A 72,089-nucleotide genomic window follows, 5' to 3' on the forward strand; every position below is an offset into this window, starting at 1 on the left:
CTGTCACATAAAGAGCAGGCTTTCCTAATGTTTTGTACACTCTGTGTACAGCTCGTGTCTAAACCGTACGTGGGACTGTGGCTGGGAATTTGGGGGTGTTGTGGTCTCAAAATAATTTTACTCAGAACACTGAGTGATTAAAGGGGCTGTCTTGAATGTTTTGCAACTCAAAATAAAGTATCTGTTTTAAAGAACTGTGATCCAACGATATCATAATTGCAGTCTATATCAATCAGCGACTTATCATAAATTATGGTAGGTCTATTTACATAAAGTGTGCTGAGGATTTTTGTATGTGTTCAGGCCAAGCAGCTGTTCACTGGCATTCTTTTTTGCAGTGCCCCCTTATCTGAATCAACGTCTTAAAAAACAAAAAAACATTAGCCTATTTTGTAGGCTAATGAAAACTTTCCGAAACAGAAATGCCAAATATTTAGTTAATTTCATCCAAATTCATCCAAAAGCAGTTGGATTCTTACCATGAAAGAAAAGAGGCAAGGCCCCCCTGGAGAGGTGAAAACCAATGACTGTATGAAAACGGAATTATCTGCCATTTTGGACCAGGGCCAGGTTTGATTGATTGATTACCAATCTTTTTCTGTTACTGTACCACCACCAGAATTTCACTCACAATACCCAGACATTGTAAAACAAAAATGGAGTACCAAATCTGCCATAATAAGAAATAAATAAATGCACACAAAAATACATGAATAAATAAATCCGTACATAAATCAATCAGCAGGAAAACACCAAAATACTAACCCAAATGCATTCATTTATCTATTATCTATTTATTGATTTATTTCTGTATTTCTTTGTCCAATATAATAATGAGTGTGTATCAATCAAACATCTGTGGATGGTATCTAACACTGGGCAAAAACTGGTTGAATCAATTTTGTTTCCACGTTAAATCAATGTGGAAAACTGATTGGATTTGCAAAAAGTCATCAACGTAAGGGAATTATGTTTTTTTTTTTACTCTTAACCTAATTCCAATGACATGGTGACATTTTTTGAAGGATTTTATTTTGAATTCACTTTAGTTGACAACTCAACCAAATGTAAATCAAAACTAGATGTTGAAATGACACAGTGGGATTGATTGATACATTTCACGGTGTTGCTTGATTGCTTTTTCCTGGCTCTGATGGTCCGAAAGTAAAGAATCAAACTACACACACTTGAGATATTTAAAACTGGTAAAAAGCTACAGTAGCCCAATTCTTCTGGCAAGTAGATCAGGCGAGCAGTAGCTAGAGACTTGGTAGTGCTGGCTAATGCTGCTGAAAACGACACCTCTACAGATTACCTGCTTTTCCGTGTGGAGGTGTAACGGAGTTAAGAACATAACGTCACTCCACAGCTAGCTTGAAATGTCGCTAAAGGGGCTATCCAATTAGTATCTTTTGCATAGCGCAATCGGTTAGCACATTGTCAAGCAGGCCCTGGTTCAAGTCCAGTCAGTGGCAAGTTCAGGGAGCTAGCACACTGACCCGGTTTATAGAGGCATGCATCAAAAACTTGAGTCAGCTAGCTGGTACAACAGAAACAGAAGTGAACCCGTTAGTTCTTAACAATTTGGATGAAGTTGCCTGATGACTTCGCCAGAGTTGAAGTGATAACAGAGAGTCCTGGTGCAGTACACTATAGACGATTGCCGTCTGGGCCACTATAATCACGCCGTTGTTCAACTGGTCGTTCAGTACATTACCGTTTCTGTTTAATTAAATGTTAAACACCGTTCTGACGTACTGAACCAACCCCAGGCAAATGCAACAGAGCACTGTGCCGTGACATTAATTAACTTATGGTGTGTTAGATACCACCAATATATTTTTGCCTTCCAATTTGGAGGAAGAAATACATAAATAAATGAAGAAATAATATAAATGAATGAAAGTGGGATTCATTATTTAAATAATTATGTATCTATGTGTGCATTCATTCATCCATTTATATGTGCATTTATTATTTATGCATTTATAATGATGGCATGTTTGGTCCTCCATAAAAAACACATTTAGCATGATAATGTATAATGTTATTTACAAAACTGTTGTAATGTAGACAATTATACATTGGTTGTTCATATTTTGCTAGCACATGGGAGACCCCAGCAAATGCTCTGTGGTAATTGGCTACTGTCACCTCTTTCGTGACGACTATGTTTTTATCCAATCTGATTGGTTTGTGGGACTTGCTTACACGGCGGGAACTTCTAGCTAGCTAGTCAGGTATGTTTACAGTTAGCTAACAAGCGGTGTATATCAAATTTGTAGCTACAAAGGTAAATTAACACCATTCAAACATGAATTTCATTGATATTGTAAATAGCTAGATCGTTTATGCTTGCTGAAAGTTGTGGTAGATGGAGGCTATACAAGCTAGCAAGGACAGCTAGCTAGTTACCTGGTACTTCAAATCACACATAAAAGTGAAAGCGGTTAACGTTAGTTAGCTTAAGCTTACTTTAAGAAGCAAGCAGTCTGTTTCCAGTAGCAAACGTTACATTTTAGCGCTTGATGTTAGTTTTGCTGTGTGCGTTATGACACATTGCTTGCTAGCTCGATAAGCTACCGTAACTAGATGCAGAGACGTATATTTCGCAAAAAGCAAATAACTAGATCTAGCTAGTTAACTAGTCAGAGCCATATTGTGAGGGGGATGTGACCAATTGATGTGAATGATATTGTCAGTTGCAGCAACATGTAACGTTACTGGCTTCAAGCTTGTTTTGATTTTTTTTTTCAGATAGTATATCAGTTGGACAAGGCAGTCACCATGGCTGCTCCCCCAGTGGAGTACACCATAGGAGGGGTGAAGATACAGTTCCCTTGCAAAGCCTACCCCTCGCAGCTGGCCATGATGAACTCTGTAAGTGTGTAAGCATCACACACTTTTAACCATGGGTGATTTTCAAAAGTATTTTCTTGATTCCTCCTCCTCTCTCCTTGCCTTCTCCTTAAAAGTTCAGAGGCAAGCAAGGAGACTGGAGGATAAGATCTGAGGAGCAGACAACTTTTGAGATTCACCCCATATCCCATAGATACTGTATGCAGTTAGCCTACTCTGTGTTATCAGTCTGTTATTGAGTGTGTGACTGACTAACCCCTGTTGTTGTGTGTGATTGTCTCCCCAGATAGTGCGAGGGCTGAATCATGGACAGCACTGTCTATTGGAGAGCCCTACAGGGAGTGGCAAGAGCCTAGCCCTGCTCTGCTCTGCCCTGGCCTGGCAGCAGGCACAATATGGTAAGGGTGCTGTTTAGACAACTTCTTATGAGTTTTGATTCTTGGCTTATTTGCATTCACAAGCAATACTTTATTTTAAATTTCTGGTCCACATAAAGCATTACTGCATGTAGTGTATATTCAAGTGTAGCATATTCTGCAGCTGCATACTAGAATTCATCGTCTCTGAGGTTAACTGTGATGATGATTCCAGTATGTATGTCCTGTGTGTGTCCAGGTAAGCTTGAACAGGACGGTAGCAGTCCTACAGAGGGTAAGAAGCCAGCTGTCACCACCCCCTGTCAGTGTGCCTGTCATAGCAAACCCGCCAGTGTCCCAGACAACAGGCCCAAAGCACTAGCCACTGTGGTGGTGGACCTCACAGGCTCACCGGAGGTAGTGATGGCACAGAGATCATCTTCTCCCACAGACCCAGGTAATCTTAGTTGAGAAATAGTAATAGTGAGATTCCTAACCACTTAGCCATCCACTATGTTGGTCAGTGTTAGAGGTCGACCGATTAATCGGAATGGCCGATTTCAAGTTTTCATAACAATCGGTAATTGGCATTTTTGGACACCGATTATGGCCGATTACATTGCACTCCATGAGGAGATGCGTGGCAGGCTGACTACCTGTTATGCAAGTGCAGCAAGGAGCCAAGGTAAGGTGCTAGCTAGCATTCAACTTATCTTATGAAAAACAATCAATCTTAACGTAATCACCAGTTAACTACACATGGTTGATGATATTACTAGTTTATGTAGCTTGTCCTGCGTTGCATATAATCAATGCGGTGCCTGTTAATTTATCATTGAATCATAGCCTACTTCACCAAAAAAGCACTGTTGTTGCACCAATGTGTACTTGACCATAAATATCAATGACTTTCTTAAAATATATACACAAGTATATATTTTTAAACCTGCATATTTAGTTAATATTGCCTGCTAACATGAATTTCATTTTAACTAGGGAAATTGTCACTTCTCGTTCTGTGCAAGCAGAGTCAAGGTATATGCAGCAGTTTGGGCCACCTGGCTCGTTGCGAACTGTGTGAAGACCATTTCTTCCTAACAAAGACCGTAATTAATTTGCCAGAATTGTACATAATTATGACATAACATTGAAGGTTGTGCAATGTAACAGCAATATTTAGACTTAGGGATGCCACCCGTTAGATAAATTACCGAACGGTTCCGTATTTCACTGAAAGAATAAACGTTTTGTTTTCGAAATGATAGTTTCCGGATTTGACCATATTAATGACCTAAGGCTCGTATTTCTGTGTGTTATTATATTATAATTAAGTCTATGATTTGATAGAGCAGCCTGACTGAGTGGTGGTAGGCAGCAGCAGGCTCGTAAGCATTCATTCAAACAGCACTTTCCTGCATTTGCCAGCAGCTCTTCGCTGTGCTTCAAGCATTGCGCTGTTTATGACTTCAAGCCTATCAGCTCCCAAGATTAGACTGGCAATACTAAAGTACCAATAAGAACATCCAATAGTCAAAAGGTATATGAAATACAAATGGTATAGAGAGAAATAGTCCTATAATTCCTATAATAACTACAACCTAAAACTTCTTAACTGGGAATATTGAAGACTCATGTTAAAAGGAACCACCAGCTTTCATATGTTCTGAGCAAGGAACTTAAACGTTAGCTTTTTTAATGGCACATATTGCACTTTTACTTTCTTCTCCAATACTTTGTTTTTGCATTATTTAAGCCAAATTGAACAGGTTCATTATTTATTTGAGACTAAATAGATTTTATTGATGTATTATATTAAGTTATTCAGTATTGGGATGCCCAGGGGGTGAATATTTCCATTCTAACCCAGCACTAATAAAACGTGTGATTCAACAAATGAAGGGCTTGGTGATTATTTTATTAGTTGAATATAGTGTATTCATGCTGAGTTCGAACAGAAATGTGCACCCCGTTGGGATCCCCTCAGGAATGGATTGAGAAAAGAAATCTGTACTGCAGTGTAAGTCATACTCCCAATCCCCTAGCTCAGCTCAGTTTGTACATTTTTAAATTCAATACAAATGTTGATACCTTTGTCTCAGTCTGTTCAGTGCCCCCTCCACCAGAGGAGTACAAGCCCAAGTCTCTAGCCTCTCATCTGTCTGACAAGCTCCAGACCTCCCTCACCTCCGAGGATGATGACTTCCAGCCTGATAGGAAACGCATCCGCACCCCTGCCATGGAGCAGAAGGTAGGACACCTTTATAGAATTTAATGTATTTTTATGGGTAGCCATATTAACAATAAGTTTAACCTTTCTGATTTGTCCCTGTTTCAAGTTCCAGGGTATACAAAATCTGCATGTCTGCTGATTTTCAGTTCTTTGCTGCCTTGAATGGCTAAAGAAGTATTTGACATCTCAGGAACTACTTAAACAAGATATAAATATCTTATCTATGCAGGCCTGTGCTGATAATGACACAATAATAACATAAACCCTTACTCTCTGTTTCCCTCAGGGTCGTAAGAGGAGGTGCTTGGAGCCGGGAGTGGTGTTTATAGATGATGAGCCAGAAGGAGAGCGGCCAGTGCCTGGAGCACAGACCTGGACTGTGGAGCTGAGTACCCAGGCACAGACTATAGACCTGCCACTTGATAGAAACTGCTGTGTGAGTACATCTACTGTACCTTAACTAAGGATATGTTGCCAGTTGCCTGTGAGTGCTGATCTAAATTGATGGACCTTCCCCCTGAGGCGCACTATGTGAGTACTTATATTCTAAACTAAGGATATGTTGCTTTTTAATGCTGACCTAGGATCAGCTCAACTGATGGTAGGGCTGTGAAATATTTTGTGTATACCGGTACAGATCCACATACCAATATGGATTTTTACCGTCTACAAATATATTTTGATACAGTGCTAAATTTAATGAACGTTTTACAAATTGGACTACTTTCCCAGGCAGTTGTGACCTAGTTCTGACCTTTCTTGATTTCCTATTTTTTTGTCATTTTGTATTGTTTAATATTTTACTGCGTTGTTAGGAGTAAGTAAGATAAGTATTTCGCTGCACCTGCTATGACATCTGGTAAACTGTGTATGTGACCAATAAACTTTGATTTGATTTAGTTTGGTTGAGTATAAAACCATCAGAATGTAGAAAGTCCATTCAAATCACTTAGAATTAATTTGTTTCCATCATAGGCTCATGCACTACTCATAAAACATATTTAGAACTGTTTTATTATTCAAAAACATAAAATACAGTCACATACCGCCATACTGTTAAACAAATAGGAAAATATTGTGATATGATAATTATTTGGCCATATCGCCCAGCCCTAACTGATGGACCTGCCCCCTGAGGCACACTATTGTGTGAGTACATCTATTTTTAACTAAGGATATGTTGCTTTTTAATGCTGATCTAGGATCAGCTCAACTGACTACCACTTTAATGCCAACCATTAGAATCCGTGAAGATAAATATTTTACTGTTGCTACCAATTTTGTACCGCTAAGTACTACATTGTGTCCACTGGGTGGCAGCATATCCTATTTAATTTGTGGCTGTGCTCCATTTGGCATTGTTCTCACATTTCTTGTGTGCCAAGTGAATGTGTCATGTAATATAGCTTGTGTTTAGGCTGCAGGAGGAGAAGGGGGTAAAAAAGAAATGAAGAGAGGTGGAAGGTGGAGAAAGGCTGGGTAGCCATTCAGGGGGCCCCACAACCTCACACCTGTGCCAGTTGCAGACCAGGGTGCATCCCAAATGGGGCCCTATTGCATACACAGTCCACTACTTTTGACTAGAGCCCAATGGGCCCTGTTAAAAAGTAATGCACTATATAGGGAATAGCGTGCCATTTGGAATTCACTTCAGAGCAGAGGGGTGATGGCTAGTTTGTGTCATGTCTCCTAAGGTATTTGATCAGGATGGCACTGCAGTCATCTTTTTGAGACTTAGTCAGCCCACCCCTGTGTGTGTTTATGTGCACCCCAACTCCCACTGGAATGCATTCCGAACCTTGAAGGCTGAGGACTGAGGAGCAAATTGGCGTCCAGCGAGCGGCGCCAGAGAGCCAGCCTGTCCCCGCCAACCCTCCACCACCATCACCTGGCCCCCCGGAGTGTGAGATTCCTGTCTCTCAAGTGTCAGCTGTGCAATGCTAAAACTCAAAGGCACACAGGGCTGGAATCGGCTAGGTCTACGTGGCCAGAAGTATACTGAGTGACTGAGAACCACACCAACACCTACATCCAGGGCATGGTTTTGACTGTCTGACTGTTTTGACTCCCTGACAATAAGGATGACTCTAGTACTGTTTGAAACATACCAAGTGATATCTTTGAGGGGTTTTCTTATGAACACTGTAGGGAGATGCCACAAGCAAGGTAATAGGGTGACATTTGGGAGGCAGCTTCTGTGAGTTAAGGGGATAAAGAACCCTGAGCTGACATGATGAATAAACAGAGGGGCCTCTAGGGTCCCCTAGTAGGATCAGGTTACAGCAGGGCCAGATCATTGGAACAGACTAGTCGGCTTTGCGGCTCCGTTACTCGCCTGGGCAACAGAGCCTGATCACCTTACCTCCTGCTGCTGCCACGTTAAATAGGCCCCTCTGCATGTCCCTCCTCCTACGGCGAGATCATGGCAAATAATGACTTATTCATCGACAGGTGGGAGGATGGGGTCACTGCTGAAAAGAGACCCTTGTCAAGAGGCAGCAGCAGGAAACTGCTGACAAGGGTATCCCTTTACATGCCTGTCCCGATCCAAGGCGCAGACTGACACGGTTTGGGGCTTCGCTGGGCTCATAGGAGCGAGCAGACACCCCCCTGGAATGGAATGTAGATAACTAACTAACGGGGCCTGATGGTGTTGGCTACCCTCTGCAACAGACACACATCGGCTCATTCATTCAACACTGGACAATTCCACCCATCACCGCTGCCTGTTGCCCCATGTGTGATGCTGAGAGTGAGAGTGAATACCTGTTTAATCAAGGGAAAAGTGGCTGAGCTCAGTTAGGGTCCCCTAACACACATTGTAATATTGAATGGTTTGAGAAGGAGCATTAAGGAGGGTTACCTGAACCGCCTGGCCCCTCTAGTCTCAACTGAAGCACCATAGGCTCAGCTAGCTTGATCTGCTGGCAGAGAGGTGTAACACACACCCTGAGCTTTCCTTTATACGGTGAGGGATATAAACCGGTTGGTGCCAGATTGTAAAAGATGGAAGAGAGTGAGGGATTTCTTATTATTTTAAAAGCAAGACTTATGCAGTTACTAAGCTTAAGGTTTATGTTAGTGTCATTGAAAGGGTTGGAGTGTCCCACTTAAAAGAGCTTACCACCTGACTGGTATTGGTTTCAGCAGCGCTGTCGGCTACGTTCACCTGTGTGTCAAGAGAAAGTGACACCACACATCCACTGTGGTTACTGACAGCCAATTAAAAAGCAGCTACACTTTCACATCCCCAACAATGGCCACCTATCAGCCTTCAGTAGTCAGAGAATGTCATCTAACCATGGCTGACAGGCAGTATTATGTGGATACACATTCTTGCTATACTTTCCTATATGTTAACTACTAGAACATATAGAGTTCACCAGTTGTCTGGTATTGGTCATTCACTTTTTTTATAGTGAGCAAAGTAAAATTGAAGAGAACTCTCTTTATCTTGTTCTTTTATCTTCTTTCTCCCCCCATCTCTTCCTTCATGTGTCCACCAGTCCCCCATGGTGTCCTGCTCTCTCTGCCCCTGTGCCTCATCCAAAGGCGGCCAGAATGGAGCCGTGGGGGAGTCTTCAAAGGAGAAGGACAAAGAGGGCAAGAAGAAACAAGTCCCCAAGATCTTCTTTGGCACGCGCACCCACAAACAGATCACTCAGGTCGCCCACGAGATGAAGCGTACGCTCTACTCTTCCGCCCCCATGACCATTCTGTCCAGTAGGGACCACACCTGTGTTCACCCAGAGGTGGTGCCTCATTCCAACCGCAACGAACGCTGCAAGGAACTCCTGGAAGCCAAGAATGTGAGTAGAGTAGAGACACACAGCACATGCAGACCTACACATACATAGACCTAATACACACATAGGGTTGCAACGGGAGGGTATATTTCTAGTAAACTTCTAGAAAATTGGTATCTTTCAAGGATTTTATGTAATCTATCACAAGACACCTGGTGGTCCTTTTTGGTGCTTCAGATCTGTAGAGGAGTCTAATTATATGTGTCCTTATCACATATTAAACATTAGAAATAATTACATCTGATTTTCAAATACAAAATAGAATGACAAATCTGTAAAACATTTTCCTAAATCTAAACCATCAACGTAGTGAGTATCATTGGTGTTTAATATGAGGGTTTCAGCATGATATCCTTTATATATATTTTTACACACTTATGTTTTTGACTATGTCAGTATGTATTTGACTATGTCAGTATGTATTTGACTATGTCAGTATGTATTTGACTATGTCAGTATGTATTTGACTATGTCAGTATGTATTTGACTATGTCAGTATGTATTTGACTATGTCAGTATGTATTTGACTATGTCAGTATGTATTTGACTATGTCAGTATGTATTTGACTATGTCAGTATGTATTTGACTATGTCAGTATGTATTTGACTATGTCAGAATGTATTTGACTACGTCAGAATGTATTTGACTACGTCAGTATGTATTTGACTACGTCAGTATGTATTTGACTACGTCAGTACGTATTTGACTACGTCAGTGTATGTATTTGACTATGTCAGTATGTATTTGACTATGTCAGTATGTATTTGACTATGTCAGTATGTATTTGACTATGTCAGTATGTATTTGACTATGTCAGTATGTATTTGACTATGTCAGTATGTATTTGACTATGTCAGTATGTATTTGACTATGTCAGTATGTATTTGACTATGTCAGTATGTATTTGACTATGTCAGTATGTATTTGACTATGTCAGTATGTATTTGACTATGTCAGTATGTATTTGACTATGTCAGTATGTATTTGACTATGTCAGTATGTATTTGACTATGTCAGTATGTATTTGACTATGTCAGTATGTATTTGACTATGTCAGTATGTATTTGACTATGTCAGTATGTATTTGACTATGTCAGTATGTATTTGACTATGTCAGTATGTATTTGACTATGTCAGTATGTATTTGACTATGTCAGTATGTATTTGACTATGTCAGTATGTATTTGACTATGTCAGTATGTATTTGACTATGTCAGTATGTATTTGTTAATATTTCGGCATCAAACTGGTGGCAGTGGGAAAATAGACAATAGTTGGAAAAGTTGCAGAGTTAATTGAAAATAATGCCATTGTTGATGCTTTTTAAATTAATAAGGCTATTTTCTCTTGAACCAAATGGTCTGGTCTATCTGCTAGAAACTCATGGCCAATATAGACACAAATATAAAAAATGAATACATTTTTTAAGTGATTCAAGTGATTTAAGATTTCCTCTCAATTACTGAAGATACCGGTAATTTTGGTAAACTACAGTTAGCTTTGCAACCCTATACACACTTGTTTTTCGATAAAACCTGGAATTTTAACTGACGACTGTCCAATTGCTGGCCCGCTTCCCCAACCTCTGACTCACCTACCGCCATTCTTTGTAGTAACATGGTGTCCTCCTTAGTGTCACCAATAGGGTCTTGTTGTGTAGAGCCGAGGTCAAGGCCTCTTGCCCTGCTCCACCCTAGGGCTTAGACCCGCTCAGCTCCTAGATAGGCTACATTAGTGTTGCCCTGTTACCTCTCAATGGAGGTGGTTGGGCCTGAATTGGATTCTTTTGGATGGAGATTTACCCCAAAAAAACAACTCCTCCTCAGAAATGGAAACACACACACCTCCAATCCTGAGTTTGAGTGGTGTTTCTAATCCCAGTGACAGACACTTAAAGTGTGAATTTGAGCCGCCTCTGAGCTCTAGAAAGAAAGGCTTCGTAACCCAACCCCACAGTTAAAGGACAGGCAGACAACCCCCATCACCGTCGCCCCGGGTGGCAATTACATAATATCTCCAATCGGTCAGACAGACTCTCTAGCAGGACGATGAGGCTTCAGACAGGTTTTGTGTCTGATGGGAGACTCTTCATAGTCAGTGTTACGGTCCTAACTCCTGTTCTCCTCAAGGTGAGGTGTCTAGTATAATGAGCACCTATTACTCACACATACACTCACAAATGTGAGACTGATCGAATAATAAGCCCCTATTGCGCTGTCACCGGAGGTGTCTACCTGTCCTGTCTTCCTCTGTCTAAAGTCGACACGGTGACAGTGTCACATCCTGATCTGTTACAGAGAGTGGGTGTCCCCGCGACAACCCCAGAGGATAGAATGACCACAGCTCCATTGCACTCATCCTACTTCTACCAGCCCTGTTTATCATCCCTCCAGTCACCTAGGCCCTGTCTAAAGCCAGTCTCTTGTTACTGCACTATACAACCCACCTTCTGGCTTTGACTGAGCTCAATTGGGTTAAGACTCCTCTGTTGTGCTTTCTCTTTTTGTGGAGTCATGAAGTCAAATCGCACCCCTAAGCTGCCATTGCCCCAAGATAACAATTACTTGAGTGGACGCTAATCCTTTCACCTTCGCCACACACACGCACAAACACACACACACACACACTGAACCGTTTGAAACAAAACTGTTTTAAGCTCCGAAGTTTATCCTTGATGTCTGGCAGAAAGTGAGGGCTCACCCACCCCTTTGATAGCTGCTTTTCCATGCCTTTGGCGGTAACGGAGTATAGTCATCACGTGTGTGTCACCGGGGAGCTGCCTGGTTGTGGCATGGTGGTATTTGAGGCGCCTCTGATGACCAGGTAATGGGCCTTCTGACATATACACACTCAATATTGGCTGATACCAACATCAACTCTTCTGGCATTACCAATATCTCAGGGAATTTGTTACAATATTGTTTGGGGCGAGGGTAAATTCCAGCCAACAGACTCATGTACTATGTGTGTAAACCACGATGAAGGTCTTTTGACCAAAGTGTCAGTTCTGAGAGGTCCTCAAGGTCACCAGTGTGCTGAACTAAATCACTTTTCATGTGTGTATTGTCAAGGATGAAAACAACTCCTCCTCTCTCTTTTTCCTACCACACGCAGGGCGTGTCGTGCCGCTTCAAAAACGGCGTGCACAAGATGCAGGACCAGAACACTTTGCAGTGGGTCCATGGTCTCCACCAGGCCTGGGACATAGAGGACCTGGTTCGACTGGGGGGCCGGCTGAGGGCATGCTCCTACTACGCTGCCAGGGACCTCATGCAGGAAGCCTGTATCGTCTTCTGTCCCTACAACTACCTACTGGACCCCCTCATCAGGGAGAGCGTGAGTCTGGGGCTGGGGTGAGGAGGATGCAAGGTGGGGTGTGGGATGGAGGGAATTGTTGTTGGAGTAAGAGGAGTGAGGGATGAGGATGTAGGCCAGAAGAAAGGTGGTTTCACACAATTGAAGTATAGATGTGTTCTCCTTTACTTTTAGCTGAACATATTCCTTGACCACCACCTGGTCAAACACACTGCATGTCTACTGGGGGAGAAAAGGAGTGAGGGGAGGCTGTCTCTGTATGTCATATTTTCCCCTCCTCCCCTTCCCCTCCTCCCCTGCAGATGCAGATCAACCTGAAGGGTCAGATTCTGGTTCTGGATGAGGCCCACAACATAGAGGACTGTGCCAGGGAGAGTGCCAGCTACACCCTGAACAAACCCCAGCTGCTCTCTGCCAGGGAGGAGCTGGACGGCATGGTGACCCATAACATCAGACGCTCCAACCACGAACCCCTACGTGCCTTCTGCTGCTCCCTGCTCAAGTAAATAGACCCTAACCTCCTGGAGTTAGGTAGACCCTAACCCCTCTCGGTAGACCTTAACCCCTCTAGGTAGACCCTAACCCCTCTGGGTAGACCCTAACCTCCTGGAGTTAGATAGACCCTATCCCCTCTGGGTAGACCCTATCCCCTCTGGGTAGACCCTAACCCCTCTGGGTAGACCCTAACCCCTCTGGGTAGACCCTAACCCCTCTGGGTAGACCCTAACCCCTCTCGTTAGACCTAACTCCTCTCGTTAGACCCTAACCCCTCTCGTTAGACCCTAACCCCTCTGGGTAGACCCCAACCCCTCTGGGTAGACCCCAACCCCTCTGGGTAGAGCCTAACCCCTCTGGGTAGAGCCTAACCCCTCTGGGTAGAGCCTAATTCCTCTAGGTAGACCCTAACCCCTCATGGTAGACCCTAACCCCTATGGGTCTTCTGCTGCAGCCTGCTCAAGTAAGACCTCCCCCCTACTGAAACTACAGCAGTGTTTCTCTACCTGTCTATTTCTGGTGCATGTTTTTCTTTCTAGGCCAACACAATCACAACTGGTCTACTAATCAACACGTCTTGGTTAAACATTTATTTAAATGTAATCAATACTTCTAAAGAATATATTCACTAGACTTTCCTCAATATCAAACACTAGTTCTAAGATGGCTGCCTCTCATGGCTGTCTCTTCCTCCTGTGGTGTAGCTGGATGCAGGAGAGCTGCAGTGTTCTGGCTGAAAGGGAGTATGAGATGTCTTGTAAGGTGTGGAACGGCAAGGAGGTTCTGGGACTCTTCCACACCATGGGCATCACTGCTGACACTTTTGCCATGCTGCAGGTCAGATAATGTTGTTGACCACCTAGGTCTCCTCTCACCTGTCTCTCTGTCTCAGTCCCTGTCTTTTGATCTCTCTCACCTTCACCCCCTTTTTCTTTTTTGTTGCAATGTTTGTGTGTTTATAAAGGAGGTCTACAGCATCTCTCTTTTCTCCCCCATCTCTCTCCCTCCCTCATCTCTCCCCCGGTATAGAAACACCTGGCAGCGGTGTTGGAGAAGGAGGAGCGGGTTGGGCTGGTGAACGGGAGAGAGGACACCGTGGAGGTCCCCACCATCAGCTCAGCCAGCTCCTCTGTCCTCAAGAGTCTCTTCATGGTGCTGGACTTCCTCTACAGAGACAAGAGCAGGTCAGAGGCAGTCTGTGAACAAGTCTTTAACAATCAGTCAATATTTGTATTGTCCTAATTGGAACATGTGTATTGTAGTCAGGGTGGAAAAACAAGAGCAACACAACAACATACTACAAAATACATTATACAAACACTTTTCGATCACTGACGAAGACTTCTGTGCTGGTCATGTTCCCATGGTCAGGTTTGCAGAGGACTACCGCGTGGCGCTGCAGCAGTCCTACACCTGGACCACTGCTCCAGATGTGCCAGATGCTCAGGGCTTCTTCGCCAGGCCCAACCGCCGACGCCACAGTGCCAAGACCAAGACCCTCGTACACACACTCAGCTTCTGGTGCCTCAACCCTGCTGTGGTGAGTAGCAGGGAGGATGTACTGTATACTGTTTATTTGGGGGGGAAAGTACCTGTTACTGATAAGTAGCGTATTATTATATTACTTTGTCCTAAGGGGTGTGGTCTTTGTGTGTGTATGTGTGCGCGCGCGTGGCAGGCGTTCTCAGACCTTTCGGACAGTGTTCACAGCATCGTGTTGACCTCAGGCACATTGTCTCCTATGGGATCCTTCTCCTCAGAACTGGGGGTCAAGTTCTCTATCCAGCTAGAGGCCAGCCACGTCATCAGCAAGTCACAGGTCAGTAGAAATCTCTGCCTTCATTTCAGGTGTTATGGGTGGTGATTTTATCATAGTATCCAGAAACAGTCTGATTGATGGTTAACTATGCTCAGAAAGGAACTGGACTATGTAGCCAAGCAAAAAAAACCCAAATGAATAAGATTTGACTGGGTCTTGTCCTTCATGAATTTTATCCTGACAGAAGGGCAGCTTTACCCCCTCAATGTATAAACAGTCACAACCTGCATACTTGTCAGTTGGTATACCCCTGCTCAGTGTGTTCGGTCAGTGTCTGACATGTCCCTGTCCTTCCGCCAGGTGTGGGTGGGTACGCTGGGCTCTGGCCCCCAGGGGAGGAAGCTGTGTGCCACCTTCCAGCATGCTGAGACCTATGCCTTCCAGGATGAGGTGGGAGCCCTGCTGCTCAGGGTCTGCCAGGCTGTTGGAAGGGGAGTGCTCTGCTTTTTGCCCTCCTACAAGGTAAGACCAGTCTCTTTGCTAAAGTTAGTTCGGGGAGGTTTGAAATATTTCCAATTGATTTTTGTTTTCCGTATGCAAAACGTTTTGCTTAAGAACCACTGAGCTGATGTGATCCTTCACTCACCACTCTTTCTCTTGTTTAAAAACGTCTTCAGCTCCTACCGTTTACCACCAGGAGGGGCTAGAGACCACATATTGAGTTTGAATGTTTTAATGTACTCTCATGCTATCCTTGCTGTGTATAAGCAAATTTGGCACAACTGGTATGAGAAGGAAGTTGAGTTAATAAGTAGAGAGTAGAGACATTTTGTTTGATTTCAACAGAAAGATACATAAGATGTCGCCGACAGACATGGCAGCTCTGCTTCTGATATCACATTTACATAAGTATTCAGACCCTTTACTCAGTACTTTGTTGAAGCAACTTTGGCAGCGATTACAGCCTTGAGTCTTCTTGGGAATGACGCTACAAACTTGGCACACCTGTATTTGGAGAGTTTCTCACATTCTGCAGATCCTCTCAAGCTCTGTCAGGTTGGATGGGGAGCGTCGCTGCACAGCTATTTTCAGGTCTCTCCAGAGATGTTCGATCAGGTTCAATTCGGGTTCTGGCTGGGCCACTCAAAGACATTGAGACTTGTCCTGAAGCCTCTTCTGCGTTGCCTTGGCTGTGTGCTTAGGGTTGTTGTCCTGTTGGAATGTGAACCTTCGCGCCAGTCTGAGGTTCTGAGAGCTCTGGAACAGGTTTTCATCTCTTCAGCAGGTTTCCTTCTCTAGACTCCCAAGGGCTCCCGAGTGGGGCAGCGGTCTAAGGCACTGCATCTCAGTGCAAGAGGCGTCACTACAGTCCCTGGTTCGTAACCAGGCTGTATCACATCCGGCCGTAATTGGGAGTCCCATAGGCCTGCGCACAATTTGCCCAACGTTGTCCGGGTTTGGCCGAGGTAGGCTGTCATTGTAAATAAGAATTTGTTCTTAACTGACTTGCCTAGTTAAATAAATGTTAAATAAAAATAGACAGGTGTGTGCCTTTCCAAGTCTTGTCCAATAAATTGAATTTACCAAAGGTGGACTCTAATGAAGTTGTAGAAACATCTCAAGGATGATCAATGGAAACAGGATGCGCCTGAGCTTAATTTCGAGTCTCCTAGCAAAGGGTCTGAATACTTATTTCTGTTTTTGAATTTTTATACTTTTGCAAAAATGTCTAAACCAGTTTTCGCTTTGTCGTTATGTGGTGTTGTGTGTAGATTGAGGATTTTTTTTCTATTAAATCCATTTTAGAATAAGGCTGTAACGTAACAAAATGTGGAAAAAGTCCAGGGTTCTGAATACTTTCTGAAGGGACTGTACACTTTAATAATGTTTACATACTGTTTTACTCATGTTTTATGTATATACTGTATTCTGCTGTGTTCTAGTTAATGCCACTCCGACATTGCTCGTCCTAATATTTATACATTTCTTAATTCCATTGAGATTTGTGTGTGTTGTTGTGAATTGTTAAATACGACTGCACTGTTGGAGCTAGGAACACAAGCATTTTGCGACACCCACAGTAACATCTGCTAGATATGTGTATGTGACCAATGAAATTAGATTTTGATTTGAGTGACAAAGGAAGAGGTCCTAAGAGTCCATATATGGTGAGCAGCTGTAATGTAGAGTTAATGGGTATCTCTTAAATAGCGGTAAGCTAACAAATACCTTACATGAAACCCTGTATCCCCTTTCTGTTAACCAGACACTTCTAAGGGCCCATTGATAAATACTTGGTCCTCCTTTGATTGTTATGCTTTCCTCCATCAATAATAGATTTCCATTCAGTCTCTGTCACCAGTCCACTTATGGACTAGCTGGCTCACTCATGTCACTGTTGGCGTGTTGGAGCTCACACGTGCACACATACGAGTGTGTTACATGTGAAGGTTTGTTAGCGTTTTTGCACAGCGCTGCATACCTTTGTGTGGCCACTTGTGTGCCTGTTTAGTGTCTTACATTGCACTCATTCTTTATGCTTATATACAATAGGTCTATGGTTTGTATTTGACTCTTTGGTGTTGTCAAAGCGCCAGCTTTTCCTCTAGCTGACTATCCAGTTGAGACTTTATCATTGATATCAGAATATGAAAGGAAAGCTGACAGTCTCTTCTTAGGATCCAGTTTTGTCTCTTTCCCCTCTCATTTCCCCCCCAGCCATGACGCCAGGCGGGCAGAGACAGCCGCAGAACAACTCTGGGTGGATATTGTGTATTATTGATGGCTAGTGTAGGAGCTCTATGCCCTCTGCATTAATATTTAATGTGCAGACATTTGGAGCTTAAAGATGAAGAGATGAGGGGCTACTTGGGGTATTAATTGGAGAGTCTGAGGCCCTCTGGAGCCGGTGAGTCGTGTGTGTGTGTGTGAGACAGAGGATGGGTCATCTCCAGGCTTACCTCTTGTCAGTGTGTCTGGGTGATGCCTATCGGAGAGGCTGCAGTACTGAGAGACAGAGGCCACATTCACACAAAGGCCGTAGAGGCGTCCTCCTTCCCTCTCGGCTCTGTCTGTCGCCCTCTAACAGATACGCAGACACACTCTGAATGTGCATACGCCCACAGGACATACATTACAACTCAAGAACACACAGTTAAAGGTTCTCTCTCTCACGCTTGCTCGCACACGTGTGTGTGTGTGTGTGTGTGGGCATACACACACTCTCATGCAGACATTACACACTCAGACATCTCCCAGAGCCCTCCTGGAGCTGTGGTTTGTAGCACTTGAGTCTCAACAGCCCCCCAGTTAATGCCCATTAAAACCACGGTACCCCTCTGCCCGCGCCTCGCCCGCGCCTCGCCGTCTGGACGCACCGCTAGAGGAAAGGGACAAAACACACCGTTGGGGGTTGGGAAGAGAGGGGTGGAGAGGTGGGTTTATTAAAAAGTGGGATTTGCAGAGGTGAAAAGATTGCAGGGAAACGCAAGATGCTTTTAAAGCAGATTGAGATAAGGGCCATTAGGGGTGATGTCGCCTAGTTGTCTGTGTGAAGACGCAGCCGCGCTGGCGCCTGAAGGGGGCTGAGGAGGAGGCTGGGGGCATGCTCACACACACACACCCTGCTGTCTCCCGGCCACACTTAAGAGATTATTACTCAGCTGAAGGTGTGCGGTCATCTCTACAGTGTGTGTCTGTGTTTGTGGGCCACCTTGCTCAGGCAGGCACATATCCGTCTTTAAAGTTCCAGCTGAGATGATGTTTTATATGGCCTTTTACAGTGGGAACTTGAGGTGCGCTGCTGTTGTGGTCTAAATGTTTCACTAAGCTACAGCTTTAAAGGGGAATTCCACTCAAACTATATTTTGATATTTGTTTCATTAGTCCACTGTTGATACAGTCCCAAAATGTATAATTCAAGGCTGCAACACGTCTCCCGTTAATGTTTAATTCATACTATCGTCGCCCAAGACCAACTCCATTATTTATCAGGCACTAGGAGACAAGTGACGTGTCGCAACACAGCCCACCAACACTGGGGGGGAGCGGAAAGAGGTGAAATATGGAGATTTTGGGGGCATGGGGGGAGCGAAGACGTGCGAAAGAGAGGAAGTGTACAATTCAATGCCTAAGAGTGGCACTCGACCCTCCAGACCAGACAACGCAGAGATCCGGCCCACTCTACCATGTTGTTTATGACCAGAAGCTGAGCGACTCTTCTCACACACATACACCATACCCAGAAATCACTGTGAATTATTCACTGTTAGTTGTGCCTGTTTGTTACTCTGAGACTGGCTAAACACTGTAGTCCTCCTCATTCCATGTTGTTGCGTGGACCAACAGCATCTCAGGACTGCTGTGGAACCCTGTGGCATGTTTTGAATGAGGGGCCATGCTAGCACTGCCCTGCTGGAGAGCCAGTGGTTGTGGACTACACATTGCCACTAGGGGCCGGGGGTTTGATTCCCATGTTTTGAATGAGGGGCCATGCTAGCACTGCCCTGCTGGAGAGCCAGTGGTTGTGGACTACACATTGCCACTAGGGGCCGGGGGATTGATTCCCATATTTTGAACGAGGGGCCATGCTAGCACTGCCCTGCTGGAGAGCCAGTGGTTGTGGACTACACATTGCCACTAGGGGCCGGGGGTTTGATTCCCATATTTTGAACGAGGGGCCATGCTAGCACTGCCCTGCTGGAGAGCCAGTGGTTGTGGACTACACATTGCCACTAGGGGCCGGGGGTTTGATTCCCATGTTTTAAATGAGGGGCCATGCTAGCACTGCCCTGCTGGAGAGACAGTGGTTGTGGACTACACATTGCCACTAGGGGCCGGGGGTTTGATTCCCATGTTTTGAATGAGGGGCCATGCTAGCACTGCCCTGCTGGAGAGCCAGTGGTTGTGGACTACACATTACCACTAGGGTCCGGGGGTTTGATTCCCATGTTTTGAATGAGGGGCCATGCTAGCACTGCCCTGCTGGAGAGCCAGTGGTTGTGGACTACACATTACCACTAGGGTCCGGGGGTTTGATTCCCATGTTTGCAACCTTCAGTTTCTATTTCCTTCATATTTGTCTAAATTAAGTACAATACTGTTAAATTCAAAAGGAGCCATTTTACTTCGAAATGTGTGTGTGGTGGTTTGTCCTCTGTGGGGGTGCGCTGGGTCGTTCCTGTTGTGTTTGTGCACCTGGGCGCCAGCCGAGTGTGCAGATTGACATTTGCCGTAGCGCTTCAGCAGACCGCCCCAGACCGATGTGGGCCCAGTAGATACACCACCTCCCCGTCAGATAATGCCCTTAAATGAGTCATGAAGGCGAAGTTACACACACACACACACCATGGCACACCATGGCATCCTTCCAGTCATACTCTCTGTACTACGTGTGAACTCAGACACAAACTCTACACAGGTCCTCTCTTTGGTGTTCATAGGTTGCTTGAACATAGTTCTTGCAACATTTCATTAGCTGTCATTAGTTTGGTTGGATCAGTTGGAGGTCAAGGTGAGCTGTCTGGGAGAGGAGTCTTGATGAATAGCTAGGTGATTTTCACTTGTCTGCCTGCCTTTCCATAGAGTAGTGTAGCACAGTCTCCTCTCCTAGACCTAGCCAACCCTCCTTGTCTCCTCGTCTCCCTGCCAGGTCCCCAGTGTCCGGTCTGAAGTCACGAGCTCTGATGGTCGGCTAATGAGTAGCAACCTAGCGGTGCCGAAAGCCGTGGTCTGCCCTAGAAAGCCTATGTAAATTATGATCGCCATTCTGGCCAAACAAAATGTTTTTAGATGGACGTTACCATGATCCTTTGCGTTTTTGGAGGGGGCATTCAGCCCACTGAGGTATAAGGTTCAGCGATATGGCGCGCTTCAAATTCAAATACTTCCGGCTTCATGCACCATTGGTTGCATAGGAATACGTGGATGATGTCAGCGCTATCACTAGCTACTGGTTTTACTGTCTATGCTCCCTGCCTATTCTCTGCCCTGCCTCGCCTCGTCGCCTTTCAACCCGGCTCTACTCAGTCAAGATTAAGGAAAATCTGCTCAATATTAAATGGCAGCATCAGTCAGGGCAACGAGACACCGAATTGTTTGTCCCAAATGGCACCCTGTTCCCTATCAAGTACACTACTTTTATGGCCCGACTCAAAAATAGTGCACTATATATGGAGTAGGGTTCTATTTGGTTCACAGCCAGAGTGATGTTTACTCTTAGTGTCTGAGAGATAAAAGCATTAGGGACCATTACCCTGGGCCCTGCTGCAAGCCAAGGGGCTCCTGCTGGAGTGGCCTGACTGGATTGTATTTCGCCCCCCGCTTTTATAAGGGCTTTACAAATTACAGCTCAGGGAATGTAAACAACAAGCTCTGTACGTTTGTGCTGTTCAAGTGCATGTGTTCCTTCTGTGTCTCAAATGGGACCCTACTCCCTATATAGTGCACTACTACCATGTCCCATAGGCCTCTGGTCAAATGTAGTGCACTATATAGGGAATAGGGTGCCATTTGTGAAGCATACCCTGTGTTTTAAGAGCCCTGGCTGGCCTTTTATTATTGGGTTACGCTTCCCTTGTTATCAGGTTACTCGCTGTTCCCTGGCAGAAGTTTACGTCGGCTACATAAAGAACAATCCAAGATGCTGACTACAGTGACCCAGACCATCAATTAGATCAGCAAGAGAGTGAACTTCGCATGTCTCCTCTCCCCTCCTTGCTGGGAGCTTTTTCACCCTCTTCCCCCCCCCCCCCCTTTTTCTTCCTTTAATCGGCCTCTCCTCTGGTCTTCCTCAAGTGCAGCATGGAAGATAATGACTGTTTTGTTTCACATCCTAAAGTATATAACATGTAATAATTCACCCATTGTCAGTCAGGATTGGATCGAAAGCATTTGTTGGGACAACCCGTTTTGTGGAGGAGTTGTGGTGGTGGTTGACGAATGAAAAGCTGCTAAAAGAGCAGCCTTGTCGATGTAACGCTGAGGCTTTTGTGAAAGTGTCATGTTTTATTGATGGAAACTTTTCTGTTTCCCGGCCCTCCCGTTTGTTTTGTGGCGCTAAGCGAGGCGACCTGATGAAATCTGCCTCTGCTTCATTTCACAATCACAGGCAGGCTGTAGCTAGTCAGTCACCTTAGAGTGCCAGGAACTATAGGAACCATCCATCCATCCACCCTCTTGTAATGTTTCATTTCCCTTTTCTCACTTTGTTAGAGTAACCTACTAACTGCTTATCTATTTTTTTCGTACATAATTATTTGATCTAAACCACGTACTGCCTGGATTATTTTTGGTTATCGTCTCTGAGTACGCCGCTGCTCACTGACAGTAAACAGCACGTTTACACTTAACAAGGGACAGGGGGATAACGGGGCCCAAACAAACACCCCTTCCTCCCTTTCAGCTCTCTCCCCATCTCTCTCTTTGAATTTCTCTCTTTCGGTCAATCTCTCTGTCCTAGTCTCTCTCTGTATCTCACTTAACAGGGACAGCAAGGCCTGTATGAAAACCCCCTCTGTTTCGGCCTTCCCCATGTAGCCATATGCAAACCCAGCCCTGTTGTCCTGTTGTGAGAAGTTTTCCTGCTGACTGCAAGACACAAATAACTTCTACTTAACCCTTCGAACACATTTCCAAACCAATGAATAAGCTCTTTGATTGTGAAGCCATGTGAACAATCCGCTGTGGTGGAGACATGACTAGATCTCTGCTAGGAGCTGACGAGAGGGCTTTTAGATCAATGTTCCTCCCAAGAGAGACCGTGACTTTTGCACTAACCACAGCTACAGTGATTTTATTACGGATGGAGGAGGAGAGGAGTTTAAACGCTTCAACTTTGTGGAGGAAGGGGAGGGGGGAACTGAGCCATGGGAGGGCAAAAGGGGGAGAGCGGCTGGCTGGGGGGTTGGGGGGCGGAGGGGCTTCACGTGCCATCATGCTGTGAACTTTGTTTCAGACTTTAAGACACACACACACAAACCTGCAGTGTCTGGGTGCCAAGCTGTCAGGACAGTGTACTGTACTGTGTATCCCTGAACAGATTCAAGGTGCACCCACTAACTCTAAAAACAGTTTAGAGTTGTAGAAAGGAAACCTGGAAACCTATTTCTCTGTATGTCATGTGAGAGGAGTATATTATGCTGCTATGTGAAAGGTTTTCTCAGGGTGCTCTAGTGTGGACCACATGGTCTAATATGGCCCTAGGTTTTCCTCCTGTTTACTGTAGTCTCAACTCCTGCTCTGTTGCTTCATTAGGTCATTAACTTCATTGGGATAGGGGGCAGAATTTTCACTTTTGGATGAAAAGCGTGCCCAGAGTAAACTGCCTGCTACTCAGTCCCAGATGCTAATATATGCATTATTAGTAGTATTGGATAGAAAACACTCTGAAGTTTCTAAAACTGCTTGAATGATGTCTGTGAGTATAACAGAACTCATATGGCAGGCAAAACCCTGAGAAAAAAATCCAACCAGGAAGTGGGAAATCTGAGGTTTGTAGTTTTTCAACTCAGCCCCTATTGACGATAGTGGGATATTGGTCATCTTGCACTTCCTAAGGCTTCCACTAGATGTCAACAGTCTTTAGAACGTTGTTTCAGGCGTCTACTGTGAAGGGGGGCTGAATGAAAGGGGAATGAGTCAGAGGTCTGCCAGCAGCCACGAGCTCGTGACGCGCGGTCATGTGAAAGTTACCTCGCGTTCCATTGCTTTTCTACAGACAAAGGAATTCTCCGGTTGGGACATTATTGAAGATTTATGTTAAAAACATCCTAAAGATTGATTCTATACTTCGTTTGATATGTTTCTACGACCAGTAATATAACTTTTTGGACTTTTCCCAGACCGGTTAATACCCATGTGAAGAATAGCTTCTATCCCATAATGGTGCCAAGCATGATTCATGTTAGCACCAATTGATAGTTATTTATTTATTTATTTATTTATTTATTTATTTATTGGAAGGTTATGTAGTGTAGACTTCAGGAATTTGCTGTTGACTGAGTTTGGAAAATTAGTAACAAAAATATGAATTGAAAAAGATATGAACAAATCACATTGTTTAATATTGTTGATGCATGCATGAAGCCCTGATCAATTTGCTGGTGTTCTGTTTTCCTAGATGCTGGACAAGCTGCGTGACCGCTGGACCAACACAGGGCTGTGGGAGAAGCTGGAGGAGAGGAAGACTGTGATCACAGAGCCCAGAGGAGGAGGGAAGGGAGACTTTGATGAGCTGCTGCAGGTGTACTATGATGCCATCAGAATCAGTGGAGAGTTTGCAGGGGACAGAGGTGAGACTGGGCTGTGTCTCTTTATTTCATTCTATCTCTCGCTCTCTTCTTCTCTCTGTCTGTCTGTCTATCTCTTCTCTGCCAGGGATTACAGAGCACCGATTTGTTAATTCAGCATTGAGTAGCTGTGCACAAACAGTTATAAAATGTTTGGTGTTGGGTACCTTTGGTGTTGTTTCTGCCCCTCCCTCAGATGGAGCTCTGCTGATGGCAGTATGTAGAGGGAAGGTGAGTGAAGGACTGGACTTCACAGACGACAACGCCAGAGCAGTGGTCACCATCGGCATCCCCTTCCCCAACATCAAGGACCTGCAGGTAAGAACCAGAGACCGAGGTCAGAGGTGGCTCAACGTCTTGGTGGTGAGCCTCATCGGGTCTGTTTAACAGCAGAGGACCCAGAGGGACAGAGAGAGACCCATGTTTACAGTTGTCCAGCCAGTCACATACAGGTGGAGAGACCATCTCCCTCCTGCAGGTTAGACTTTGTGCTTCACAGAATCTGCTGTGTGCCAATGTATTTTCCTACAGACCTCCAGTGCCAACCCTGAAAACGTTCTGTTCTGTACACAGGTGTACACACACAAACAAAAAGCATATCCTCCTCTTTTTTGGTGATCTGTAAAATAATCTCAGTGATTGTTCTGTTAGATAGAGCTGACCTTTGTTTTTACCCTCCTCCTCTACTCTCCCTCCTCTCTCCATCCTTCCTTACCTTTTTGTCATGGCCCAGTGTTGCCTAATAAATCAGTCTGATACCAGCTTTCTGGGTACACAGTCTGAATTAAAGCACTGCAAACACTTGTAAAGTTCTCTTACAAGCCAGATAATATATAGCATTTGAACTTACTCTAAGTTGTCTGTGTGATTGTTTCTTTGAGTCGAAAGAAATGTCCACAGGAAAGTACTATTATTATTATTTAACTTTTCAAAACGCTGGTAATGCTGTGGAGATTTCCATCACCTTGTACATGCACAAAACCATGTAAACCGCTTTGACTTTGGTTGGCATGCATGCATCACGTGTACTTTCATCATTGTGTGCATGCCTTAGGTGATGATGAGCAAATTATGATAGCCACACACAGAGACATGCGGGTTAGTAACACCTTTCTGAGGATATTTTGTCTCATATTTCCACCCAAAATAAGGACGAAATCAGCAGACCACAGATAAGTTCAAATGAAGTTTGTGATGAGCAGGTCAAGGTTGCGAGGCCCAACATCAGTATTTAGCCTTATGTAGCCCGCTCGCAGCTCCCTTTTGAGTAGCCCTTGAGGGATGGGAGATGGCTAGATGTGGCCGAAGACTGGAGAGAGCTATGGGCTCCCCTTGTCCTTCTCATGCTGAGAAACAGGTTCACCCAATAGCACAGCAGATCTTTTCTGTTAAATTCTCTCTCCTTTCCTCTTCTCTACTGAGTAAATAGGATAAATGGCAGGTCGCATGTCAGCTGCCCCAGAGGAGCCATGAGCGGGTGTAAAGGTCTGTCTCTTGCTTTTTATTTTCTTTATACTTTTCTTTTTTCTTTTTCTCTATTCTTTCCTTTCTTCTCGTGGTGTGTCAGCTGCCTGCCCTGGCCCCAGAGGAGCCCTTAGGGGTGGTAAGGTCTGCTAGCTGACCCCCATTACCAGAAGAAGGGACTGGACATGACACTAATGACTGTCAGGGCCAGGTCACTGTATGTCCCCACGGCCCCTCTGACAGCTATGCTAAAACAACCCAGCGGGCACCGGGCAGGCAGTAAGCCACAGGTATACAGCAACACAACGCTGTCCCGGCTGTGACAGGGATCTTATAGGGGGGTCAGATACATACTCGCATGCTCATATGACACATGTAGTGCACACTTTCTGTCTCGCACAACTACACTCAAATTGTCTCACTCACATGCCCAGAGCCACAAAAATACATACTGTATATTCTCACTCTCCCACCTGTTTAACATTTCTACCTTTACCCAAGCACATATAGACAGTCCCTTCTCAGAACACATTAACTTGGACTTACTCCCCCTGTCCCACATTTCTAACATGCTTATGTAGACCCCTCATGTAGTGTGGACGCCTACCTTCGTGCCTAGACTGCTTTTCCCAGACTCGACTCTCAGCAAAACTTTTTAAGGTTTTAACCGACTCACAGAGCAGCACTGCGTTTACTAGCCTTTTATCGTGCCTGAGATCAAAGGTGAACTGGAAACAGTCCTCCACACCGAAAGCTTTGCTAAGCTGCTATTACATCAAGTACGCATTCCAAATGGAACCCTATTCCCTATTTAGTGCACTACTTTTGACCTTAGCCGTGCACTACTGTATATAGGGTACAGGCTGCCTTTTGGGACGCACCCAATGTTACATTATACACATGTAGAGTAGTCCCCCCCCCCCCCAACAGGCATGTCTTAGAATATGCAGCCGTTTGTGTGTGTGTGTGTGTGTGTGAGGGAGGGAGGGAGGGAGGGAAAGAAACAATCCTCTGGCTTAACAGGCAATAAAAGGACACTTACAGCTGATATGGCATCTCTGTTTGCTTAATGAGGAGCACAGCAGACATTTAAAGACACTGAATACTGTTTTATAGAGACCTGGTGTCTCTGCTTTGATACTTTATGGAGGAGGAGGACCAGACAGTTTGATCCTATGTTGTTGAGTGGGAGACACTTTGGAATTTTGGTGTGTGTGTGTGAGTGCGTCCTGGTTAGGTGCTTGTGCGTGTGTGTTCACGTCACACAGGGACACACTGAGGACGAGGCACCCAGCTGTCAGCTCTGCCACATTAGGTAGATGGAGCGCTCCATAATCTCACTGACAGGCACAAGATGGTTAAGACTGCCAGGGGCACACACACACGAACGGGTCCGCTCAACTGCAAACCATGCTTGCTGGTCAAATGTATGTTTTTAAGCATGAACAGGTAGCGGTGGGAGGACCGGGCCAAAGCAAGCGAGCGACTAGCGATCTCCTGACATTTTAACTAATCCCTTCTAGCTGGAGGTTTCTTTCACTTTCAGGAGGAGATTCGCTAGAAGCTAGAATTGGCTTTTTCACATATGCATCCTGTCATGTCAGATCTGGTGTTGACATGGTGCAGGGATGTGAAGGGGGGGATGCTGAAATGGACTCCCATTGGATTTCGATGACATTGGCGGCTCGGGGCTACTGGCCATTTCCGTTAGTTTCGTGGTCTCAGAAGTAGATGCGTCAACCCCTCTAGTTGACAGGAGACGACATCTCATCTCACCATACAGCTGCTAGCCTGCGCCTCGTGAGCCCAAATAACATGAGGTAGTATACATCTGGCCAGCAAGAAAATAGCATGGCTACTGCAGGTCCATTTTGACATGGTAAAGTGTTTCTTAATAAATAAATAAAAGGTGATCTAGTTCCTGCTCCTTTTTATTTGGTTCAGATCAAATATGTGTACTGAGTATGGACGGACTCATTCAGATTCAGAACTCGAATGTCCTCAGAGGCAATTCATCTTGCAGCAGTCATAAAACATATAACATCTAAAAATGTTTTTTTTTACAAATAGGCAGGGTAAGTGCAACTTCATAGTGCAATTACACCAACATTTGTTAAATTACAGAATTGCATTCTGAATAAAAGAGACCTTGGCCCTATTTTTTTTAACCTTAGGTAGTCTGTACTATAGTTCGACCGATTAATCGCGATGGGCCGATTTTAATATTTTCATAACAATCGGAAATCGGTATTTTTGGACACCGATTTTGCCTATTTTTTTATACCTTTATTTAATCTTTATTTAACTAGGCAAGTCAGTTAATAACACATTCTTACTTTCAATGACGGCCTAGGAACAGTGGGTTAACTGCCTTGTTCAGGGGCAGAACGACAGATTTTCACCTTGTCAGCTCGGGGGATCCATTCTTACAGTTAGTTCTAGTTCAACGCAATAACGACCTGCCTCTCTCGTTGCACTCCACAAGGAGACTGACTGCCTGTTACGCGAATGCAGTAAGCCAAGCTAAGTTGCTAGCTAGCATTAAATGTATCTTCTAAAAAAACAATCAATCAATCAATCATAATCACTAGTTAACTACACATGGCTGATGATATTATCTAGCGTGTCCTGCGTTGCATATAATCTGACTAAGCATACAAGTATCTGACTGAGCGGAGAAGGCAGAAGCAGGCGCATAAACATTCATTCAAACAGCACTTCCGTGCGTTTTGCCAGCAGCTCTTCGTTGTGCGTCAAGCATTGCGCTGTTTATTACTTCAAGCCTATCAACTCCCGAGATGATGTTGGTGTAACCGAAGTGAAATGGCTAGCTAGTTAGCGCGCGTTAATAGCGTTTCAAACATCACTCGCTCTGAGCCTTGGAGTGGTTGTTACCCAACACTCCCACTTTTGTGGAGTGATGGGTAACGCTGCTTCGAGGTTGGCTGTTGTCGTTGTGTTCCTGGTTCGAGCCCAGGGAGGAGCGAGGAGAGGGACGGAAGCTATACTGGCAATACAAAAGTGCATATAAGAACAAAGGTTAATGAAATACAAATGGTATAGAGGGAAATAGTCCTATAATTCCTATAATAACTACAACCTAAAACTTCTTACCTGGGAATATTGAAGACTCATGTTAAAAGGAACCACCAGCTTTCATATGTTCTCATGTTCTGAGCAAGGGACTTAAACGTTAGCTTTCTTACATGGCACATATTGCACTTTCACTTTCTTCTCCAACACTGCATTATTTAAACCAAATTGAACATGTTTCATTATTTATTTGAGGCTAAATAGATTTTATTGATACATTATATTAAGTTGAAATAAGTGTTAATTCAGTATTGTTGTAATTGTCATTATTACAAATAAATAAATAACAAATCCGATTAATCGGTATCGGCTTTCTTGGTCCTCCAATAATCGGTATCGGCGTTGAAAAATCATAGTCGGTCGATCTCTAGTCTGTACCTGCGTTCAGTGGGATGGAGCTGGAATTCAGGGTGGAGTGGATGGGAAGATTCAACCGCTATTTGATTGGCCCTCTGGAGGGTTCTGCCCAGGTAGAGAGATGACAGTTGATGCTGTTGTTGCCCCATTATTTTTCCACAAGTCCTGACTATCTTTCTCAACCCATTTTTCTGTGCAAACTTGATATTCCCAAACCAGCAGGTCAAACAGTGGGACAGAATGGTCTCAATGAATGATTTATAAAACAGACTCATGATGGTTAGATCAACATTAAAAAAGTGCCTTTTCTGTAGGCCATGTGGACGTCCAGTTATGACACATCATCTCTCCCAGGACAGAAAGCAGAGAGAGGGGAGCAGTGTGTACACGCCTGTGTCGTTAGGGGTCATGGTGCTCTGGGCTGTGAACACACGGCACCTACCTGTCAGTCCCTGTTAGAGCCCTGTTCACCGGCATGTCCCATATGTCCCGCCCGTCAGACGCCATATGAACTTTTCACTTGTCAATCCCGAAAGGTTAGCGCTGAAAGTCCAGGACTGATGGATGGATGCAAATTGATGGCGATAGATGCCTTTGTGGCCTTTTTGTGGCATAGCTTGTTGCTTGTCTTGTGTAGACTGGACCACCTTTTCTGCCCCAACTACCTCCTGTCTCACCACCTCCTTGCCTGTTTGCTCAATCCCCCCATCTTTCACAACAGATCTGTCTACCACACCACCTTCTTCATCACTTGTATTGACTAGACCCCCTCCTACCTCTCGTCTCTTCTTCACCCCTGCTGTATCCTCCCTTTATTCCCCCTTTCACAACAGATCTGTCTGAGGGGGCATTCTAGGCAGGCAATAATAAACCTCTTCAGGCCCTATGTATTTTTTAACAGGGTTGGCGTCTCCCCCTGAGCTCCCTGTCTGCCCCTCACCTTCCCACTCCACAGCCCACATTAATCACATTAGTGGTCAGTGGATGAGCCCTGCCTGATGCCTGAATGGTGCTGGATGGCAGGTCAGAGCACAGGTGATAGCCCACAGCTATGGTTAGCCTCCCAGCCACTGGGGCACATTTGGTGGTTTTGGGGTGTCTGACGGGTAGCGATTGATTTGTCCTTCTCACTTCATGTCAAAGATAATGCTCCGGGCTACACAAGATATATTCAAATGTCATGATTTTGGAAAATCGAAGGCTGCTTCAGTTCAACATTAATTTATTGATCCCCAACCAAGACATTTGATTGCAAATATTTTCTCTTATATATATATATATATATATATATATATATATATATATATATATATATATATATATATATATATATACTGCTCAAAAAAATAAAGGGAACACTAAAATAACACATCCTAGATATGAATGAATGAAATATTCTTATTAAATACTTTTTTCTTTACATAGTTGAATGTGCTGACAACAAAATCACACAAAAATTATCAATGGAAATCAAATTTATCAACCCATGGAGGTCTGGATTTGGAGTCACACTCAAAATTAAAGTGGAAAACCACACTACAGGCTGATCCAACTTTGATGTAATGTCCTTAAAACAAGTCAAAATGAGGCTCAGTAGTGTGTGTGGCCTCCACGTGCCTGTATGACCTCCCTACAACGCCTGGGCATACTCCTGATGAGGTGGTGGATGGTCTCTTGAGGGATCTCCTCCCAGGCCTGGACTAAAGCATCCGCCAACTCCTGGACAGTCTGTGATGCAACGTGGCGTTGGTGGATGGAGCGAGACATGATGTCCCAGATGTGCTCAATTGGATTCAGGTCTGGGGAACGGGCGGGCCAGTCCATAGCATCAATGCCTTCCTCTTGCAGGAACTGCTGAAACACTCCAGCCACATGAGGTCTAGCATTGTCTTGCATTAGGAGGAACCCAGGGCCAACCGCACCAGCATATGGTCTCACAAGGGGTCTGAGGATCTCATCTCGGTACCTAATGGCAGTCAGGCTACCTTTGGCCAGCACATGGAGGGCTGTGCGGCCCCCCAAAGAAATGCCAGCCCACACCATGACTGACCCACCGTCAAACCGGTTATGCTGGAGGATGTTGCAGGCAGCAGAACGTTCTCCACGGCGTCTCCAGACTCTGTCACGTCTGTCACGTGCTCAGTGTGAACCTGCTTTCATCTGTGAAGAGCACAGGGCGCCAGTGGCGAATTTGCCAATCTTGGTGTTCTCTGGGAAATGCCAAACATCCTGCACGGTATTGGGCTGAAAGCACAACCCCCAACTGTGGACGTCGGGCCCTCATACCACCCTCATGGAGTCTGTTTCTGACCGTTTGAGCAGACACATGCACATTTGTGGCCTGCAGGAGGTCATTTTGCAGGGCTCTGGCAGTGCTCCTCCTTGCACAAAGGCGGAGGTAGTGGTCCTGCTGCTGGGTTGTTGCCCTCCTACGGCCTCCTCCACGTCTCCTGATGTACTGGCCTGTCTCCTGGTAGCGCCTCCATGCTCTGGACACTACGCTGACAGACACAGCAAACCTTCTTGCCACAGCTCGCATTGATGTGCCATCCTGGATGAGCTGCACTACCTGAGCCACTTGTGTGGGTTGTAGACTCCGTCTCATGCTACCACTAGAGTGAAAGCACCGCCAGCATTCAAAAGTGACCAAAACATCAGCCAGGAAGCATAGGAACTGAGAAGTGGTCTGTGGTCACCACCTGCAGAACCACTCCTTTATTGGGGGTGTATTGCTAATTGCCTATCATTTCCACCTGTTGTCTATTCCATTTGCACAACGGCATGTGAAATGTATTGTCAATCAGTGTTGCTTCCTAAGTGGACTGTATATACAGTGCATTCAGAAAGTATTCAGACCCCTCAACTTTTTCCACATTTTGTTACCTTTTAGCCTTATTCTAAACTTGATTAAATTATTTGTTATCCTCATCAAGCTACATAACCCATAATGACAAAGCAAAGGTTTTTAGAAAGTTTAGCAAATGTATAAAACATGTATAAAAACTCACATCACATTTAAATAAGTATTCAGACCCTTTACTCAGTACTTTGTTGAAGCACTTTGGCAGCGATTATAGTTTCTAGTCTTCTTGGGCATGACGTTACAAGCTTGGCCCACCTGAATTTGGGGAGTTTGTCCCATTCTTCTCTCCTCAAGCTCTGTCAGGTTGGATGGGGAGCGTCACTGCACAGCTATTTTCAGGTCTCTCCAGAGATGTTCGATCAGGTTAAATTCCGGGCTCTGGCTGGGCCTCTCAAGTACATTCAGAGACTTGTCCCGAAGCCTCTCCTGTGTTGTCTTGGCTGTGTGCTTAGGGTCATTGTCCTGTTGGAAGGTGAACCTTCGCCCCCAGTCTAAGGTCATAAGCGTTTTGGAACAGGTTTTCATCAAGGATCTCTGTACTTTGCTCCGTTCATCTTCCCCTCAATCCTGACTTGTCTCCCAGTCCTTGCCGCTGAAAAACATCCCCATAGCATGATGCTGCCACCAACATGCTTCAGCGTAGAGATAGTGTCAGGTTTCTACCAGGCGTGGTGTTTGAAATTCAAGCCAAAGAGTGCAGTCTTTGTTTCATCAGGGAAACTTGTTTCTCATGGTCTGAGAGTCCTTTAGGTGCCTTTTGGCAAAACTCAAGCTGGCTGTCATGTGCCTTTTCCTGGGGAGTGGCTTCCGTCTGGCCACTCTACCATAAAGGTGGAGTGCTGCAGAGATGGTTGTCCTTCTGGAATGTTCTCCCATCTCCACAGAGGAACTCTGAAGCTCTGTCAAAGTGACCATCAGGTTCTTGGTCACCTTCCTGACCAAGGCCCATCTCCCCCGATTTCTCAGTTTGGCAGGGTGGCCAGCTCCAGGAAGAGTTGGTGGTTCCAAATTTCTTCCATTTATGTGTTCTTAGGGACCCTCAATAGTGCAGAAATGTTTTGATTCCCTTCCCCAGGTCTGTGCCTCGACACAATCCTGTCACTGAGCTCTACGGACAATTCCTTTGACCTCATTGCTTCATTTTTGCTCTGATATGCACAATTTGCAAAACTGTCTAAAAACCTGTTTTCACTTTGTTGTTATAGTGTATTGTGTGTAGATTGTAGAGGATTTTTTATTTGATTTAATCCATTTTAGAACAAGGCTGTAATGTAACTAAATGTGGAATAAGTAAAGGGGTCTGAAAATTTTTTGAATGAACTATATAAACTCAGCAAAAAATAAACGTCCTCTCACATCCTCTATTTTCAGCAAAGTTAACATGTGTAAATATTTGTATGAACATAACAAGATTCAACAACTGAGACATAAACTGAACAGGTTCCACAGACATGTGACTAACAGAAATGGAATAATGTGTCCCTGAACAAAGGGGGGGTCAAAATCTAAAGTAAGACAGTATCTGGTGTGGCCACCAGCTGCATTAAGAACTGCAGTGCATCTCCTCATGGACTGCACCAGATTTGCCAGTTCTTGCTGTGAGGTTCTTGCTGTGAGATGTTACCCCACTCTTCCACCAATGCACCTGCAAGCTCCCGGACATTTCTGGGGGGAATGGCCCTAGCCCTCACCCTCCGATCCAAGTGGTTCCAGACGTGCTCAATGGGATTGAGATCTGGGCTCTTCACTGGCCATGGCAAAACACTGACATTCCTCTCTTGCAGGAAATCACGCACAGAACGAGCAGTATGGCTGGTGGCATTGTCATGCTGGAGGGTCATGTCAGGATGAGCCTGCAGGAAGGGTACCACATGAGGGAGAAGGATGTCTTCCCAGTAACGCACAGTGTTGAGATTGCCTGCAATGACAACAAGCTCAATCCAATGATGATGTGACACACCGCCCCAGATCATGATGGACCCTCCACCTCCAAATCGATCCCGCTCCAGAATACAGGCCTCAGTGTAACGCTCATTCCTTCAACGATAAACGCGAATCCAACCATCACCCCTGGTGAGACAAAACCACGACTCGTGAGAGAAAAGCACTTTTTGCCATTCCTGTCTGGTCCAGCGGCGGTGGGTTTGTGCCCATATGTGACGTTGTTGCCGGTGATGTCTGGTGAGGACCTGCCTTACAACAGGCCTACAAGCCCTCAGTCAAGCCTCTCTCAGCCTATTACGGACAGTCTGAGCAGTGATGGAGGATTGTGCGTTCTTGGTGTAACTCGTGTGTACCGATGTGCTGTTCGGATGTACCGATCCTGTGCAGGTGTTGTTACACGTGGTCTGCCACTGTGAGGACGATCAGCTGTCCGTCCTGTCTCCCTGTAGAGCTGTCTTAGGCATCTCACAGTACGGATGTTGCAATTTATTGCCCTGGCCACATCTGCAGTCCTTTTTGCAGCATGCCTAAGGCACGTTCACGCAGATGAGCAGGGACCTTGGGCATCTTTCTTTTGGTGTTTTTCAGAGTCAGTAGAAAGGCCTCTTTAGTGTCCTAAGTTTTCATAACTGTGACCTTAATTGCCTACCGTCTGTAAACTGTTAGTGTCTTAACGACCGTTCCACAGGTGCATGTTCATTAATTGTTTATGGTTCATTGAACAAGCATGGGGAACGGTGTTTAAACCCTTTGCAAGTGAAGTTATTTGGATTTTTACGAATTATCTTTGAAAGACAGGGTCCTGAAAAGGGGATGTTTCTTGTTTTGCTGAGTTTATATAATACATTTTATTCATACATGTTCAGTTTTACAGACAGATAACAGCAAACAATAGCATAACAACCCCCCCCCCCCCCCTTGAAAGAAACCCCATAAAACAACAGCAATGCTCTTATACAAAAAAATGGATAGAGTAGAAAATAATCGTTACCATGCTTCATTGAAATTTGACACAAGCAGAATATGCTCCATTAAAAATGAAGTAGGCTACTATGGATCGGGGTGGATTGCCGACTGCGTGTCATGTTGCCCATCACGTGATAGATAAGACAGAAAGGGCTGCCATATCTTATCAAATGTGCTGGATCGTGACCAGTCCTTTCCATATCTAACAGACTAGTGACTTCATCTAACCAGGTTTTTAAAAATGGGACAAATATTTTCTATTATTAATCTTTCTGTGTTTTTGTTAAGCATACCAGTTTGTCTCCTGTTTTCTGCTCTGTTTTCAGCTTTGATTGGTCTGTGGTGGCAGCATAGCAGTGTTCTGATGACCCGTCCTGTGAGGTGTGTCTCTATCTAACATTCCAGCTGTGTTTTCAGGTGGAGCTGAAGATGAAGTATAATGACCAGCACTGTAAAGCCAGGGGTCTGCTGTCAGGCTCCCGCTGGTATGAGATCCAGGCCTACAGAGCCCTCAACCAGGCCCTGGGCAGGTACGGGTTTCTTTGTTTATGTTCCTGTTTGTTTCTCCATCCTTGACTCAGCCTATCACAGGAGGCTTCCTCCTAGCTCACAAATCAGGCTCATGATCAGAATTTTTATAAATACATTTTAATAGATACATTTTAAAAACCAGGCGGTTACTACCTGAACTTGACAATGTTTTTGCTACCACAGGTGTATCAGACACAAGAATGACTGGGGAGCCCTCATTCTGGTAGACGACAGGTTTGGGAACAACCCCAACAAATACATCTCAGGTACTGAAATTAATGATCACATGTTGCAGCCACTCGAGATTCATGTACTCACAAACAAGCTTTCTAATGTCCCTGTTGTCTTACACAATGTGTAGTTTCTTATCTTGGGCACATGGTGGTGATGGTAATCCACAAGATAGAGGGCTTGTGTTGAGCAGGGTGGCAGGTAGTCTAGCGTTTAGAGCATTGGGCCAGTAACCGAAAGGTCGCTGGTTCGAATACCCGAGCCGACAAAGTGCAAATATGCCGATGTGCCCTGGAGCAAGGCACTTAACCCTAATTTTATCCCGCAGTGCCGTACTACTATGGCTGACCCTGTAAAATCAACACATTTCACTGCACCTATCCAGTGTATGGCAATAAAACGTACTAGAGGTCGACCGATTATGATTTTTCGACGCCGATACCGATTATAAGGGGACCAAAAAAATCCGATACCGATTAATCGGACGGTTTTTTATATATTTTTAATTTGTAATAATGACAATTACAACAATAAATAAAATAAATAAATAATGAAACATTTTCAATTTGGTTTAAATAATGCAAAAACAAAGTGTTGGAGAAGAAAGTAAAAGTGCAATATGTGCCATGTTAGAAAGCTAACGTTTAAGTTCCTTGCTCAGAACATGAGAGCATATGAAAGCTGGTGGTTCCTTTTAACATGAGTCTTCAATATTCCCAGGTAAGAAGTTTTAGGTTGTAGTTATTATAGGAATTATAGGACTATTTCCCTCTATACCATTTGTATTTCATTAACCTTTGACTATTGGATGTTCTTATAGGCACTTTAGTATTGCCTGTGTAACAGTATAGCTTCTGTCCCTCTCCTCGCTCCTCCCTGAGCACGAACCAGAAACACAACAACAACAGCCACCCTCGAAGTAGCGTTACCCATGCAGAGCAAGGGGAACAACCACAGGCTCAGAGCGAGTGACGTTTGAAATGCTTTTAGCGCGCGCTAACTAGCCAGCCATTTCACTTCGGTTACACCAGGCTCATCTCGGGAGTTGATAGGCTTGAAGTCATAAACAGCGCAATGCTTGACGCACAACGAAGAGCTGCTGGCAAAACGCACAAAAGTGCTGTTTGAATGAATGTTTAAGCACCTGCTCTTGCCTACCATTGCTCAGTCAGATACTTAGATACTTGTATGCTTGTATGCTCAGTCAGATTATACGCAACGCAGGACACGCTAGATAATATCTAGTAATATCATCATCCATGTGTAGTTAACTAGTTATTATGATTGATTGATTGTTTTTTATAAGATAAGTTTAATGCTAGCTAGCAACTTACCTTGGCTTACTGCATTTGCGTAACAGGCGAAGGGTTAAAAAAAAACATCCTGTTAAGAACTCTTTTTTTATATATATATTTTTTTATATGTTGACTTTCGATGTGGAGTGCAACAAGAGGCAGGTCGTTATTGCGTTGGACTAGTTAACTGTAAGATTGCAAGATTAGATCTCCCGAGCTAACAAGGTGAAATTGAGCAAAATAAAATAATTAGTTTTTATATTATAATAATGTATGTTTTTAAATGGGTGTAGGTGGTGGAATGCCCTTCCACTAACAAGATTAGTATCTGTTTACCCCAGGTCTGTCCAAGTGGGTGCGTAACCTGGTCAGGCACCACGACACCTTCAGAGGTGCCATGCAGTCGCTGGTGGCCTTCTCCCAGTGCCAACAGGGGGCAGGAGAGATCCATGGAGCAGGGACCCAGACCTTCAACAGCACCACCGTCCTTTCTCCAGCCAGTCAATCTTCAGTGACTGTGGAAGATCTGTCCCACTGTCGGCCCAGTCCTAGCCCCAGCTCAGACTGCCTTCTCTGGGCCACGGTGCACCACACTACCACGTCTCAGGTCCCAGAGCCCCACACCCAGCTACAGGGGTTGAGGTCCTGGGTTCCCCCTACGGTCTCTGTCCCACCTGCTCTGTGGCCTCTCCCCACCACCAGCACTGGAAAGAGTGGAAACAGAGGTGAGACGTATTACATTAGATACAGTGCATTCGGAAAGTATTCAGACCCCTTTACTTTTTCCACATTTTATTAGTCTAAAATGGGTTCAATAGTTTTTTCCTTCATCCATCTGCACACAATATCCCATAATGACAAAGAAAATTATTTTTTTACAAATATATTAAAAATAAAAACTGATTTACATTTACATAAGTATTCAGACCCTTTACTCAGTACTGTGTTGAAGCACCTTTGTCAGCGATTACAGCCTTGAGTCTTTTTGGGTATGACGCTACAAGCTTGTCAGATTGGACGGGGAGCGTCGCTGCACAGCTATTTTCAGGTCTCCGCAGAGATTTTCGGTCGGGTTCAATTCCAGGCTCTAGCTGAGCCACTCAAGGACATTCAGAGACTTGTCCCGGAGCCATTCCTACATTGTCTTGGCTATGTGCTTAGGGTCGTTGTCCTATTGTAAGGTGAACCTGTTCCACCAGAGACTCTGGGTTCGCGCCCAGGCTCTGTCTCAGCTGGCCACGACCGGGAGGTCTGTGGGGCGACGCACAATTGGCCTAGCGTCGTCCGGGTTAGGGCGGGTTTGGCCGGTAGGGATATCCTTGTCTCATCGCGCACTAGCGACTCCTGTGGCGGGCCGGGCGCAGTGCAAGCTGACCAGGTCGCTAGGGGCACGGTGTTTCCTCCGACACATTGGTGCGGCTGGCTTCCGGGTTGGATGCGCGCTGTGTTAAGAAGCAGTGCGGCTTGGTTGGGTTGTGTTTCTGAGGACGCATGGCTTTCGTAAAATTAATTTGAATAACATTTTTTTTTTAAAGGATCTCTCTGTACTTTGCTCCTTTCATCTTTCCCTTGATCGTAACTAGTTTCCCAGTCCCTGCCGCTGAAAAACATCCCCAGAACATGATGCTGCCACGACCGTGGAGATGGTGTCTTTCCTTCAGACGTGACGCTTGGCATTCAAGCCAAAGAGTTCAGTCTTGGTATCACCACACCAAATAATCTTGTTTCTCACGGTCACAGTCCTTTTAGGTGCCTTTTGGCAAACTCTAAGCGGGCTGTTGTGCCTTTTACTGAGGAATGGCTTCCGGCTGGCCACTCTACCATAAAGGCCTGATTGGTGGAGTGCTGCAGAGATGGTTGCCTTTCTAGAAGGTTCTCCCATCTCCACAGATGAACTCTGTCAGAGTGCCCATCGGGTTCTTGGTCACCTCCCTGACCAAGGCCCTAATCCGTTATTGATACCTTGCTCTGGTTCATTTAACAGTGCTAGCGGGCCCAACTTATAGGATCCTTGAGGCCAATGTTGGCATCTTGAACGTACTTTCCCAGTTATTTTCTCATCTTTACTGTCAACACCTGATGACTGCTCCAATCAGCTCCTCAGCTGAATTTCTAAATGCATTGTAACAGTCTTCACACAAACGTGTTGTCTTTCTATTCCATGATTTCCCATAACGTGTGTATTCTCTGTGAGCAGGTGACCAGAAGCAGACACAGCAACACCCCTCCACTCCCCTCACCACCCCACGGTCCCTGCACCACCTCTTCACCTCCACCCTTGTGAGCTCCACCCACTTCAAGACTCCAATCTTCCAGGCCCAGGACCCAAGCAGGCATCAAGATCATCTGGATGACCCGCCACGGCCTGACTCTGTGGAGGAGGAGGAGGAGAAGAAGATCCAGGAGAATGTGAGTCAGGATCCCTGGATCCCCTTCCCAGGAGGGATGGCCCGTGAGGGGCTGGATGGACCGGCATCTACCCCTCCCAGCCCGGACCAGGACCAGGGTCCGGTTCTAGTCCTCTCCCCAGTGGAGGTCCCTGCCAGTTGTGAGCCCAGACAGACCACTGTAGTTGTTGACGATCCCACCCTGCTAGAGGAAGAGGAAGACCAGAGCATCTTCTTCACACCTGAGATGTTTGATGACGAAGAGGAGGTGGTGGACACCAAGCCTCTTCCCAGGACAGTGCAGGGGATGATGACAGGGGAGGGAACTGTGCTTGCGTCCAGCCTTGCTCTCTCTACCGGAACAGCCCAGGCTCTGTCTGAGGACCTGTTTGGGCCAGAACAGGGTCCCAGGGAGGACACAGAGACAGTCACTACCACTGATACCAAGAGGGGAGGCGCTCTCGCTCCCTCAGCCAGTAGAGACTGTGTCAGTGTGGGATGGGAACAGGACAGGCAGCAGGGGAGTAGGATAGGGAGTGGTGATGAGGCCCAACAGACCCAGAGACAGGAGGACCAAGGTCAGGGAGAAGGACAGGAGCTGAACCAGGGGGCGACCCAAGGCCAGAGCAGGCAGACAGGCAGCAGGACACACAGACTGTCCAGGTCCAAACAGAAAGCTCCAGAGCCATCCTCAGGTAAATTAACCAGCTACTTCATTGTTGTCCCTAAGGTTATAACCATAGACAAGTAGACACCAGGTTATAACTAGATGATGAGGCACCAGGGCCCGTATTCACAAAGGGTCTCAGTAGGAGTGCTGATCTAGAATCAGTTATTCATTTTAGATAATAATTATTAAAATTAAATGGACAGGTGAGATCTGATCCTAGATCAGCACTCCAACTAAACTCTTTATGGACACGGGCCCAGGTTATACCCATAAACTATGGTTATAAATATAGATAACTAGACACACTAAAACGCTCAGTAAAGCCAGTTGCTTCTCAGATCGTCATGTCTCATTATCTGGCGTGACAGCATAACTGGGTTGCCTCGTCTGACCAACATTATCTGTTTAAACAGTCTGGAGCTAACGAACTTCTCACAAATTGCCATGTTAACGTGCAGTCTTATATTTTTGTACACATCATTAAAATGCATGAAAATGTGTTTATTTTCATGTAAACGCGATGGAAGCATTGTCCCGTTACGTGTTTTAATGAGGTGTTATTTGGAGTGAGGAGAGGAGTGGGGGATGCAGCATGCCTGACTTCACACAGATAGACATCTTGCATTTTTACACAGTTACTGTTCAATTTTTTCATAAATTAATTATCTGATGTAAACTAGAGGGGAGGTGGGGTGTGGGGATGTGTGTTCAATGACTTGGGGGAAACACACAAGGCCTTTCCAGCAACACAAGAAACCTCAGAAATAACATCATTCATCTTGAGAACATTTCATCTCCAGGGTGACAGTGTGTGTGTGTGTGTGTGTGTGTGTGTGTGTGTGTATATATATATATATATATATATATATATCAATACATAATGATTGTGGCCATCTGATATGGAAAATGGATGAATAAAATCATGTTAGCAGGTTTTTGTTTGTGTGGTGTCAAGTTGATGTAGAAGAGTGCAGATGTGTAGTTTGAACCATCAATAAAGCACCTTGTATTGGCTTCACTTTGCCAGTTACCATGTTATTGACCCAATAGTACCAAAAAGACGTTTTATCTTTCAGAAGGTAAAGCCGATAAAGAATTATAAATGCTGTATTTTAACATTTTTAGTCTCAGTTGTTAAACTGTAGTTGTTTTTATGTTAGTATTTTGTTTGTTAGTAGTTGGACCTGTTTGCCTTTGCTATAGTGGTGGTCAGTTTCTCTATTTCTTCATTCCGGCTTGCAGAAGCGGGATACTATTGAATTTGATGTGATATTATGGCTTTCATTAAACCTTGGTAAATAAATATTTATTGACCTGTTTATGTCCATTGCTTCCCGTATATGCCTAATGTTCTGTATGTACGAACAGTTAAGCAAATGGCATATGTTCTCACGTACACCCTAACCATTCCCCTTAATGGGGAAAATGGTTTAATGATGTCGTGAAGAGTAAAACCCATTTACTGTGTTTGAAGGATTAGTTGTGATCGTGGTTTGGGCTTACCCCGACAATGATCAATTATACCATTGGTTAAAGAAGCTGAATTGTAGATGGAGGGAGGCAGGAACAGTGAAGTCTGCCAAATTAAGCCCCATTAGCTTGACAGGACGTTGTCTCGTTAGAACACACATCTCCCTAACAATCCCTAACCTGTGATTGGTTGACGGAGGAGTCCAATGTGGACGCCCGAACCATTCAATTAAAGCTCATCCCTCTGCTCATCAGCCTCACTATATGACAGTGCCTTAGCTTCGTTAGTTAATTTAATTGCATGGTTGAACGTGGCAGGGCACCTCATTAATATCAGTATTAACAAGGGTACCATGGGAGAGGGTAAGCAGATGTCCGAATTAGAGGTCGACCGATTATGATTTTTCAACGCCGATACCGATTATTGGAGGACCAAAAAAGCTGATACCGATTAATCGGCCGATTTTAAAAAGAAAAAAAAATGTATTTGTAATAATGACAATTACAACAAACTGAATTAACACTTATTTTAACTTAATATAATACATCAATAAAATCAATTTAGCCTCAAATAAATAATGAAACATCTTCGATTTGGTTTAAATACGTGTTGGAGGAGAAAGTAGAAGTGGAGGAGAAAGTAAAAGTGCAATATGTGCCATGTAAGAAAGCTAACGTTTAAGTTCCTTGCTCAGAACATGAGAACATATGAAAGCTGGTGGTTCCTTTTAACATGAGTCTTCAATATTCCCAGGTAAGAAGTTTTAGGTTGTAGTTATTATAGGAATTATAGGACTATTTCCCTCTATACCATTTGTATTTCATTAACCTTTGACTATTGGATGTTCTTATAGGCACTTTAGTATTGCCAGTGTAACAGTATAGCTTCTGTCCCTCTCCTTGCTCCTCCCTGGGCTCGAACCAGGAACACAACGACAACAGCCACCCTCGAATCAGCGTTACCCATGCAGAGCAAGGGAAACAACCACCCCAAGGCTCAGAGCGAGTGACGTTTGAAACGCTATTAACGCGCGCTAACTAGCTAGCCATTTCACTTCGGTTACACCAGCCTCATCTTGGGAGTTGATAGGCTTGAAGTCATAAACAGCGCAATGCTTGACGCACAACGAAGAGCTGCTGGCAAAATGCACGGAAGTGCTGTTTGAATGAATGTTTAAGCACCTGCTTCTGCCTACCATTGCTCAGTCAGATACTTAGATACTTGTATTCTCAGTCAGATTATACGCAACGCAGGACACGCTAGATAATATCTAGTAATATCATCAACCATATGTATTTAACTAGTGATTGATTGTTTTTTATAAGATAAGTATAATGCTAGCTAGCAACTTACCTTGGCTTACTGCATTCGCGTAACAGGCAGTCAGTCTCCTTGTGGAGTGCAACAGTCGTTATTGCGTTGGACTAGTTAACTGTAAGGTTGCAAGATTGGGTCAAGGTGACAAGGTGAAAATCTGTCGTTCTGCCCCTGAAGGAGGCAGTTAACTCACCGTTCCTAGGCCGTCATTGAAAATAAGAATGTGTTCTTAACTGACTTGCCCTAATTTCGATTAATCGGTCGACCTCTAGTCCGAATAGGTGGTTAGTCTATTGGTCTGTAAGGCTGTTATGCAGCACTGTGAGGTTATTGGAGTATTTACTGAGGCTTCCTTTGGTATCTGATTAGCCTTTATATATCCTTACGAGTTGGAACAAATACATTATAAATACAAATACATTATCCACACAGTAAGCTAATTGTAGTATTTTATTTTATGTCCCATGTTACTGATCATTGGAAAGTAAGTTTGTTTCAGCTGGTTTGAGATTTTGCCATTTAAAAGACAACACCACGCAGTAGGAGGCAGCTGGCATATTGACATAATTTGCTTTAATTGGCAGGTCACTGCGCTGAGGTCCTTGTTGCAAGACCGACCCAGCCATGGAAAGGGAGAGTTGTTCTGTCCAAGACTCAGGCTAAGAACCAGGCCCAGACCCATGTCAGGTGCAGTCAGAGGGGCAGAGGCAGGACCAAGGCAGGGGTGCCCTTTGCACCCACCTCCAGTCTCCCAGTCCAGCCACAGACCAAAGACCAGAGCCTAGAGGTCCAGGGCAGGACAGCCAGAGTCAGATCTGCTAATGTCGCTGGTCCTGAAGAGACTGAGGGAAAGCAGGCTGTCACAGGATGGAAGGACCAGGCCTCTACCAAGCCTGGGACTAGTATTAGGGCCAAGACCAGGGGGCCAGAGGACTCTTTCAAGTCAGGAACCAGCAGGACGGTCAGGGGTCAGGAGGATGTTCCCAAGCCAGAGACCAACAGCAGTAAGGCCAAGGGGCAGGAGGTTACTAGTGTTTTCTGCCAACAGTACAGCAGCAGGGGGAGATTGAAGACAACATGCAGAACAGAGGTGAAGAGATTCAGGGGGAAAGAGGCACGGTTGCCCCCCTCTTGGGAGGGCCTGGAAGAAGTCACGAGCAGCACCCCCGCCACCACAACAGTGCACTTGGACATTGTCAACCCTAAATGCGAGTGTAGAGTGTGTGTCCCAGGAAGTCCTGGAGGTGAACCTGAGACTGAGAGTAGCTCCACTGGTCTAGCAAAGGAAGGGCCTGGTAGTCAGAACTCTTTACAGAAAGGTTAGACAGCATGTACGCATCAGAGTAATTTGGTCAGTGTATTCATATTTTTTTTTGTCAGTGAATTCATCAGTACTCATTTGGAAATTAAATCAAAACCATCCATCTGTTGCTTGTTCTCCCCCTCTAGGCATCAAGGTGCAGGATAGAGGGGGCAACAGGGCCTCTCGGAGGAGGAAGGTGCGTTAGGGGCCACTGCATAGACCAGGTTTGGAGCCTAGGTATCTGAACAGTAGTGATGCACATTGTTTGTATGTGACAAGGCTAATATGATGCACATCATGCCAACTCAAGTCTTGTCTTTCAGAGGACTAACAACCACAGACCCTGTTCCAGAGGACTAGACTGTGCTGTGTGCGGGCAGCAGCTACTGCCTGTGGCAGAGGGTACATTTAATTCCCACAAATAAACACATATCCTTATGTCTGATCCTCAATCAAATCAAAAGTGGATGTTGTAACTTGTGACCGTGTTCCTTAAGTGAGCTGCAGAGCACTGTGTGTTATCTGGAGCAGATAGCTAGGCTTAAAGGCACCAGAGGGTGGGGTGGGGTGGGGGGGGGGCACAGCTGCAGGTCCAGCACACTGTCCATGCCTCCCACCCAGACCCCAATGTCCCCCCTACCCCACTGGTGGTATGGGGGCATAGCAGCCCTACAGGCCCTCAGAAGCTGTCTTCAGCCTTACAGGGACAACAACACTACAGGTAGACATTAAATAAATCATACATTTGACTTTATCTTTAATCTTTACGTTGTTGCCTAACCTACAGGAATTAGTTAATTTGTGATTTCACTGTGGAATAATACAGCCACATACGAAGAACCTGCTATTACAGACTTTCCTTGTTCAGGCTTGTTTTAGTACCTCTGGGGATGACCATAAAGAGAGGGAAGCACTGTTATAGGAGCTAAACATTGCAGTCAGCAAGATGTTTCCATAGTTACAAAACCCCTGCTTCATTGATGCCATAAGTCTATGCTGGGGAGCTCCCCTCTCTTTGAAGTGAGAGTGAGAGAAACCAACCTGTCTGAACGATGTCCCAACTCTGAAAGGCTCTAACCTGGATCCACCCAAATCACTGACTCAATAGATTATTCAGGACAAAAGAAGCCATGGTGCCTGCTAGAATCCCCTAGTCACTTTTCCCTTTGACAGTGTTGCTATCCAAGCCAAAGAATAAGAATGAATCATTCTATTTCTCTGATCCAAGCACCTTTCATCCATACATACAGTACACACTTCCCCAACAGCATTCTATAGTTCCGTTGGTATATGTATTTACAGTCCCTTCAAAGTAATGATCCATTTAAACTATCTGTCGTTATAAAACAGCAATCAGTGTCACTAGCCAAAGAGCGTTTATATGTATTCACTTTCCCCCAGGATTAAGGTGTATGACTTTCTGTGCTGACGAGGGGGTTAATGTGTGGCTGGCGGCTGAGGCCTTTGATGCCGTCTCCCTACAGGCTTTTCTGTGGGTTACTTTGCATTTAGTTGTTTTGTCCTTTATTTTCATTTTCTCTTTCTCTCTCTGAAGCACACACACACACACACACACACACACACACACACACACGTACAGCCTACAATTCTATCTGGGACCCAGTGGAGTGCTCTGTGACAGGGCTGCTACAGTGTAGAGGTTGTGCCTTCCACAGCTGGTAGCAGCTGAGATCCAGCACCCACGGGACCCCACCCTGGACCAGGTGAGCCTCAAAGCCTCAACCTTACAGGGAGGGACACAGCACCTTGTACTAGGTGTGCTTGGTCTGGTTGTCCTCTAGCTGGTGCTCCACAGACACAAACCATTGTTTATTCCTTGAAAGCAGCCTATGAATAAGGAGAGACTAATATCCACGCTTTGGGTTTGTTTAGAGCAATTCCATAGTAACAGAATGATTCTGAGACTCAGAATTGTCACTTTAAAATGTATGTCAAACAAAAACCAATGACCGCGAAGTTAATCAAACCATACAGTTCTGAGCACAATTTACACAGAAAATTCTACAAAAAATACATTTGCTTGAAGAACAGTGATGCTAAGAGGATGCTAAGTGGATGCTAAGTTTTCTAACAGAATGACGGTTTGTGACATCATTCTGTTACCAAACTTTGCACCAACCAAAAATGTTAGCATTTTCTAACCAAAAACCAATGGAAGTCAATGTACCCCAAATGTCTGCCTCATAATCAAGTTATGAATCAAGACAGTAATGTTAACCTGACCATAACAGGTTGAATCAGTTGTTGAACTCACAGGTATAATTTATGTAATGACATACATCTTTTGTTCTGTGCTTAATACAAGATGTTCTTTTCTATCTTCATATGTTGCTGTGGGTTTGAAGTGTGGGTTCAGTAACCAATGTGACAGATGAACGTTGCATTGTAACCAATATCTGTCCCTCTTCTGTGTTCCGAAATATACTGTAATTATTGAACTGTATGATCATGCAAAATTATGACTGAAACATCATGCCAATATCAACCTATGGTTGACAGTGTGTGTGATGGCATTGTACTGTACAACCTCTTAGATGTAAAGTCCCCTGTTTTGGGGACCTGCTTGGTTCTAGTACCAGTTCCGACTGACATTTTCACTTATAAATCAGTATGTGGATACCATAGATCGAAATGGATTGCATTGAGTGGTAGTCCTGATTCTCATGGACACAGCAGGAGAATGTCTCTTCTGCCTGTGTAAAGCAGGATGTGAAATCTGACACCACTTGAAGCTGGCATGTCCCTCCATTTAATTCACTCTTCCGACTGTCCATCAACTCCTGACTAAACCCTACGTCACGAACAGCCACTAACAATGCATATGCCAGGAATCCTTACATCGCAATTCAGCAGGAGAGAGTGATTTCGTTGCTGTAGCACATTCAGAGACCGATTTATGGTCAGTAATCTAAAATAATTTGATCATTTAAAAAAAAAGAACTTTGGCATAGATGGACAAGATTAATAGGAGATGAAAGATGAGTTCCTCACAAGTAATGGAAGCCAAGCTCTGTGAGAAGTTCACAGTGATGGGGGCAGACGTTTGATCAAGAGAGAACTTTAGAAAATATGCACATTTTCTCTAACACTAAATATACATCTGTATTTCACAGTTACAAGCAGTGATGGAAAAAGTCCACAATTTTCATACTTGAGTAAAAGTAAAGATACCTTTTTAATAGAAAATTATTCAAGTAAAATGGGAAGTCACCCAGTAAAATACTACTTGAGTAAAAAAGTATTTGGTTTTAAATATATTTAAGTATCAAAAGTAAATGTAAAAATAATTTCAAATTCCTTATAAAGCAAACCAGACGGCTTCATTTTCTTGTTTGTTTTTAAAAATTGACTGATAGCCAGGGGCATGCTCCAACACTCAGACATAATTTACAAATGAAGCATGTGTTTATTAAGTCCGCCAGATCAGAGGCAGTAGGAAAAACCAGGGATGTTCTCTTGATAAGTGTGTGAATTACTTTTGGGTGTCAGGGGAAATGTATGGAGTAAAAAGTACATAATTTTCTTTAGGAATGTAGTGAAGTTGCTGCTACCGTTTCTTATGGCTGAAAATAAATTCTGGACCATCAGAACAGCGATTACTCACCTCGAACTGGAAGAATATTTTTACTTTAACGAGTCCCACGCGAACGATATACTGCTTTCTCGGGAACGGGCTCAAATCCCGTCATTTGCGTGAAGAAAAGACAGAGCGGGGGCGGAGGTCGGGCTGCCTGTTAAGAATTTTTAGGCGAGTGAGTAAACCCCCACTGCCATACATTCTGTTGGCTAATGTGCAATCATTGGCAAATTTAAAATGGATGACCTACAATCAAGATTATACTACCAACGGGACATTAAAAACTGTAATATCTTATGTTTCACCAAGTTGTGGCTGAACGACAACACGGATAATATAGAGCTGGCAGGATTTTCCATGCACCCGCAGGATAGAGAAGCTACGTCTGGTAAGACGATGGGTGGGGCTGTGTGTCTATTTGTCAATAACAGCTGGTGCGCGACATCTAATATTTAAAACGTTTTGAGGTATTGCTCGCCTGAGGTAGAGTACCTTATGATAAGCTGTAGACCACACTATCTACTAAGAGAGTTCTCATCTATATTATTATCGTAGCCGTCTATTTACCACCACAAACCGATGCTGGCACTAAGACCGCACTCAGCCAACTCTATAAGGCCATAAGCAAACAAGAAAATGCTCATCCAGATCCAGTTTTACCTCATTTCTACCAGCATGTCACATGGTCAACCAGAGGGAAAATGACTCTAGACCACCTTTACTCCACACACAGAGATGCATACAAAGCTTTCCCCCACCCTCCATTTGGCAAATCTGACCATAATTCTATCCTTCTGATTCCTGCTTAACAAGCAAAAACTAAAGCAGGAAGTACCAGTGACTCGCTCAATACGGAAGTGGTCAAATGATGCGGATGCTACGCTACAGGACTATTTTGCTAGCACAGACTGGATGGAATATGTTCCTGGATTCATCCATTGGCATTGAGCAGTATACCACCTCAGTCATTGGCTTCATCAATAAGTGCATCCACAACATCGTCCCCACAGTGACCGTATGTACATATCCCAACCAGAAGCCATGGATTACAGGTAACATCTGCATTGAGCTAAAGGCTAGAGCTGCTGCTTTCAAGGAGAGGGACACTAATCCAGACACTTATAAGAAATCCCGCTATGCCCTCAGACAAACCATCAAACAAGCAAAGTGTCAATACATGAGTAAGATTGAATACTACTACACTGGCTCTGACGCTTGTTGGATGTGGCAGGGCTTAAACCATTACAGACTACAAAGTGAAACCCAGCCGCGAGCTGCCCAGTGACGCGAGCCTACCAGACGAGCTAAATGCCTCGCATCGAGGCAAGCAACACTGAAGCATGCATGAGAGCACCAGCTGTTCTGGACGACTGTGTGATAACGCTCTTGGTATTCGATGTGAGCGAGACCTTTAAACAGGTCATCATTCACAAAGCCATGGGTCCAGACAGATGACCAGGATGTGTTCTCAAAGCATGCGAACCAACTGGCAAGTGTCTTCACTAGAGGTCGACCGATTAATCGGAATGGATAATTAATTAGGGCCGATTTCAAGTAACAATCGGAAATCGGTAATTTTAGAAGCCGATTTTGCCCGTTTTTTATTAAAACATTATTATTGATTTTTTTACACCTTTATTTAACTAGGCAAGTCAGTTAAGAACACATTCTTATTTTCAATGACGGCCTAGGAATGGTGGATTAGCTGCCTTGTTCAGGGGCAGAACGACAGAGTTTTACCTTGTCAGCTCAGGGATTCAATCTTGCAACCTTACGGTTAACTAGTCCAACGCTCTAACCACCTGCCTCACAAGGAGCCTGCCTGTTACGCGAATGCAGTAAGAAGCCACGGTAAGTTGCTAGCTAGCATTAAACTTAATCAATCATAATCACTAGTTATCATAGTTGATGATATTACTAGTTTATCTAGCGTATCCTGTGTTGCATATAATCGATGCAGTGCGCATTCACAAAAAAGGACTGTCGTTGCTCCAATGTGTACCTAACCACAAACACCAATGCCATTCTTAAAATCAATACACAGAAGTATATATTTTTAAACCTGCATATTTAGCTAAAAGAAATTCAGGTTAACAGGCAATATTAACCAGATTAAATTGTGTCACTTCTCTTGCGTTCATTGCACGCAGTCAGGGTATATGCAACAGTTTGGGCCGCCTGGCTCATTGCTAACTAATTTGCCAGAATTTTACGTAATTATGACATAACATTGAAGGTTGTGCAATGTAACAGGAATATTTAGACTTATGGATGCCACCCGTTAGATAAAATAGGGAACGGTTCCGTATTCCGCTGAAATAATAAATGTCTTGTTTTCGAGATGATAGTGTCACGTTCTGACCTTAGTTCTTTTGTTATGTCTTTGTTTTTGGTATGGTCAGGGCGTGAGTTGGGTGGGTTGTCTATGTTAGTTTTTCAATTATTTGCTATTTCTGTGTTTGGCCTGGTATGGTTCTCAATCAGAGGCAGCTGTCAATTGTCCCTGATTGAGAACCATATTTAGGTAGCCTGTTTTCTATTGTGTTTCGTGGGTGATTGTTTTCTGTTGTGTGTCTGCACCAGCCAGAATTGTCTTCGGTCGTTTCTCTTTGTTATTTTGTCATTTCCGTGTTCATTTAATAAATATGTACACATACCACCCTGCACCTTGGTCCTCACCTTCTTCCACCGACGACGACCGTTACAGATAGTTTCTGGATTTGACCTAAGGCTCGTATTTCTGTGTGTTATTATATTATTATTAAGTCTATGATTTGATAGAGCAGTCTGACTGAGCAATGGTAGGCACCAGCAGGCTCATAAGCATTCATTCAAACAGCACTTTCGTGTGTTTTGCCAGCAGCGCTGCTGTTTATGCAAGCCTATCAACTCCCGAGATGAGGCTGGTGTAACGATGTGATGTGAAATGGCTAGCTAGTTAGCGGGGTGCACGCTAATAGCGTTTCAAACATCACTCGCTCTGAGACTTAGAATAGTTGTTCCCCTTGCTCTGCATGGGTAACGCTACTTCGAGGGTGGCTGTTGTCGTTGTGTTCTTGGTTCGAGTCCAGGTAGGAGCGAGGAGAGGTACAGAAGCTATACTGTTACACTGGCAATACTAAAGTGCCTATAAGACCATCCAAAGGTATATGAAATAAAAATGGTATAGAGAGAAATAGTCCTATAATTCCTATAATAACTACAACCTTAAACTTCTTACCTGGGAATATTGAAGACTCATATTAAAAGCTTTCATATGTTCTCATGTTCTGAGCAAGGAACTTAAACATTAGCTTTCTTTCTTGGCACTTACATATTGCACTTTTACTTTCTCCTCCAAAACTTTGTTTTTGCATTATTTAAACCAAATTGAAAATTGATTTTATTGATGTATTATATTAAGTTAAAATAAGTGTTCATTTAGTATTGTTGTAATTGTCATTATTACAAATACATTTTAAAAATCTGAGGATTAATCGGTATCGACTTTTTTGTCCTCCAATAATCGGTATCGGCGTTGGAAATTCATAAGCGGTCGACCTCTAGTCTTCACTGACATTTTCAACCTTTCCCTGACCGAGTCTGTAATAACTATATGTTTCAAGCAGACCACCATAGTCCCTGTGCACAAGGAAGCGAAGTTAACCTGCCTAAATGATTACCGCCCCGTAGCACTCACGTTGGTAGCCATGAAGTGCTTTGAAAGGCTGGTCATGGCTCACATCAACTGCATCCTCCTGGATACCCTAGACCCACTCCAATTCGCATATCGCCCCATCAGATCCACAGATGGCGCAATCTCAATCGCACTCCACACTGCCCTTTCCCACCTGGACAAAAGGAACACCTATGTGAGAAGGCTGTTCATTGACTACAGCTCAGCGTTCAACACCATCGTGCTTTCAAAGCTCATCACTAAGCTAAGGACCCTGGGACTAAACACCTCCCTCTGCCACTGGATCCTGTACTTCCTGATGGGCCGCCCCCAGGTGGAAAGGGTAGGCAATAACACTTCTGCCACGCTGATCCCTCAGGGGTGTGTGCTTAGTCCCCTCCTGTACTCCCTGTTCACCCACGAATGCATGGCCAAACATGACTCCAACACCATCATTAAGTTTGCTGACGACATTACTGACAAGACAACAGTGGTAGGCCTGATCAGCAACAACGATGAGACCGCCTTTAGGGAGGAGGTCAGAGACTTGGCAGTGTGGTGCCAGGACAACAACCTCTCCCTCAATGTGAGCAAGACAATGGAGCTGATCATGGACTACAGGAAAAGGTGGACCGAACAGGCCCCCATTAACATTGACGGGGCTGTAGTGGAGCGGGTCTAGAGTTTAAAGTTCCTTAGTGTCCACTCCACCAACAAACTATCATTGTCCAAACACACCAGGACAATCGTGAAGAGGGCATGACAACACGTTTTCCCCCTCAGGAGACTGAAAAGATTTGGCATGGGTCCCTAGATCCTCAAAGTTCTACAGCTGCACCATCGAGAGCATCCTGACTGGTTGCATCACCGCCTGGTATGGTAACTGCTTACGGCATATGACCGCAAGGTGCTACAGAGGGTAGTGCGTACTGCCCAGTACATCACTGGGGCCAAGCTTCCTGCCATCCAGGACCTACGTACTAGGAGGTTTCAGAGGGAAGCCCAAACAATTGTCCAAGACCCCAGTCATCCCAGTCATAGACTGTTTTCTCTGCTACCGCACAGCAAGCGGTACCGGAGCGCCAAGTCTAGGACTAAAAGGCTGCTTAACAGCTTCTACCCTCAAGCCATAAAACTGCTGAACAATTAATCAAATGACCACCAAACTATTTCCCGCGCATTGGGAGATCACCGCGCATTGACTCGGTACCGGTACCACCTGCATATAGTCTCGTTATTGTGTTACTTTTTATAAATGTTTTCTTTATTTGGTAAATATTTCATGTGTACTGTGTACTCAAAAGTGACTCTACCTTAGCAATGTATAACTATTTTTACCAGAAAGGTGAGATTGGAACATATCTTGGAGTATTTATTTATAATTTAACTAGGCAAGTCAGTTAAGAACAAATCCTTCGTTACAATGACAGCCTACCGGGGAACTGCCTTGTTCAGGAGCAGAACAACAGATTTTTTAAACCTCGTCAGCTCGGGGATTCGATCCAGCAACCTTTCTGTTACTGGCCCAACACTATAACCACTAGGCTACCTGCCGCTCCACTAATATGTATGCAGCATTACTAGTTATTGTTTATGGCCCTCATTATAAATATTTATGTATTGGGGGATTATGTAGATTACATTTTCGATTACATGCAGTTACATTTAAGAGGTTTAATAACAGGCCATATGTTTGATGTCCTCACACTGCAGTACATGTGTTCGACAAAGGGCTACTGTACTGTTTTTTTGCACATCATGTTCTTAGTGCAGACCGTTTCAGTTGGTGTTTGTCACTTGTGCCTTTGTGTTTACATCCTGAAGGGCACCCTATTCTCTACATAGTGCACTACTTTTGACCAGGACCTATTGGGTATATAGGGTGCAATTTGGGACTTAGACTCTGTCTCCTGCGAAGCGTCCATATGCTATGCTACACTACGCCTGGGGTGGAGTGGCGAGACATTTGGGTGAATAAATCAATACCAACAACACAACAGTGGCAGGATACTTGTTTAATTAGCGCTTCCATAATCTGTCTGATATTGGTGACGGACTGAAGACCGATTCCAAGTTGTCACGCTTCTCCCTGTGAATGAGTTAACGAGCCTTTATTGACCCGTTGGTAGATGCGGCTGCTGCCAAGTCTTAATCGATTACGATGTCTTAATCACTCCTGAGCTGCTTTTTTAATAGTTCAATTGAGTGATGAGAGATTACAGAGTTGCCCCTCTGCAAAAGCTTGGGGGTAATGGCTAGCACACTGGGGAAGCTTGGGTGTGACAGCTAGCACATTTGTGTCATAAACAATACTGTTTTTAGAACATGATTTTAATGACTTGTTTTGACATAAACTGAGAGATTGTATCTTAAATTATTTCTACTTTATTATCTTTTATTCTAATTAGGCTAGAGCACTTGTCAAACTCAAGGCCCGCTAGCCGATTCCTCTTTTCTCCATTGAAAGGCTTGGCCTTGATTGACTGGTAAACTCAGGTCAGAACAAATTCACTGCAGTGTCTAGGAAAGTTCTGTCCTGAGTTGACCAGACAATGACAGATTAAAGTAGGGATGGTAGGCTAGTTGTAGAAAATTAGAATGTGTGAACTCCATATGAAAACAATGTATAAACATTTCCCACAAGTCTTCTCAACCATGATTACAAGTTGATTTAAAGAAAATGTAGTTGTTCAATACATTACAGAAAGGTTTGTAAGAGAGTGCATAGATACACAAAATACTAATCACTATTGTGAAAACCAGCAAAACGCTACTACCAGCAACATTGTTTTCTGTTTATGTTGGATCAATATTTTGTCGATCGATACACCCCAGACTTTTGGCCATCTGTGTTGCGGCTCAGTTTGTTTTCCACTTACGTTGTGCACTGTGTCTACACACAAGAGACAATTCTTGATAACCTTATCCGGCAGGTAGCATAGTGGTTAGAGTGTTGGGCCAGTGACTGAAAGGTTGCTAGATCAAATCCCTGAGCTGACAAGGTAAAATTCTGTTGTTCTGCTCTTGAACAAGGCAGGTAACCCACTGTTCCTAGGCTGTCACTGTAAATAAAAATGTGTTCTTAACTGACTTGCCTAGTTAAATATTTAAAAAGTCCTAAATTTCAAGAATCTGCATTTGAACAGATTTCACCTGCGTTCTAATTAAACAAATGGCCAATAAATACAGGAGTCCACTCAGTGTTCTAGAATGCTGGAAAATATGGGTCAGTTCAAGAGGGTATGTGGGTACACAGTATGTGAAAACGTTTTCTTTACCCTATGTCGTTAGCCTCAATATGCTTGTACTCGACAGTGTTGATGAATTACAAACGTTCGGGGTGCATTGGGAAAATGACAAGATCGTGACACGCATTTATTTGATTTCAGTCTTTTACATTCATAATTTTAACCACAATGTTACAAATAATCAAACTGGTTTGAACTTCAGCAATCAAACTATTGTGAAAAGTGCCACATAAAACATTGTCAACATTTAATGTGCTCACTATCTTACTTCCTCATCTCCCTCCCCTCCCTCCGTTGCATTCTATTTTCTCCCTTGTAGAAAATGGTGCGTGCCCTAGCAAAGTCAACATTTCGGTACTCCGGTGCCCCCATTGAAATTCTCATTAGGTCAGGGATCATCAGCAGCATACCACCCTGCATACCACTGCTGGCTTGCTTCTGAAGCTAAGCAGCATTGGTCCTGGGCAGTTCCTGGATGGGAGACCAGATACTGCTGGAAGTGGTGTTGGAGGTCCAGTAGGAGGCACTCTTTCCTCTGGTCAAAAAAAAATATCCCAATTCTCCAGGGCACTGCCCTGTGTAGGGTGCCGTCTTTCGGATGGAATGTTAAACGGGCGTCCTGACTTTCTGAGGTCATTAAAATATCCCATGGCACTTATCGTAAGAGTATGGGTGTTAACCCTGGTGTCCTGGCTAAATTCCCAATCTGGCCCTCAAACCATCACCGTCACCTAATAATCCCCAGTTTACAATTGGCTCATTCATCCCCCTGTAACTGTTCCCCAGGTCATTGCTGCAAATGAGAATGTGTTCTCAGTCAACTTACCTGGTAAAATAACGGATAAATAAATCAAATTTAACCGCAGGCCGATTTTATTTATTTATTTTTTATTTTATTTGTTCTTTCTTCTTGAGCCAAGGGGCCGGAACATAATTCAAAATAATTTGTAGACTGCAAATTTCCCAAAACAAACACTAACAGATATGATATTTTACTTAAACATAATTTCAAACCTTGCTTACATTTTGGATATGATCACATATGCGTGGGAACGCTTTGGAACAGATGTCCAAAATTAAAATCACTTGGAGATGATTTAATGATGATTTTAATGTATTTTATGTCCCAACAAAAACATTTTTTAATGTGGGCCACCAGTTGGGGAACCCTGCTCTAGGTGATCAATGCCTATGCGTGAGCATTTCTTGATCAGAATTAGATTTTGTCAGCTGGAACCCCTTTCAGCTGGAACACTGGACAAAGGGAGGACCACAGCAATGGCCGCCAGCTGAGTGTGCGCTAGGAACACATTGCAAATGCTACTGACAGAGACTCGTACCACATACACTCTCTGCATATATGTCCTTTTATTAGCTGCATCTTAGTATAATTTTGAACCCGGGGTCATACAAAATGTCGTGTTTCTCTACTCCGACTATTAAGAAAAGCTGGGGATCTAGATACTTTTTTTGCAATAGCTTATATGAATCTATCATCTGGTTGTGTTTATGAAGGTTTTAGGAAAGCCTACCATTAGAATTTGAGGGGGGGGGGGGACTAATTAAAATGTTTTATGTTGCTGTAGGCTATATGTAATGAGAGAAAAAACACAACACCACATTTCAAGTGTTATAGCCTACACCATCACAAAGAAATCCATTATTATTTCATTTAGGCAGGTCTTCAGAAACAAAAAAACTAAGGAATTGTATTTCAAAAGAATGTAATATCTTATTTCAAGTTGTGTTCTGTTACTAGTGTTTAGTAGTCTATATGGCTATGCTGCTACAAGTCTTCACATGTAGAACTCATGGAAAAGTGGCTGTAATATTCTATGAAATAGAGCTCATGCCTTAATTAAAGGGATACTTATGTATTTTGGAAAATCTACTTCCCCAGAGTCAGATGAAATCGTCGATTCCATTTGTATGTCTCTGTGTCCAGTATGAAGGAAGTTAGAGCTCATTTCGTGAGCAAATACTAACTAGCATTAACGCCATGTCTGGAAGACTTCCATTCATTCAGCTAAACTGCACGTAGAGACATGTCTGTACAGCGTTGGTCCTACCAATCACAATTCTCGCTCCAACTGAACTGGAATATGTTCCCGGTTGCCTCTGGAGATAACTTCAATGAATACGCAGACTGAGTCACCAGATTCATTAAAAAAAATGCATAGATGACATTCCTGAATCAAAAACCATGGATTGGTAGCAGCCTTGTAAGAAAACTGAAAGAGAGTGATGCTGCTTATGAACAGGGCAAGGTGACCAGGACAATAGTTTGGTTAAATAGTACAAACACGACCTATGCAGATCGATCAAGATAGCGAGGCAAAGTGGAGGAGCAATTCAGCGGGTCGGACACAAGACGTATGTGGATGAGCTCCTAACAATCGCGGATTGCAAAAAGAAAGCCACATCGTGATCACCAACGCCACATTACCGGAGGCTCTAAACACCTTTTTCTCAAGATTTGAGCACAATGACCCTGAGCTGCCGAGGAGAGCCCCCGATGACAATGTGAACTTCACACACAGTCTCCACTGAGGACGTATGTAAATCAAAGCATTGACCCTTGCAAGGCTGCCGGCCCAGATGTCATCTCTAGCAGTGCCCTCAGAGCATGTGCAGACCAGCTGGCTGTTGTATTCTTGGACATTTTCAATCTCTCCCTAGCTCAGGCCGCTATACCCACCTGCTTCAAGATGTCCACTATCATCCCATGCCCAAGAAAGGGAAAGTGACTGAACTGAATGACTATCGACCAGTAGCACTCACTTCCATCATCATGAAGCGCTTAGAAAGGCTAGTCAAAGACCATGTCACCTCCTCCCTCCCCAACACACTCAACCCTCTCCAATTTTCGGATGACGCAATCGCCATTGCACTGCACACTGCCCTTACCCACCTGGACAAAAGCAATGCATCTCCTGAGTGGCGCAGTGGTCAAAGTCTAGCTCTGCCATTAGAGATCCTAGTTCGAGTCCAGGCTCTGTCGCAGCTGGCCGTGACCGGGAGACCCATGGGGCGGCGTACAATTGGCCCAGCGTCGTCTGGGTTAGGGGAGGGTTTGGCCGGCAGGGATGTTCTTGTCGCACTGGCAACTCCTGTGGAGGGCCGGGCGTAATGCGCGCTGACACGGTCGCCACGTGCACAGTGTTTCCTCCGACACATTGGTGCTGCTGGCTTTCGGGTTAAGCGGGCATTGTGTCAAGAAGCAGTGCGGCTTGGCTGAGTTGTGTTTCGGAGGACGCCTTTGCCTCGCCCGAGTCCGTACGGGAATTGCAGTGATGGGACAAGACTGTAACTACCAATTGGATACCATGAAACAATGAATTTTGCTTTTTACAAAAGTAACATAAAAAAATATATGTGAGGATGCCGTTCATCGACTACAGCTCAGCCTTCAATACCATAGTGCCCTATAAGCTCATTACAAAGCTCATGGCCCTGGGTCTGAACTCCTCCCTTTGCAAATGGGTCCTGGACTTCCTGACGGGTTGCTCCCAGGTGGTGAAGGTAGGCAACATTACCTCCTTGACCCTGATTCTTAGCATGGGGGCCCCACAAGGGTGCGTCCTCAGTCCCCGCCAGTATTCCCTGTATACCCACGACTGTGTGCCCTCACACTGTTCCAACACCATCATCAAGTTTGCTGACGACACTACAGTAGTAGGTCTGATTACCAACAACAACAAGACAGCCTACAGGGAGGAAGTAGGTTGTCTGAAGGTGTGGTGCCAGGTAAACAACCTCTCCCTTAACGTTAGCAAAACAAAGGAGCTGATTGTGGACTTCAGGAGGAACCAGGCTGGACACGCCCCATCCTCATCAACGGAGCTGCCGTGGAGACTGTCAATAACTTCGAAATACTAGCCTACAGACCACAGAGAAGCTGAAATGGTCTAACCACACAGACACCGTGGTGAAGAAGGCACGACAGCGACTCTTCAACCTCAGGATGCTGAAGAAATGTGTCCTGTCCCCTAGGGCCCTCATTGTTATACAGGAGCAGCATCGAGAGCATACTGTCGGGCTGCAACACAGCCTGATATTGCAACTCCTACACCGCGGACCGCAAGGCACTTCAGAGGGTGACACGTGCACCCGAACGCACCATTGGCTGCACACTGCCTGCCCTGGTAGACACCAGGTGTTGCAGGAAATCCAAGAAGATCATCAGGGCTCCCAGCCACCCAAGCCATGACCTGTTCTCCCTGCTTCAATCACTCAGACGCGGGCAGTACAAGAGCATCATGGCAAAAACTGGAAGACTGGGCAATAGTTTCTACCCTCAGACCATCAGGCTGCTGAATAGCCACAACTAGTCAGATACCTGCTCCCCCCTCCCCTGCTACTCCCCCTATGGACATTCCCCTCTGCTACTCCCTCTTAGGACATTTTCCCCCACCTCCTCATCTGGATTTTACTCTGCCCCCAACCCAACAACATTCATCACTGTTGCAGTTGTTTAATATTATTGTATATTATAATTTTTTTAATTGTAATTCGTATTGTTTTTATTTAACGTGGTCCCCAGACACCCTCAATGGTCATGCTGCTCCCGCTATGGTCAATCAGCCCCACCTCCTCAACAGTCTTTACTCTGCCTCCACCACAATGGACATTTATTAATCACTGCTACAGTTGTTATGATGTGTATATAGTGCTATTTTTATATTTATATTGTTGTTTTTATTACAATTGTCATTATTTTATTTCACTAAGTCCTGCATGTTGGAGCTCGGAGCCTATGATTTTCACTGTACCCAGCAACCACACCTGCAACCCTGTACATGTGACTATTAAACACATAAAGATATCCACCAGTCAGTTGTCAATTTAACCTTTCTGCAATCTATTATTATAGGCCTATGTGTGCGATTAGTTTTGGTATAGTTTAGGTGTAGTTTCAATGGGCCATTGTCATATGGCAGCCAAAGGGTGAAGGAAGGGGGGGATTACTTGTCCTAAACTTCTTATAACACAAACTCTGTTTTTAAAATCAAACTTTTAAGAACGACAGTGTGTTGAATAGACTTATTTAGGGAAAGTCAAGGAATGGGGACATGACTTTGAAAATGGCAGAGTAATTCAAATGTTAAATGCATATGACCTCAAAATGATGTTCTCTGAGTTTTTAGTTAGTTATCTAAGATAAATATTTCCTCGTTCATCTTTGAAATACCCACGTGGGGTTGTATGCTCCTGAAAACCAATGAGTAGATGGGAGAGGCAGGACTTGCAGCTCGTCAAGTTCTATTTTAGTGCTTGGCTATGCAGACGCTCGTTCACGCGTGGGAGCGGTGTGGGTGAAATGATTGACTAACATGTATTGTGCATTCTTAAATGATTCAGACTCCTTGACGTTTTCCACATTTTGTTACGTTGCAGCCTTATTCTAAAACAAATTAAATAGTTTATTTCCCTCATCAATCTACACACAATACCCCATAATGCAAAGCAAAAATAGGTTGTTAGAAATTGCAAATGTATTATTTTTTTTTTAAAACATATCACTTCCAGTGACACCTCAAGCACAGCGATGCAGTGCCTTAGACTGCTCACCACTCAGGGGGCCTGGCTGGCATCTTTTTGTCCAGTCTTGCTTTGTTTTCGTCCTCACACCAATGACACCTCCCTGTGGCTGCCCCACCCCAAATCATAGCTGGCCATCACCACACACACACATTAAATCATTACGTCCACATAATGAACAGGGCTCAAAAACAACAACTGTGTTTTCCTAATGTGCTTTGTTACAGCAGAGATGAGAGACTGGCAGCTTGCTGCTGGCGATGATTCAGTTACAACTACCACGCAGGATCATGTCTCTGTCATTAAAAAAAACATCTCTGTGTCCCAAATGGCACTCTATTCCCTGTATCAGGGAACCCCAATAGGCTTTATTATTTATCATGTTTGCTCTTGGAAATAAAAGACTAAAATAACCAGGAAATTAGCTCAGTGATTTTAATTTAGGAATTCTGTTCCCAAGTATTCCCACTCATAATTAGTGGCATATGTGATCGTATCCCAATGTAATAAAGGTTTGAAATTATATATTTTTTTTGTCAAATACTATATCTGTTTGGGATTCTTGTGGTCAATTTGCAGTGTACAAATTATTCATAAATATGTTCTGGACCCCCGACTATCCGCTCAAGGAAAAAATAAACCCACAGTTACATTTTATTTGGGTCCCCTGCCATATATAGTACACTATATGGACCCTATGGGCCCTGGTCAAAAGTAGTGCACTATATAGGGGATAGGGTGCCATTTGGGACACACACTACCATCATGCTCCACTTGGTATTACATCTAATCATTTTCGTCTGAACGCTCACGTTGGATTAAACAATAGAAAACGTCCAGTAGGCTAGCTGCCCCCCGGGCTCTCACCACCATTCCATGGGGTGACCAAGCTTGTGTCTAGGTATTGTTTGGTTTTGAAAAGTGTCAAAAGTAGTGCTGAGTTTAAATTTAGGCCTATATATTTAGCTGCTGTAGGGAGAGACTGTTGGCTGGAACTGTGGAGGCAGGTAGTGCTCCCTTTTTCTGTATTTATTTAACTGTTTATGGTATATATGTATGCATGTATATTATTTTACTGCTTTAGGGATGTCATTTACTATTATGTATTGATTTTTACTCTTTTTTATGAGGTGCACAATGCAGAGAACACCAGAAGAAGATTTATCATTTAATTACCATAGTGAATTATCATGTTTGTGTCAATTTATCCCATAAGGGTTGGATTGCCAATTGGCGATTTGACACGAAAATACAATTTCATTCATTCATTCATACGATGCATTCGAAAAGTATTCAGACCTCTTGACCTTTTCCACATTTTGTTATGTTACAGCCTTATTTTAAAATGTATTAAATAGTTTTTTCCCTCATCAATCTAAACACAATACCCCATAATGACTAAGCAAAAACAGGTTTTGGGAATTTTTTTGCAATTTTTATCAAATAAACTGAAATAGCTTATTTACATACAGTACCAGTCAAAAGTTTGGACACGCCTACTCATACAAGGGTTTTTATTGTAGTTTTACTATTTTCTCCATTGTAGAATAATAGTGATGACATCAAAGCTTTGAAATGACACATGGAATCATGTAGTAACCCAAAAAGTTTTAAACAAATCTCAATATTTTATATTTGAGATTCTTGTAACGGTTTTGGTCCTCCTCTTCTGAGGAGGAGTAGGAAGGATCGGACCAATGCGCAGTGTGATAAGTGTCCAGAATATAATTGTAATGAAATATAACTGAACACAGAAAACAAAAGAATAAGTGAATAAATGGAAACCGACACAGTCCCGTATGGAGAAAACACGGAAAATAATCACCCACAACCAACATGGGGAAAACAGGCTACCTAAGTATGATTCTCAATCGGAGACAACGATTGACAGCTGCCTCTGATTGAGAACCACACCAGGCCAAACACAGAAATACAACATAGAAAAAAGAACATAGACTACCCACCCCAACTCACACCCTGACCAAACTAACACAAAGACATAATTAAGGAACTAAGGTCAGAACGTGACAATTCTTCCAAGTAGCCACCCTTTGCACACTTGGCATTCTTTCAAACAGCTTCATGAGGTAGTCACCTGGAATTTGACATAGATAGTTTGTGTGTATGCACTGATATGTAGGCTACGTGTGCCTTTAATTTTTTTAAATGTAGTTATGTCCTTGAGCTGTTCTTGTCTATTGATGTTCTGTATTATGTCATTCTGTATTGTGTTCTGTGTGGACCCAGGAAGAGCAGCTGCTGCTTTTGCTAAAAATACATTTCAATGAACAGGTGTGCCCTGTTAAAAGTGAATTTGTTACATTTCTATCCTTAATGCGTTTCAGCCAATCAGTTGTGTTGTGACAAGGTAGGGTTGGGTATACAGAAGATAGCCCTATTTGGTAAAACACCAAGCCCATATTATGGCAAGAACAGCTCAAATAAGCAAAGAGAAATGACAGCCCATCGTTACTTTAAGACATGAAGGTCAGTCAATCTGGAAAATTTGAATGTTTCTTCAAGTGCAGTAGCAAATATCATCAAGCTCTATGATGAAACTGGCTCTCTTGCAAATCAAGATATATCGTCTTTGTCAAATATCACAATATTCGATTTAATCATAAACTCAGCAACAACAAAAAACGTCCCTTTTTCAGGACCCTGTCTTTCAAAGATAATTCGTAAAAATCCAAATAACTTCACAGATCTTCATTGTAAAGGGTTTAAACACTGTTTACCATGCTTGTTCAATGAAACATAAACAATTAATGAACATGCACCTGTGGAACAGTCGTTAAGACACTAAGAGCTTACATACGGTAGGCAATTAAGGTCACAGTTATGAAACCTTTCTACTGACTGAAAAACACCAAAAGAAAGATACCCAAGGTGTCACGCCCTGACCATAGAGAGCCCTCTATGGTGTTTTAGGTCAGGGCTTGACTAGGAGGTGTTCTAGTCTTTCATTTCTATGTTGGTGTGAGTATGGTTCCCAATTGGAGGCAGCTGATGATCGTTGCCTCTAATTGGGGATCATACTTAGTTTGGTCCTTTTCCCACCTGCGTTGTGGGATATTGTTTTTGTTTAGTGCGATGTGCACTACGAACTGCACGTTTGTTTATTTATTTGTTGTCTTAAGTTTCACCTCAATAAATATGTGGAACTCTACTCACGCTGCGCTTTGGTCCACTCATTATAACGAACGTGACACAAGGTCCCTGCTCATCTGCGTGAACGTGCCTTAGGCATGCTGCAAGGATGCATGAGGACTGCAGATGTGGCCAGGGCAATACATTGTAATGTCCGTACTGTGAGACGCCTAAGACAGCACTACAGGGAGAGGATCGTCCTCGCAGTGGCACGTGTAAAAAACACCTGCACAGGATCGGTACATCCGAACATCACACCTGCGGGACAGGTACAGGATGGCAACAACAACTGCCCAAGTTACACCAGGAATGCACAATCCCTCCATCAGTGCTCAGACTGTCCGCAATAGGCTGAGAGAGGCTTGACTGAGGGCTTGTAGGCCTGTTGTAAGGCAGGTCCTCACCAGACATCACTGGCAACAACATCGCCTATGGGCACAAACCCACCGTCGCTGGACCAGACAGGCCTAGCAAAAAGTGCTCTTCACTGGCGAGTCGCGGTTTTGTCTCACCGGGGTGATGGTTGGATTCAAGGTTTATCATCGAAAGAATGAGCGTTACACCGAGGCCTGTACCCTGGAGCGGGATCGATTTGGAGGTGGAGGGTCCGTCATGGTTTGGGGCGGTGTGTCACAGCATCATCGGACTGAGCTTGTTGTCATTGCAGGCAATCTCAAAGCTGTGCGTTACAGGGAAGACATCCTCCTCCCTCATGTGGTACCCTTCCTGCAGGCTCAAACTGACATGACCTTCCAGCATGACATTGCCACCAGCCATACTGCTCGTTCTGTGCGTGATTTCCTGCAAGACAGGAATGTCAGTGTTCTGCCATGGCCAGCGAAGAGCCCGAATCTCAATCCCATTGAGCAAGTCTGGGACCTGTTGGATCGGAGGGTGAGGGTTAGGGCCATTCCCCCCAGGAATGTCCGGGAACTTGCAGGTGCCTTGGTGGAAGAGTGGGGTAACATCTCACAGCATGAACTGGCAATTCTGATGCAGTCCTTGAGGAGGAGAATCACTGCAGTACTTAATGCAGCTGGTGGCCACACCAGATACTGACTGTTACTTTTGATTTTGACCCCCCCCCCCCCCCCCCTTTGTTCAGGGACACATTATTCAATTTCTGTTAGTTACATGTCTGTGGAACTTGTTAAGTTTATATCTCAGTTGTTGAATCTTGTTATGGTCATGCAAATATTTACACATGTTAAGTTTGCTGAAAATAAATGCATTATTTTTTTGCTGAGTTTATATACACACGTTTTCATTGATTAATCTGAGTGTTACTATATTTCTGCGCACGTAAAAGGGCATTGCAACCCTGCCTGTAAAACTTGTATTCACCTTTTATGGTAACAAAAATTCCTTCATTTGCTAGATGATTTGGAAATGTTGGAGCTTGGCCATGACAGTTTCTAAAAGAGAGCGCAATGGCAAATTGGATCTCATTTCTGTTTAGAGGCGTGGGGAGAATGTTTAGATCTTTTACAGTGACTTTTCAAACTAAACATGCATGTGCCAAACACTGGTCATGCATTCTGCAATTAAATGCTACAGCCCACACTTCTATGCAAGACACGATCTGTTGTTCAATATTTCGTTTATCGATAGAAATCATCTATCTCCTGCCTTGGTGTACAGGCTCTGAGATTAAATAGGCTATGATGTCGCGCTCCTATCGCACAGCAGTACTGTAGCCTACCTATTGTCAAATATGCTTGAATGAGGGATAAATGGTCATGTTTGTTGTGTATTAGCAGGAATAAAACAATTATGTTAGAAAAGAAGAGACATATTCTGCAATATGATTATGATTTATATAGTGAAATAAACGTATTAGCCTCGGCCTAGAAGCCCAGTTATGGGATCTCCTTGCCAACGGAAAATGCATCTTGTTATCATTGTTTTTTTTATTTCCATCTGTGCGTGTCAACAAACACCTCCATTTCCCCAAAAAGCTATGTTTACAATTCTTCAACTACTAGAAGTTATGCGTATGCGTGGTTTGAGGTGTGCGTAGAGTTTACACTTTCCCATCAATTTCAAATTTGATAAATATCAACCTTTGGAGGAAAACTGGTGCACGCAAGGTTCTCTTTTTTGTGCGTACGCACCTTTGATAAATGAGGCCCCGGGTGTGGAATAATCTGTGATTAAAGGTGGCTAATCCATGTAATCAGTCTGTTATAGCTATTTGACATGGCGTGGCCTACATCCAGGTTTTTATAGCCAGGAAACAGAATGAAAAAAGCTTATCAGCTGAAGAAGAAGAAGGAGATTTAGACTGGTAATCTTCTATCAATCCTCCTGTGACCAAAAACAAAAGATAAGATAGGATAAAGAATATGGTTGGTTTTATTCAATACAATATTTTTTTATTTGGTTGCTTGATAAAAAACAAACCGCCGGCATTGTAGAACTGACCACAGACAGTTTTTTCTGTGTCACAGATAATTCAGAGATTTCCTGTTTTATAGACCATATTGTAGAGTAAATAGAGGATCTAATATAACAACAGACAATAGTTAAGTAGATTATGGGATAATTGTGGACTGTGTGAATGCCCCTGGGTAACCTTACCATAGGAGTGAGGTGGCAGTGGATGGATTGATGCCAGTTCATATTGCTCTCTTGCTGTCTCAGGAAACGTAGGCTACGCATCAAATACATCAAGCTTTAGATTAAGGGTCCTTCTTAGCTGACAAATGGTAGTCGCAATCACACTTATCGTATTAGTGGGTTTACGGAGTAAACACCCCAAGTAGAGCCCAAACAGAGGATGTCTATACCAAGATCAGGCTACTTATGAAATGGCGTAGGCAGATTAGGTGTCTAATCCCAAACCTCGAATATACATCTGAGGATTATTAGGGTTTATTGGCCCAGGGGCTTCAAAACTATGACCCTAGACAAGATCTGGCGGCTCTGGCAGACAGATCTTGACAATTTAGAGATGATGATGATGATGATACAGCCCCAGCTATCCAGATCAGCCACTTACTGTAAATTAGACCATGTTCATTGGCGGACCAGGACAATGTGAAACACCAGACATGTTTTGAGAATTGGTTAGTGAAAGCAAATGTATGAGTTTTCCACAAGGACCAGTATTTACAATTCAAGGTTATTAGATTTGTTTGATATAAAGTTAGCCTAAATGAAAGGTTTACTCAACATTTTCTCTAACAGCAGAAAACAGAATTTAGTGGTGAACTATAGCATAGTTGCAGATTTGACGATTGTTTGAAGATTATCAGTCTAATTCCCTAAAGGATCTTCTTCAGCCAATAAGAGTTTTTATTCTGTTCCATGGGATAAAAACCTGGAATGCCATGCCATGCCATGTCTATATGTCAGTATAACAGAAGAATTACAGACAGACTGTATAACAGACAGATTGCAGACAGTGTATCAGCCACCTATAATTAGACATATTTGACATGTGAAACAATGTCAAATACAATCAATTCCAGATCTTCTTTTTTTTAATGTTGAAGCCAAAACTCCTCCTGTAACACCTTTGTCGAAATGCAATAATTTTAGTCTGACCCAGTAATTTGAGATATCAGCAGCCTGTCTATCTTTACCATTAATTTCTACCCAGATACAGAGGTCCCTGAGACAGAAGTCTGCTGAATAACTCTACTCTAATAGCATGTCCATTTGTGGAGTAATTGATTGGTCTTTATTATGAGCTAAACAGTGAGCTATCATCCCCTACCAGTCAATACTATTAATCGGTTCTGGAGAGAATGGAGACCTGCTTTAAATGAAATTACTCCACCCTTAATCAATATTAATAAATCAATACCATTGACTTGTTGAAGTGGCTTAGTTGGTTGGTTCTGGGTACACTTTCTCGCTCTTCTGTAGATGCTGTACCTGAAAAACAGCAACATACTGTATATTTTTGGAAAGACAGCATCAAAAAAGCTATAATTCATTACCATTCATTCATATAATTGTGGATAAAATTTCAGCCTAATATGATGTGCTTTCAGAAAGTATTCACACCCATTAACTTTTTCCACATTTTGTTGTGTTTCGGACAGAATGTAAATGTATTACATTTAGATGTTTTGTCACTGGCCTACACACAATACCCCATAATGTCAATGTTCTACATGTTTTTCAACATGTTTACAAGTGAATTATAAATGTAACGCTGAACTGTCTTGAGTCAATAAGCATTCAAGTCCTTTGTTATGGCAAGCCTAAATAAGTTCAGGCAAGTCACATAATAAGTTGCATGGACTCACTGTGTGCAATAATGATTTTTGAATCACTACCTCATCTCTGCTCCCCACATATACAATTGTCTGTAAGGTCCCTCCATCGAGCAGTGAATTTCAAACACAGATTCAACCACAAAGACCAGGGAGTGTTTCCAATGCCTTGCAAAGAAGGGCACCTATTGGTAGATGGGTTAAAAAAAAACTCAGGTAAGTCACTACAAAAATACAGGCGTCCTTCCTAACATTGTAGTTACTCAACAATACTAACCTAATTGAAAGAGGGATAAGAAGGAAGCCTGTACAGAATAACAAATATTCTAAAACATGCATCCTCCAATAAGGTACCAAATTAATACACCAATAAAATATGGCAAGCAATTACATCTTCATCCTGAATACAAAGTGTTGTGTTTGGGGCAAAGTACTGAGTACCAGTCTCCATATTTTAGTGGAGGGTGCATCATGTTATGGGTATGCTTGTAATCGTTAATGGATAGGGAGTTTTTGAGGATACTTTTTTTTTACAGAATGGAGCTAAGCACAGGCAAAATCCTAGAGGGTTCAGTCTTCTTTCCACCAGACACTGGAAGACTTTCAGGATAAAAAATAAACGGAATGAGCTAAGCACAGGCAAAATCTTGGGGAGGGGTACACTTTGCCCTGGTCCAGTCAGTATGCCCCTTTGCAAAATGTTGCTGACAGGTATTTTTTATAAAGAATTATGCTAAAACATGGGTTTAGTAGTTACTTTAACATTATACTTTTTTTTTAATCGGACAAATCAGAGAGGGCATGTGCCTTTCGGCCCCCAACGAGCATAATGCCACTCAGTGTATGGATGTGTATGTGGGGGTGAATTTGATCTTGGTGAAGCTTTAGATTGTGTCTGAATATGATTGCCCTGTCTGTCAGAGATGTCTGACTGTTACAATACAGAAGAGTAACTCATTACATTGGTCCTCATGTACAATGAATACATGATGCCAGCTATGCAGTAGGGTGTCCAATCAAAAAAATATTTCAACTAATTGTTAAGGTAATATGTTAATTGTGAAGATAGATTCGGAAAGATAGATTCGGTGCAAGAATTAAGGCTACTGGCTGACTTTTTCGTTGAACTCGTGATCTTTTTTTCTAAATTCCACAGGACATAAAACAATATAGAGGTAAGATGGATATTGATTTTGAAACATGTCGTTTTTTCATATTTTAGTATATGCTTTTCCTATTAATTAGAAATTCCTGTTCTTTTTCGAAGATTTTATACAAAAACAAACGTATTTCTGTGAAATGTCAACGGAGCACTGAGCGTATAATAAGCTTTTTATTTTCAAAGCCTTTCACGTTTAATTCAGCTCGTTTCATGATCATTTCTCTTTTTGTGACCCGTGGAAAACACTTTGAAGACGACAACCACTAAATGTAAAATCCTAAAAAGCTGTTACGAGAAACCTGCACCACGATGTCAGAGCTCAGTGCTTATTATCAGATGTATTAGGTTACAAAATCGGACTTTTTTGCTATAATATTATGATATGTTAGAGAAAGACCGCACTGAACAATTCAGAACATGAATAATCATATTTGTCTTGGTAAAATGTATTTTATAACATAAGGAAGTGAAACTTCACCACCAAAGTGCGTTTTCAGTTTACATTCAGTTTATTATGCTTTATTTATCTGCTCTTTGGTTAGAATTTATACCATGAAACCTCAGCATTTCATCTCTGGCATTGTCTAGAATCTAGATGACATCAATGTCATATTGTTATTAGCAGTTTATAAACAGTTTACCTGTGTAAGCAACATTGTGACCTTACACCCATCGTAAATCCCGTCAGTGCAAGTATGACCTCATTTCCTGGCTATGAAAAGTAAACTGACATTTACTCCTGAGGTGTTGAACTGTTGACCCTTCTGATGAACTATGAACGTTTGAATGTCTTGAAGAACGATCTGGCCTGAATTGCCATGTACTCGAAGCCTGGTTCCTCTCTAGGTTTTTTCCTAGGGTCCTGGCTTTCTAGGGAGTTTTTCCAAGCCACTGCTTCTACATCTGCATTTCTTGCTCGTTGGGGTTTTAGGCTGAGTATCTGGGTATCACTTTGTGACAACTGCTGGCGTAAAAAGGGCTTTATAAAATACATTTGATTGATAGCGCGTTCTTCACCTGCTATAGAATAGGTGTTTTTTTATACTCTCTCCTCTTTGCTTGTTTCTCGATTCTCCATCCAGTGACGTTCCTGATCAGACTGTATTTCCTTTGGAATATGAACTGGTATGAGTCCACTTCTACCCAAGTAATGTTAATATACTGTACAAGTCAAAGGTTTGGACACACCTACTCATTCAAAGGTTTTTCTTTATTTTGACTACTTTTACACTGTAGAATAATAGTGAAGACATCAAAACTATGATATAACATATATGGAATCATGTAGTAACCAAAAAAGTGTTCAACAAATCAAAATATATTTTACATTTTAGATTCTTCAAAGTAGCCCTTTGCCCTGATGACAGCTTTGCACACTCTTGGCATTCTCTCAACCAGCTTCATGAGGAATGCTTTTCCAACAGTCTTGAAGGAGTACCCACATATGTTGAGCACTTGTTGGCTGCTTTTCCTTCACTCTGCTGTCCAACTCATCCCAAATAATCTCAATTGGGTTGAGTTTGGGTGATTGTGGAGGCCAGGTCATCTGATGCAGCACTCCATCACTCTCCTTGGTCAAATAGCCCTTACACAGCCTGGAGGTGTGTTTGGGTCATTGTCCTGTTGAAAACAAAGGATAGTCCCACTAAGCGCAAACCAGATGGGATGGCGTATTGCTGCAGAATGCTGTGGTAGCCATGTGGGTTAAGTGTGCCTTGAATTCTAAATCAATCACAGACAGTGTCACCAGCAAAGCACCCCCACAACATCACACCTCCATGCTTCATGGTGGGAACCACACATGCAGAGATCATCCGTTCACCTATTCTGCGTCTCAATGACACAAATCTTACATTTGGACTCAAAGGTCTAATGTCCATTGCTTGTGTTTCTTGGCCCAAGCAAGTCTCTTCTTATTATTGGTGACCTTTAGTAGTGGTTTCTCTGCAGCAATTCGACCATGAAGGCCTGATTCACGTAGTCTCCTCTGAACAGTTGATGTTGAGATGTGTCTTTTACTCTGTAAAGCATTTATTTGGGCTGCAATCTGAGGTACAGTTAACTCTAATGAACGTATCCTCTGCAGCAGAGGTAACTCTGGGTCTTCCTTTCCTGTGGCGGTCCTCATGAGAGCCAGTTTCATCCCCACGCTTGCTGGTGTAAAAAGGGCTTTATAAAATACATTTCATAGTGCGTTCTTGTCTTCTTTGCTTTATTTCTCAGTTCTTCACCTGCTATAGAGTGACTGCACTTGAAGAAACTTTCAAAATTCTTGACATTTTCCAGATTGACTGACCTTCATGTCTTAAAGTAATGATACTTGGCACACCTGTATTTGGGGAGCGTTGCTATTTTCAGGTCTCTCCATCGGGTTCGATCGGGTTCAAGTCTGGGCTTTGGCTGAGCCACTCAAGAACATTCAGAGACTTATCCCGAAGCCACTCCTGTATTGTCTTGGCTGCGTGCTTAGGTACGTTGTCCTATCGGAGGATTAACCTTCGCCCCAGTCTGAGATCCTGAGTGCTCTGGAGTTTTCATCAAGGACATCTCTGTACTTTGCGCCGTTCATCTTTCCCTCAATCCTGACTAGTCTCACAGTTGCTGCCGCTGAACAACATCCCCACAGCATGAGGCTGCCACCAGCATGCTTCAGCGTAGGGATGGTGCCAGATTTCCTCCAGACATGACGCTTGGCATTCAGGCCAAAGAGTTCAATCTTGGTTTCATCAGACCAGAGAATCTTGTTTCTCATGGTCTGAGAGTCCTTTAGGTGCCTTTTGGCAAACTCCAAGCTGTCTGTCATGTGCCTTTTATTGAGGAGTGGCTTCTGTTTAAGAATGTTAGAGGCCACTGTTTTCTTGAGGACCTTCAATGCTGCAGAAATGTTTTGGTACACTTCCCAAGATCAAATCAAATCAAATGTATTTATATAGCCCTTCGTACATCAGCTGATATCTCAAAGTGCTGTACAGAAACCCAGCCTAAAACCCCAAACAGCAAGCAATGCAGGTGTAGAAGCACGGTGGCTAGGAAAAACTCCCTAGAAAGGCCAAAACCTAGGAAGAAACCTAGAGAGGAACCAGGCTATGTGGGGTGACCAGTCCTCTTCTGGCTGTGCCGGGTGGAGATTATAACAGAACATGGCCAAGATGTTCAAATGTTCATAAATGATCAGCATGGTCGAATAATAATAAGGCAGAATAGTTGAAACTGGAGCAGCAGCACAGTCAGGTGGACTGGGGACAGCAAGGAGTCATCATGTCAGGTATTCCTGGGGCATGGTCCTAGGGCTCAGGTCCTCCGAGAGAGAGAAAGAAAGAGAGAACAAGAGAGAGAATTAGAGAGAGCATACTTAAATTCACACAGGACACCGGATAGGACAGGAGAAGTACTCCAGATATAACAAACTGACCCTAGCCCCCCAACACATAAACTACTGCAGCATAAATACTGGAGGCTGAGACAGGAGGGGTCAGGAGACACTGTGGCCCCATCCGAGGACACCCCCA

General features: G+C 43.7%; 1 protein-coding gene across 6 annotated transcripts; it reads left to right on the forward strand.

The window, feature by feature from the left end:
* The first annotated feature begins 2,121 nt into the window (after positions 1-2,121).
* brip1 (BRCA1 interacting protein C-terminal helicase 1) lies at positions 2,122-44,552 on the forward strand. Of its 6 annotated transcripts, none has more exons than XM_036965141.1 (23): positions 2,122-2,240; positions 2,758-2,880; positions 3,146-3,257; positions 3,475-3,672; positions 5,315-5,463; positions 5,732-5,881; positions 8,952-9,254; positions 12,367-12,588; positions 12,870-13,069; positions 13,767-13,899; positions 14,092-14,246; positions 14,434-14,602; positions 14,741-14,881; positions 15,182-15,343; positions 23,940-24,111; positions 24,305-24,426; positions 35,213-35,325; positions 35,510-35,592; positions 37,194-37,577; positions 39,050-39,934; positions 43,282-44,016; positions 44,147-44,196; positions 44,324-44,457. In XM_036965141.1, the coding sequence occupies exons 2-23, from the start codon at positions 2,788-2,790 to the stop codon at positions 44,423-44,425; spliced, it is 4,833 nt and encodes a 1,610-aa protein (XP_036821036.1). In that variant the 5' UTR covers positions 2,122-2,240; positions 2,758-2,787; the 3' UTR covers positions 44,426-44,457. The 6 variants fall into 6 exon arrangements, with proteins under 6 accessions (XP_036821036.1, XP_036821034.1, XP_036821038.1 ...); XM_036965139.1 differs by having other exon boundaries at positions 2,157-2,293; XM_036965143.1 differs by having other exon boundaries at positions 2,157-2,293; positions 5,324-5,463.
* Positions 44,553-72,089: the final 27,537 nt, after the last annotated feature.

Source organism: Oncorhynchus mykiss, chromosome 27 (genome assembly GCF_013265735.2).
Source record: "Oncorhynchus mykiss isolate Arlee chromosome 27, USDA_OmykA_1.1, whole genome shotgun sequence".
NCBI classification, from domain to species: Eukaryota; Metazoa; Chordata; class Actinopteri; order Salmoniformes; family Salmonidae; genus Oncorhynchus; species Oncorhynchus mykiss.

What these genes read in the sequence shown, in the direction of transcription:
- brip1 (XM_036965141.1), top strand. Translation starts at nt 2,788, where the DNA reads ATGGCTGCTCCCCCAGTGGAGTACACCATAGGAGGGGTGAAGATACAG. An exon ending in AGCTGGCCATGATGAACTCT is followed by an intron (nt 2,881 to 3,145) that starts GTAAGTGTGTAA and finishes TTGTCTCCCCAG; the next exon opens with ATAGTGCGAGGGCTGAATCA. An exon ending in TTCTGCTGCTCCCTGCTCAA is followed by an intron (nt 13,070 to 13,766) that starts GTAAATAGACCC and finishes CCTGTGGTGTAG; the next exon opens with CTGGATGCAGGAGAGCTGCA.